Source organism: Lithobates pipiens, unplaced genomic scaffold, assembly GCF_037356315.1.
Source record: "Lithobates pipiens isolate NorthernLeopardFrog02 unplaced genomic scaffold, aLitPip1_a1.2 Scaffold_19, whole genome shotgun sequence".
In the NCBI taxonomy this organism is placed as follows: Eukaryota; Metazoa; Chordata; class Amphibia; order Anura; family Ranidae; genus Lithobates; species Lithobates pipiens.
The window spans coordinates 62793908-62855850 of record NW_027507764.1 but is presented as its reverse complement, the minus strand read 5'-3'; the positions used below and the strand labels follow the sequence as shown (position 1 = coordinate 62855850).

At 43.9% G+C, this 61943-nt stretch overlaps 1 protein-coding gene across 1 annotated transcript; it reads left to right on the top strand.

Moving 5' to 3' along the window:
- The first annotated feature begins 12155 nt into the window (after window positions 1-12155).
- Window positions 12156-49986, top strand: LOC143996015 (protein lifeguard 1-like). The gene is made up of 10 exons (XM_077490805.1): window positions 12156-12297; window positions 17384-17701; window positions 31903-31981; window positions 34480-34533; window positions 39224-39314; window positions 42396-42433; window positions 44188-44275; window positions 46938-47027; window positions 48685-48732; window positions 49145-49986. Exons 2-10 carry the CDS (start codon window positions 17392-17394, stop codon window positions 49292-49294), a joined length of 948 nt encoding a protein of 315 aa, XP_077346931.1. The 5' UTR covers window positions 12156-12297; window positions 17384-17391; the 3' UTR covers window positions 49295-49986.
- The last annotated feature ends 11957 nt before the right edge of the window (window positions 49987-61943 follow it).

Sequence of the window (61943 nt, the reverse complement as noted above, 5' to 3'; positions counted from 1 at the left end):
TCCCCTTATGAGAGTCATCACCCCCCCCCCCCCCGCATCTGTGGGCCCTTGCTAAAAAATGAGGGGGTGATGTTTAGGACAGGTAACCCTCTCCACTTGATTGAGAGCTGAATGGCTAAATAATGTGTGATGCTTTGGGAAGCCCCTCCTTACTTACACTATTGGCAGCCCACCGGACAGGTAAGAAGTGTCAGAATAACAAAAAAAATTCGGGGGCGTGGCCTGACCTCGGCTGAAGATGGCAAATTAGCTCTATTGCTCCCGCCGAAGAGGGAAGAAAGAACCCACAAACAGAGGCATAATCCTCCTATAACGTCCCCACAACATGGGTACCTCGTCCCGCAACTCGTCCACCTCCAGATCGAGATCGCCGAGAGATGAAGCGAGCAGGATATCACAGAATATCCCGGAGATGTTCCGCACGCAGCAAGGCAATATGGCGGCTTCACGAGGTCAGTCACAGAGAACCAGCTCTATCTCAGACCCTTCTCCACAACGCCCGCCGTCTGATGGCATAGCACTCTCCCCTCATCTGCCACCTAGCATACATGATCTCCGTTCCGTAGCTGCGGACATAAAGGAAACTCACAGCAGCCTTAACAACTGCCATCTCGGACCTACAGATAGATCTACAAGCCATCGTGGGAAGGGTTCAAGACGTGGAGAAAACTACCGCCACTCACTCGGCCATTTTACGAAAATCTTGTCAAATAATTGACACCCATACACTGCAACTGCGAGATCTAAACCGTCACCTGGAAGACCTCGACAACAGGGGGAGAAGGCACAACCTTCGCCTCCGAGGTCTTCCAGAATCCATTGAGGCTGAGCAACTCCCCGCAGAAGTAGCAGGCCTGTTTAACGCCATCTTGGAACAACCGCCAGAATCCCCTATCGGGATAGAGCGAATTCATCGGGCCCTGCGCCCCAGACACAGAGACTCTGATCCACCCCGAGAAGTGATCTGTTGCCTGATTGATTACAGACAGAAAGAAGACATCCTTCGTAGGGCTAGATCATCTTCTAACCCAGTGACGTACAAAGGTGCAGAGATCAATATTTTCCAAGATCTATCGACCTTCACTCTCCAAAGGAGGAGGGAGCTCCGCCCCATCTTGGAAGTCTTGCGAGCGAAGGGGATTCCGTACCGCTGGAAGTTCCCCTTCGCTCTCTCAGCTACTTCAGGAGGAAGAACAGCAATCCTACGGGTGCCAGAGGATATCAGATTCTTCTGTGAAACACTTGACATCCCCCTCACTGCAGCTCCAGACTGGTACGCGGAATTCCGCCCTCCCGCAACCAAAGTCCACTATGCACCTACCGATCCGATGGATTTCCAGGAACAGCGCTCCAGAAGACGACGCTCGCCATCGGATCCCAGGAACACCACCATGAGAAACGACGTGTCTCAAGGTCATAGCCCGTCGAAAGCCCCGCACTCAAGAAGAGCCCGAAGAGACCGCTGATCTGAACTCACTCTATTTCCTGCCCCTCGTTGTCTTTGAACATCCCAGTTTCTGCTCCTCACCGCAACTCCACATCATTACAGGTATTCCTGACTTTTATCCTCCGGGGGGTATACGCTCCCACACTACAAAATATTTTTCAACATGGCTTATTTTTGGAGCATTTGACCCCCTGTAACTTTTACTGTTTTGTCTCATCCTAAACTGGCCAGAACAATCTAAGCGAGACATCTCACTACCGGGCTGCCCCCCCCCCCTTTTTTTCTGGGGGTTTTTTCCACTTATTTTTTTTTTTTTTTGAGTGTATACTTTTGTTTTGCTGTCTCTCATACTCAGGTCCATCATGATTTTAAGACAGATGGTCATATGCAAACCCTTTTTTTATTCAGGACGCAGCGGAGAACGGGAGGTATTAGATATATTTCAAACATCCCAAACGAATTGGTATTGATAGAACATATTTTGCTGAGTATCAAATGCTTGTTTCACTCCACCCTCTAACAATGATATCTATTCCCTCACCTTTATCAATCCCTAATCCTCCCGTCTCTCCTAAACGTTTTTTTTTTGTGTTATGCATAGTACACTAAATATGCTCCCTAGCTGGCCAGTTCTCCTATATGCATTGATCATTTGAAAACAGACTATGACTAGCCTCCACCTTATAGAATTCTTGGACATATTAGTCCCTGTGAGAAATGTATATCCACCCACAACGTAACTGCTCGGATAACCTCCAATGTTAGTAGTTTTCTTTGGCTAGCGGTACTATACACATGTGGCTGATAACTAACAACTGATTAATATCTAACAGCCTTAGACTTGTTATACGGTTATATTGTCTTTGTTATGGTTCAATGGTAAACTTACACACAGTCAAAACCAGTCTCCTTTCCTGTATCTATCATTTCATGCCATACATGGCTATCTATTACATGGCGTTAATCAAGAATGTAAGCCAAAATAACATTTCGGATGCCTTATCCCTAAGTTGTTCTGCTCGCCTCCTTGATTTTTTCCATATAATGTCGCAAAGAGTAAACTTACTTACATCTTGCATCTCATACAATATTTCACAATCCCATGGGACCCTCGCACGATAAACGACAAGCCTCACATCAACTATCCAGAACGATAATGCTCGTTCTTCCCTCGAACGGTGGGCAGAATCGTGATCACTACCACCCCCTCTCCAGCCGACTTGAGCTAGTTCCCCACGCACAGTGGATAACATAAACACACACAACGGCACAACACTATACCTACGCTCCACTGCTTTATCCGGATACAAGTGATACAATACATTTATCACTGGTAGCTAGGATTAGCAAGCCGGTTCTTGCTTTTCTCCGGAATTGGTCTTGTGTACGATAAATACACAATACACCGATTAGGTTGTCCATCCGACTACTCTCTTTTCGCCTATTTCAGTAAACATCTAGTTTTAAGAGACAGACTCTATACGGTCAGTTCTGAGCGTATCCTATACACACCCCTTAGCTGATACCTCCATTTGCATATTTTTCATCCTACACCGAAAGTTCATATCTACATAAGGATTGTAACACTCCATTAAACTCATGATGCCTCGGACCCACAAGACCCGCACACAAGACTTAATTAAAATTATTTCTCTGAATACTCACGGGTTGAACATACCTGAAAAAAGATCCCAGTTGATCTTCTCCCTCCAACAGAGTAGGGCCAAAATAGTCTTCCTACAAGAAACCCACTTTAAGTCCAACTCTACCCCAAAAATAACAAATCACAATTTTCCCACTGCGATGGGAAATTTCTTCTTGTAGCTCTTTTGCTAGCGGAGGAGTCCGGCTTTCTTCCTCGCCGCCGGCCTCTTCTCCCGACTTCGGGGGTCTTGTCCCCCTCTTCGGTTCTTCTGCCGGGTCACCGCGCCTTCTTATAGCTCTTTTACAGGCGGTGGCCCGGTCTTCTGTCGCCGCCGCCTTCCGTTCTTCTTCTTCTTCTTCTTCTTCTCCAGGAGATGTTGCCTCGACGATCTCTCCGGCCGGAATGCCAGGGACGCACTGCGCGGCCACTTATATAGGGACAATGGGGCGGTGTCACATGGCTTTATGTCACATGGGTTGGTCACATGGGTTGATGTCACATGGGGACTATGACATCGTAAGGGGGCGGGGTCACCATGTGACACCAACCCATGTGACATAAAGCCATGTGACACCGCCCCATTGTCCCTATATAAGTGGCCGCGCAGTGCGTCCCTGGCATTCCGGCCGGAGAGATCGTCGAGGCAACATCTCCTGGAGAAGAAGAAGAAGAACGGAAGGCGGCGGCGACGGCGACGGCGGCGACAGAAGACCGGGCCACCGCCTGTAAAAGAGCTATAAGAAGGCGCGGTGGCCCGGCAGAAGAACCGAAGAGGGGGACAAGACCCCCGAAGTCGGGAGAAGAGGCCGGCGGCGAGGAAGAAAGCCGGACTCCTCCGCTAGCAAAAGAGCTACAAGAAGATAGCGGAGGAGTCCGGCGAGAAGACCCCCGAAGACGGAAGACCCCCGGAGCTGTGCAATAAAGTATTTTATCTCGTGTGTTGTGTTTTTTTTGGTACTTTTATTTTACAGGTGAATGGGTAGGGGTACATTGTACCCCATACTCATTCACATAGGGTGGGGGGCCGGTATCCGGGGGCCCCCTTATTAAAGGGGGCTCCCGGATTCCGATAAGCCCCCCGCCCGCAGACCCCGACAACCAACGCCCAGGGTTGTCGGGAAGAGGCCCTTGTCCTCATCAACATGGGGACAAGGTGCTTTGGGGTGGCTGGGCCACGCGGCCCCCCCTTCCCCAAGGCACCCCCCCATGTTGAGGGCACGCGGACTGGTACGGCTCAGGGGGGGGGGGGCGCTCGCTCGCCCCCCTTTCCTGGCCGGCCAGGTAGCGTGCTCGGACAAGGGTCTGTTGTGGACTTGGGGGGGACCCCCACGCCGATTTTTTTCGCCGTTGGGGTTCCCCTTTAAGTCCATACCAGGCGGCGGGGCCAGCGACGTCTCCTTCGCGGGCCCCGCCTACCTGGATACCCGCTCGAAATGAGCGGACTTTTCTCCGGGCGGGAAAAGTCCGCTCATTTCAAAAGTACGGCGGACTGGCACACACACGGGCGGATTGTCCGCCGAAATGCGAGTCCGACGGACAGTATTACAGAAATTCCGAAATACTTAGTCCGCCAGACTGCACGCTGAAAAAGTCCGCTGAAGCCCACACACGAGCGGACTGTCCGCTGAAATGTGTTTCGGCGGACTAAGTAGGCCAGACAGTCCGCCCGTGTGTACGCGGCTTAAGGTTAATCTAAATTGATCCAATTTCATTTTAAATATCTTTAAAAGTTTAATAAAACTGAAATTAAATAAGATTTATGTCCTTTTTTTTTCTTTTTTTTTTTTTTTTTTATGCTTTTCAAGTATACCTTCCTGTTGTAGTATGCAGGAATATGATTCTCCTCAATGGATTGCATTCAGGACACCCCTAGATTATTATTATTTTTTTTTTTTATGGAAACAGTATTCCTTGATGGCAATGGCCTCTTTCAGCAGGATAATGTGCTCTGCTACACTACAAAAATGGTTCAAGAATAGTTTAAGGCAGGGATATGCAATTAGTGGACCTCCAGCTGTTGGAGAACTACAACTCCCATGAGGCATAGCAAGACTCCGACAACCACAAGCATGACACCCAGAGGCATGATGGGACTTGTAGTTTTGCAAGAGCTGGAGGTCTGCTAATTGCATATCTCTGGTTTAAGGGAAGACAATGAGTTTGAAGTGTTGACTTGGCCTCAAGTCCCTAGACCTCAATCCAATCAAGCATCTGTGGGATGTGCTGGAGAAAAAAAGTCTGATTTATGGAGTTCACAACTTACAGGACGTAAAGAATCTGCTACCCGATGGCTTGGAACCAGATACCCCAGCATACCTTCAGAGGTCTTGTGGAGTCCATGCCTCGAAGGGTCATGGCTAGTTTTTGGCAGCAAAAGGGGGACGTACTTAATATTGGGTGGGTGGTCATAAAGATGTGGCTGATTGCTGTATGTGTAAGCCACACTGCCCTTACTGTGATCCCTAAGCTATCTGTGTTTCCCAATTGTAAGAAAATATTTATCAACATAAGTAGTGTGGAATTAAAAAAAGACCCCAATATGCATATTTTTTTTTGAAAATATGCTGCCCACAAACATGTTTTGTAAAAAAAAACAAAAAAACGAATTTACAAATTGCCACGATTCCAAAATGTAACTGGTGTGGATTGGCAGGCTGGTGGCAGAGCGTAGTTTGGCCATCACTGGTGGTCAGCATTGGTCAGGTAAAGTTTATTTTCATTAGAAATTGGGTAATACGGTCTTAGTCAGAACATACCGTATATACTCGAGTATAAGCCGAGATTTTCAGCCTCTTTTTTGAGGCTGAAAGTGCCCCCCTCGGCTTATACTCGAGTCATCGCTGTCTGCCCGCTCGATCAGCGTGTCGAGCAGACAGACAGCGGCCATTCTATTCAAAAGCCGCGCCTCCGGCTCCGCCTTCGCCTGTGATAGGCGGAACACTGAATTTCCCAGCAGCCTGTGTTCCGCCTATCACGGACATCGTATCATCCTCGTACTACGGACGAGGATGATACGACGTCTGTGATAGGCGGAACACAGGCTGCTGGGAAATTCAGTGTTCCGCCTGTCACAGGCGAAGGCGGCGGCGCAGCTTTTGAATTTTACAATGGCCGCCGACGAAGAGGGCACGGGACGGAGGCAAGGCAAGGCACGGCACGGCACGGGACGGGACGGGACGGGGGCAAGGCAAGGCACGACACGGGACGGATGCAAGGCAAGGCACGGCACGGGACGGAGGCAAGGAGGCAAGGCACGGGACGGAGGCTCGGGACAAAGGTAGGCTGGACACACACACACACACACACACACACACACACACACACACACACACACACACACACACACACACACACACACACATGGATGGAGACACACACAGGGATGGATGGATGGAGACACACACACACAGGGATGGATGGATGGATGGATGGAGACACACACACACAGGGATGGATGGATGGATGGATGGACACACACACACACAGGGATGGATGGATGGATGGACACACACACACACAGGGATGGATGGACGGACACACAGGGATGGACGGACACACAGGGATGGACGGACACACAGGGATGGACGGACACACAGGGATGGACGGACACACACACAGGGATGGACAGGCATGTCTCACCCTCGGCTTATACACGAGTCAATAAGTTTGCCAGTTTTTTTGGGGGTAAATTGGGGGCCTCGGCTTATATTCGGGTCGGCCTATACTCGAGTATATACGGTACACACTTTCAGGTTATGCAAGGAAGCTCTGCTCATAGTTTATCATAGAAGGAAAATGTGACGCGGAGCCTGCTTGCTCTGTTACACAATGAGGAGTGGTGTGGTGCTGATTAGAGATGTTGAGAAATACACCAAGCGGAACAATACTTCAGATAATAAAAGTGCTCTCATTTTGATGAAAATTAGATTTAAAGTGTATGTCCGGCCAAGACATTCATGGGTTCTTACTGCTGTCTGGGTCTTCATTTTGAGATTTTTGCCCCCTTGCTTGGTGACAATGGGGTCTTGCTTTATGGTGTTTTTTTTAAGGCTTGCCTGCCTCCCTAACATTCCTGTTGGTTAGTGAAGAAAACTATCCAATTGATAGGCCAACCAGAAAGTGTTGGAGCTTTAAAGTGGATTTAAACCCTCACATTTACCCAGTGAAGTGAACAGCCTCAGATAATACACAGAGATGAAACAAATATTCCTACATACATTTTACATGTATATCTGCTGTCTTCAGCTTGCTATATTCTTTAGAAAGTGTACATGGTGTTAGAGATTTTTTCTTCCTGTTCAGCACTGGAAGTGTATTTTTGGCAAGACAGTTGTTTGGAGGAAAGCAAAACACACCCCACTCCACATAAGCAAAGGAAAGCATGTGCAGGGCTGTGCTGTGACAAGACAAGCTCTCTGCTAATCTATTTATAGAAGCCCCCCACAACACGAATTTCAGACTCATTTTATCTGGGTTGACAGAACTTGTTAAAAGTTATCACGCTGATAATAGAGGAAAGGAGCAGCAGAAACACCCAGGACTTAGGGCTTTGGGGAGATAAGAAAACACTAGAAATACATGTGCCCAGGTCAAATTTAATGAATCAGGTTTACATTCACTTTAAGACTACCAGCTCTCCACTGGGCAGGTATAATGGTGGCGCTTGGAGGATACTGCAGGTTTGTTACTAGCTGGCTGAGTTGCTTTAGGGCTCATTCAGTGTCAACACATGTCCAAGCAGTGGTGCTACTTATTGTTAATGGTAAGACCAGGTTCACATGTGCAACCGCGGTCTCCCGCCTGGGGTCCGGTGCATTTCTGTTCATCCGTTCAGGTGCAATTTAGATCCAAGTGTTTGCCTGAATTTGCACCTGAACCGGATCCAAAAAAATGCACAGGACCCTTTTGGAATCTGCACTGCACCCGCCTTAGACATGTGTGAACCGGCTCCAGTGAAAGCCAGTAACGCTTGCATGTCATGCGAATTGGATGTGGTGAAAACCAGTTTGCACATATGTGAACCTGGCCCAACACACTGTTGTGATGTGGATGCATTGGCTACTTCTCAAGCCACACATTGAGGTGCGCTGTTTGTACAAAAAGGGTCATGTGCGTTTTTTGGTGCTTTGGCACCTTATTCAAAATAGTGGGACCCTAGCCAGAGTACAGTCTTAAAGAGGAAGTAAACCCTGATGAGTTTACTTCCTCTTTGATTCCCTGCAAAGTAAAGCATAATGGACTACTATGCATCGCATAGTAGTCCATTGTGTGTCACTTACCTGACACAGGAGCCAGCGATGTCACCGCTGTCCCCTGTAGGCTGGAGCATCCATCTTCTCGGTGGGTCTCGCTGCTCCGTCGCTGTCATTCAACGAAGCCGCGATGTCACTCCCGCGCATGCGCATGGGAGCCGCCACTCGCGGCATATCGCCGTTGACAGCGGCATGCTCAGTGCGCCTGCGCGCCACTGTCTACAGCGCATGCGTCATAGACAGCAGTGCCTGTCATTCGGCAAATATCTCCTAAACCATGTAGGTTTAGGAGATATTTCTTGGACCTACAGGTAAGCCTTAATCTAGGCTTACCTGTAGGTCAAAGTGGTTTGTAAGGGTTTACCACCACTTTAAAGTATAACTCAAGGCAAAACTTTAATAAATGCCTTGCCATCAGGGACCATAATAAATGTTCTGGTATCAGTGGTCATGTAGTAAATACTTTGGCATCAGTGGGTGTTTTAAATGCCTTGGCGTCGGTGGAAGTAACAAATATAAATGCCCTTGCCTCACTGTCTGGGAGTAATACATTTTTCTGCATCAGTGGTCAGCATAAATAATAAATGACCTGGTATCAGTGGTAATAATAAATGCCTCAGCATAAGTGATTAGTGGTTGTAAAAAAAAAATACCCCGACTTCACTGAAAGTAATACATGGCTTGGTCAATGAGAATGATAAAACCGTGATGTTTGCGTTGGTATCACTAATAACCTGTTTGTTTCTTTTTAGTGGCTGCCAGGGCGATAATTCTGAGATGCTGGAAATCCCATCACATTTCTTCAATAACGGAATGGATAACCAAATTAAGCTTATGAGGATGAAAAGACTATTGGCGCAACTACACAACTGATATTCTCATTTCCAGGACATACAGTATGGCTTCCCTGCATATCCTTTATGAAAAAAAACTGATTTTGCAATCTATCAATCCTAGAATTCCTCCACCTGACCACAAAATCATTATTCGATTATACAGTATCAGACATCTCGTCGACAGGCCCATGTCATTTTTTTCAACACTTTTCTTGTTCTTTCAATTATTATGTATTTATTTTTTTCTCTTATTTTTCTCAACATTAGCCATGATTTTAAAATCTTAGTTTCTTAAAGTAGATTTGTAATTCTATTTCAATATTAATTATGGCAATTTATGTTAAGATCTATAGGTATATCATTAAATATACTTAAAGCTTTTATGAACCCTACTGTATATCTTTATGTTGTGAATTGTATTATTTTTTTTTTGGTTTTGTTTTTCCTTCCATTTTCTTTTTCTTTTTAAAATTACATTTTTTTCCTCTTTTCTATGATGAAAATTTAATCAAAGATATATTATAAAAAAAATAAAAATTCTGTGTTTTTTTGTCCATGCAGGACAAAGCAAAATGGCTTACACAGGGCTCTCCCCATGTAACAGCAGTACGCTATGAGAAGTTGTAGCTTACCTAGCTTGATAATTGGCTCAGTACTGTTTCATAGAATGAGTCGCATGCTCCTCCATACCTGGAAGTACCGGGTGTTTCTTTTGCTTCCAATCCCCAAGAAATGTTCTAATTTTTTTTAGGAAGCTTACCGTATATACTCGAGTATAGGTCGACTCGAATATAAGCCGAGGCCCCTAATTTACCACAAAAAAACTGGGAAAACGTATTGACTCGTGTATAAGCCGAAGATGAGACATGCAGCAGCTACTGTAAGTGGAAAAGAGGGTCAACAATGCCCATCTGCAGCTGCATACCTCCCTGTGTACCTCCCTGTGTCCATTGCAGCCCACCTGTGTCCTGTGCATGCCTCCGTGTGCCAATCTGCAGCCTCTGTGTCCTTCTGCAGCTCTGTGCCCATCTGCAGCTCCGTGTGCCATTTTGCACCGATCAGCATGTCATAAAAACATACGGCGGCCATTCCAGGATTCAAAAGCCGCTCCTCTCCTCCTCGTCTGTGATAGGCGGAACACTCAATTTCCCAGCAGTCAGTGTTCCGCCTATCACGGACATCCTCTCATCCTCATACTACGGACGAGGATGACAGGATGTCCGTGATAGGCGGAACACTGACTGCTGGGAAATTGAGTGTTCTGACTCGAGTATAAGCCGAGGGGGGCACTTTCAGCCTAAAAAAAGGGGCTGAAAATCTCGGCTTATACTCGAGTATATACGGTATGCTGCGTACCCACGATGGGAATTTTGGCCCACAAAAAAACAATGAGGGTTTTTTGTCGGAAAATGCGACTGTGTGTATGCTCCTTCGTCTTTTGCTGGTGGAATTCCAGCCAGCGAAAGACTGAGAGCATGCTCCCAATTTTCCAGTCGGGAAAAGTTCCTATCCGAAAATGCGATAGTGGCAATTCCAACGTTCAAAATTCCTATGCATGCTCTGAAACAATTCAACGAATGCTCAGAAGCATTGAACTTAATTTCCTCGGCTTGTCCTAGTGTTGTACCTCACCGTGTTTTTGACGGTCGTAATTTCAGCAAAATTTTGTGTGACCGTGTGTATGCAAGGCAAACTTCATATCTTTTTCCGACGAGAAATCCGATCATGTGTACGTGGCATAAGACTATTCTCCTCCCTCCCAGGATTCCATCTTCTGGATGATGGCTGTCCCCTAACAATGGAAAAGACAAAGTTTATATTGAGATAGACTCCCTGTGCTCTGCAGTTTTTTACTTACAGTATATTACCAAAAGTATTGGGTCACCTGCTTTACACACACAAACTTTAATGGTATCCCAGTCTTAGTCCACATGGTTCAGTATTGAGTTGGCCCACCCTTTGCAGCTATAACAGCTTCAGCTCTTCTGGGAAGGCTGTCCACAAGGTTTAGGAGTGTATCTTTGGAATTTTTTTGACCTGGCTAGCAGTCTGTGCACTAATTAATCCCAAAGGTGTTCTCTGGGGTTGAGGTCAGGACTCTGTAGAGGTCAGTCAAGTTCCTCCACCTCAAACTCTCTCATTCCTGTCTTTATGGACCTTGCTTTGTGCACTGGCCAAATCATTTGGTGGATGGGGATTGCTTTTCAGGAGTTGGGCTTGGCCCCTTAGTTCCAGTAAAGGGAAATCTTAAGGCGTCGGCATACCAAGACATTTTGGACAATTTTATGCTCCCAACTTTGTGGGAACTGTTTGAGGATGGTCGCTTCCTGTTCGAACATGACTGCGCACCAGGTCCATAAAGACATGGATGAGCAAGTTTGGGGTAGAGCAAATTGACTGGCCTGCACCTCAACCCAATAGAACACCTTTGGGATGAATTAAAGTAGAGCCTGCGAGCCAGGCCTTCTCCTCCAACATCAGTGCCTGACCTCACAAATGCGCTTCTGGAAGAATGGTCAAAAAATTTCCATAGACACACTCCTAAACCTTGTGGAGAGCCTTTCCAGAAGAGTTGACGCTGTTATAGTGGCAAAGGGGGGGCCAACTTAATCTTGAACCCTACGGACTAAGACTAAGATGCCATTAAAGTTTATGTGCGTGTAAAGACAGGCGTCCCAATATGTTTGGTAATAGTGTACTGCTCCCCTGTGTGTAATTCTGTGAGTGCGTTTTGCTCCATTTTTAATTAATAAACTGGTATATGAATTACTGCACTATAGAGAATCTGTGCTGCTTTCTCTTCTGAGTTCAGTTTTAACTAAACATCCAGATTCTGCAGTTTTAAACTAAATCTATATATTAGAACAATAGACAATTGACACAATGCATGGTTACAGTATATTTGCATTTTACAATTCCCAAACTAGGAAGGAAAATTGTTATCTATGCTTGAATTGTGTAAACACCTCTCTCCACCAATCAGGTCTGTGCTGCCCAGCAGACGGTGATGAACTTTGACATGAAATAAAACTGTGTTTGGTTATTGGGTTCAGTGCGAACGATGCCTGTTACTGGCTGTCACTGATTATCTGGAACGACAAAGCTAAAGCTGCACCGGTGGGTAATAACTTTGTATAAGATTTTTTTAAATATTATTCAGAAATATTACAATAATGTTACTCATGCCTACTACTTTTATGTACCAATTTGGATTGTGAAATTACTGTAATGTTCTGAATTTTATGAAATGTTATTTTATCTTGCGCTCACAATTTTGTCAATTTCAAATTTGTTTAAAATGTTTTTTTTAACAATCTTTATTTATAGAAGACAGGGTATTACATCTCAATGTGTTTTTTTTTATTATTATTTAATTTCAATGATTTTCTAGAGCAATAATGAATGACAAATGTATGATAAGGCACATTTTACAGAGTATTCTGTGAGATTTAATTTTCCAGTTTCATATAAATGATTTGCACATTTTATGTAGACGTGATATTCACAATTTCATTTTTTCTTTTTATTTATTTTAAATTCAGTTTAAATTCAGTCATACCATTATGCACTGAAGTTCTGTACTCAATACTGTACTTTTAATACACATCTCTTCCTATTTTGATTTCAAATCATATTTTCTTGTTTGTATTTTTGAAAATATTGATTCAATCCCATGTGTATTTTTTTTTAATATTTCCGAATTTTTAATTAGAGCTGAACTCCAGGCAAATATAATAAACACTAGTGAATGCAGTTATTAAATAGTGGGCTATTTAATTAATGTTTTTATATTTTACTGACTTTATTCGCCTCGTTTACGACCAGATAATAGTTTTATTCAGTTTTTTCTTTTTGTTTAGTATATCATTTGTTAACCTTTTGCAAGCTTTATTTAGTTGTTTTTGACATATTTTATTGAAATACACATCTAGTAGGAGGTCACATACTCTTTGAAAAAAAAAAAAAAAAGTTTACATGTTGATATCAATGGCTAATATATGTAAAACTCCTAAGTAGGCCAGATGTGTTCCCTAAAATTGCGGCACATTTATGTGAAAATTTTCAGTTCCCTTTTTTCCTTGGTTAGCTCTTTCGATTTTTTATAAATGTGACCAAAAATGGCTGGTATGCAGCTTCTTAGAAATGAAGCAGCACAGTGGTGTAGTGGTTAGCACTCTCACCTAGCAGTAAAAAGGGTCGCTGGTTCAAATCCCAACCATGACACTACCTGCCTGGAGTTTGCATGTTCTACCTGTGCATGGGTGGGTACTCCGGTACTCCGGTTTCCCACAATCCAAAGACATGTTGGTAGGTTAATTGGCTTCTGTCCAAAATTGGCCCTAGTATATTAATGTGATTTGGGACCTTGGATTGTTGGCTCCTTGGGTGGGGGGACCAATATGTGTGTGGTGTGCTGCATAAATTGACAGCGGTATATGGGTACCTTAAATTATATATAATGGAGGAGCATCTTGATGAGACGCAATGTGCAGGGATAGGGACAATTGTGGACACTCAGGTTGGACTGGTGTCTTTATTCAACCTTACTAACTATGTAAGCAAAGGCATACACATTTAAATCTGCCATTTATTAGAAATGTTATTGATTTATGCGACTAGTGTATTTACATGAATTGGTAATATCAAATGATAATCTCCTGCAGAGCATCACTCACACTGTCATGCGCATGTGCTGACAAGAGGATAACTCCTGCAGTGCTGCTACTTCTTCACTGTCCAATCAGTAGGCTGGTGATGTTTTGACCAGCGCCCTTGACCAAGTTATGCTGTTGCTAAAAGGGAGGTCCAAGGCATAATTATCCTGTTTGGCATGTCTAGTTCACACCGCTGTCTGCAAAGGCAACCAAATCCACACAGGATGCCGACTCACTTTGGCTAAAACTTAGCCAGGCAATGTAAGATGGCTTCAGCTTTGTTCTCCACCCACAGGAAAGGTCCTTCAGATGCGTTTCATCCCCTAGTAAGTTTAACCGTCAATGATGGAACCCACTAGGGGTCTAGATGTGTCTGAGGGACCTCTATTGTGGGTGGAGCGCAGAGCTGAAGCCACCTTACTTTACCTGGTTTAGTTTTGGTTACAGTAAGTCGGCGTCCTATGTGTGTACGATCGGTTGCCATTTTTCTGTAGCATATTGTAGCCTGATGAGCTGTTTTATACGATCTGCACCAGTTCATTACATGTCCCATTGGCTGATATCATTCATAAGAGCATGAAAGTGGTATTTTTTTGTTTGTCTACAGCAGGGGTCTCCATACTTTCTAAACAAAATTGACTGTCCTTTAGACTTTAGGGGCACCAGACTGTGGCCATTGGAAGTAGAAATTGTCCCGACATCAGTGGGTGTAAACTGTGCATTTTTGGCATTAAGGGGAAGAATAGTGCCCCATCGTTGGTATCAGTGGGAAGGATAGTGCCCTATCATTGGTGTCAGTGGGAGGAAGTATGTTGTCTTGGCATCAGTGGAGGTAAACAGTGCATCTTTAGCATTAGGTGGAGGAATAGTGGCCCATCATTGGTGTCAGTGGGGGGAATAGTGCCCCATCATTGGTGTCAATGGAAGGAATAGTTCCCCATCATTTGAAATTGTCCTGGAATAAGTGGGAATAAAAAGTGCATCTTTGGTATTAGAGGGAGGCATAGTGCCCCGTCATTGGTGTCAGTGGGAGAAATGGTGCCACATCACTGGTGTCAGTGGGGGGAATAATGCCTCATCATTGGTGTTAGTGAGAGGAATAATGCCCCAACGTTGGCATCAGTGGGGATAATAGTGTCCCATCATAAGTGTCAAATGGAGGAATAGTGCCCCATCATTTCAAACAGTCCTGGCATCAGTGGAAGTAAATTGTGCATCTTTGGCATTAGAGGGAGGAATAGTGCCCCATCGTTGAGGTCAGTGAAAGGAATAGTGTAGGAATTAGGAATAGGAATTATGCCCCATTGTTGGCGTCAATTTATGCCCCATTGTCGCAATGTGAACAGGGCACGTGGAAGGCAAAAGACCTTTTTGTTAAGTATTGGTTCGAGTACAGTGGGATTAGAAAGCCTGTCAGTTTTTTTATTGCAGTTTGTACCTCCATTACGAAAGGATTCCCCCTTCAATTTTTGTCTGTGCCTTCAGTAAGGAACATTGTCCAATTTACCATTATCATTGAAAGTAAAAGTAAAAGAAAATCCCAAATTTTGGGTTGTCCCCAGAAAAGTAATAGAGGGGAAATCTACAAATGGGGAAACTAGTTCTTGTGACCTGGGGGTCCCCAAAGAATACCCTTAATTTGCAGGGATTTCCTCTCACTACCTGTTTGACAATGGGACAGGAAGTGAAGGGGAATCTCCCCAATTGTACACAGATGGCGAAAATAAAAATCTGACAGGGATTATAACCGCCCTTTTGCTCTGAAAAAAAAATGGAAAATTGTTTCATACTTACCGTAATTTTCCTTTACTGGTGCATATCCTGGACAGCATACTAGTGATGGGCTCTGACCTCGGGACAGTGAATATCCTAAAAGAAAAGGTTAGTGACTCCCCCATCATTCTCCATAATATAGAATACCCAGGGAGGGTGTGTATGCTGCCATGAATATGCACCAGGAAAGGAAAATTAGGGTAAGTATGAAACAATTTTCAGTTTTCCTGGTGCATGCTAGTGATACACAACTATCTGAGATGGGTGGGTAATGCTTAGAAAAAGATTTATTTGGACAAAACAAAAGCAGATTCAATTGTCCTCTTGCCAAAATCTAGAGAAGCTAGAGCTCCTGGGTCTATCCTATAGTGCCTCATGAACGTGTGCTGCAAAGACCACGTCACTGTTTTGCACCTTGTATCCAGCGAGACATGCTTTCTAGCGGCCCAAGATGAGACCGCCCTGATTGAGTAGTCCTGTATGCATTTGGATTAACGTCACTATCCACAATGCAATCGTCCTGGCTGAGGCTTCCTTGCCCTTGTTCTTGCCCCCTGGGAGTACAAACAGGTTTGGAGATCTTCTAAAGGAGCCAATCAGAGTCAGTCCATGGCCCTTGAAGGAAGCAGGGGTTAAGATGGACACGGCCACCAGTGGGGACCTCAGGGACATCCCTGGCTTCGTTTACAGGTAAGTGCAACATAATGGGCTAGTGTGCGATGCATACTAGCCCGTTATGCTTTTACTTTGTAGGGGAATAAAGAGGAAGTAAAACCCATCAGGGTTTACCTCCTCTTTTAGGCAAATGTTCTGTTCACTTTGCAAGGGAAATTGCACTTTGCAAGTGAATTTCCCCAAAAGCTTAGTGAATGTGTGAAAATATCAGTTTGCAAAGAATACCCAATCATGTATAGGGGGAAAAAGGCAGCATCCTTGCTTGCACGTCATTTGATGATAGAAGTCATCAAAGCTTCACTTCATTTACTAAGAGATGGAGAAAATTCCTTTGCAAGGCGCAACTTCCCTTGCAAAGTGAATAAACTATTTGCATTTAGACCCCTTTCACACTAGGGCGCTTTGCAGGCGCTACAGCACTAAAAATAGCACCTGCAAAGCGCCCTGAAACAGCCGCTCCTGTCTCTCCAATGTGAAAGCCCGAGGGCTTTCACACTGGAGTGGTGTGCTGGCCGGACACTAAAACAAGTCCTGCTAGTAGCATCTTTGAAGCAGTGAAGGAGCGGTGTAATCAATGGGGCAGCGTGGCTATACCGCTGGCATAGCGCTGTTGTAGCAGTGCTTTGCGGTGGTTTTAACCCTTTTGCAGCTGTTTTTTAACCTTAAACTTTCTCGGCTGCTAGCAGGTGTTAAAACTGCTAGCAACCAAATATCGCCGATAGAAATAGCGGCGCTTTGCCCCCGATGCCCAGGTGCCAGCAGTGTGAAAGGGGCCTTAGTAAATCAACCCCAATTGTTACTAAACCACAGCAGAATAAAATCAGGTTTCTTGCTTTACCAAACAGGGCCGTGCTTTGTGGCAGGGGTGTTCAAATCTCACAAGCAGAAAGACAGAAATATATATCGCCTGGCCGATAAAACAGTGCAATTTAAATGTGTATTAAGCTGTTTGCCTGGAGTTTAGTTTCAAATCTTTATTATTCTTTATAGCAACAAAAGATGGTACATTATAGGACATCACAGCTTTTGTCCAAGAAAATTTGCATATTGGATTTTTTCATAGAAATAATGTAATCTGTTTTATTTTCATTTTTTGGCAGAAATAAAAATGCAAAAAAATCAGCAGGATAATGTCACCAATCCGGAGATGACCTATGTTTACTCTGTGCAAAACCCTGCCTACCCCCCAGCACCCTACAACCAGAATCCTCCTGGCTATATGCCAAACCCACCACCATACAGTGAACAGAATCCACCACTGATGGGTGGGCCAGCATACAACGTCTACCCTCCTCCTAATCCTGCTGACCAACCTCACCAGGCCTTCCTCGGGAACAAGCCCGATGTAGAAGTACCCCCTGAGTACACTATTGGTCTCCAGGATAGCAGCCCATTCTCTGAGCGTGCCATCAGAAGAGGTAAGCTGGTGCTCAATTTAGCCACATTGTGTACATGGTGGAACTGTTTTTTAGGGTTTACTGTATTTAAAATGTCCTCCAGACTTAAAGAATAAGTTCCCCTTTCATAAAATGTTACACCCTTATTCAGGGTGTAACATGCATCATGGCATGAATGCACCATCCCCCACGCCCCTGCCCGACCCCTGTTATGACAGCAGACCGGGGATCTTCTCCCTGTGTCTGCTGCCACAATTCAAAAAGACGCAGCCATGCTGGGCTCCGCCCACCCAGGCCACATCCCTCATTGACAGTCCTCTGTGAATAGAAAACTACAAGGTCCGCCTTTGCGGCTGTCGGCTTGTAGTTTTCAATGAACTACCATGGCGCTGTGAGCACTGTGGTAATTGTTTGCGTCTTCCTGCCATGCGAAGTACAAGCAAGCCAATACACTGACAGGTCTGCGGGAGACCTGCATGGCATCTGTGATCTGCTGATTGTTGGTGCAATGCTTTACAGGCTCCAAAAACAAAAAATAATAAATGCAATTTTTTTACCTACAAAAAAATTTGCATTTATTATTATTCTTTTGTCAAAAGGTGAACTTATCCTTTCACTACTTGCCAACCAGCTGCCGTCGTTATAAAGCAGCCGGTTGGCTCCCCTGCGAGAATCACCATAGCTGTACGGTGGCCCTTTAAGGGGTATAGAAGGTGGCATGCACGCGCGCCCGACGTGTGACGCCGGAGCCGATGTGCATAGCCGGCAGGCCACGATGTCCACCTGTGATTTCTCCTAAGAGAGACAGAATGGGGATCTGTCAAATGTAAACAGACAGATCCTAAACTCTTAGAGCCCTCTGGTGCACTGACGGTTGGGCCGTTCTCCGCTGATCCCTCCCCTTCCCGCCCCCTCCCTTTCCCCTCCCCTCCCTCTCACTATTTGCCACCCCATCTGTTCCTACCGAATTAGCTTTGTTTAAGGGTGTGTGAAGCGACATAGTGGTATTGGATAAGAATGCTTACTAAAGATAGGAGATGGTTTGACACATCCGGGTTAGATGATGCAAGATGGAAGGGAATACTCCCTTCAGGAAATTGACTTATTGTTGCCTTTGACCTCTATGCTGCTGTACTCCTAAAGTTGATTGTTTTGTAATGCTGAAGTGTCTAAATAAACTTTTCTGTTAAAATAAACAAAAACAGACAAATCCTTGTTCTGTCAGGGAAGTAGAGAGAGATCTGTTGTTCCTAGTAATCAGGAACAGCGATCTCTCGCTATTCCCTGTCACTACACTTCCCCCACAGTTCCCTAGGGAACACTTAACCTCTTGATGGCCCCTTAGTGTAAACCCCTTCCCTGACCGTGACAGTAATCCGTGGCTATTTTTAGCTCTGATTGCTGTATAAATGTCAATGGTCCCACAAAAAATGTCAAGTGTCCGATCTGTCCGCCGCAATGTTGCAGCCCCACTAAAAATCGCTGATCACTGCCATTACTAGCAAAAAAAAAATGGCATAAATCTGTTCCCTATTTCGTAGACGCTATAACTTTTGCGTAAACCAATCAATCTAAGCTTATTCCGATTTTTTTTTTATTTATTTTTTTACCAAAAATATTTAGAAGAATGCATATTGGCCTAAATTGATGAAGAAATGTGTGTTTTTTTTTATATTTATTATAGCAAAAAGTTTATAAATTATTATTTTTTTATCAAAATTGTCAGTATTTTTTTGTTTATAGCGCAAAAAATAAAAACCACATAAAATGCCACCAAAACAAAGTGGTAAATATGGACGTCAATTTTCTTTGGGTATAGTGTCGCACGACCGCACAATTGTCAGTTAAATTGACGCAGTGCCATATTGCAAAAAATGGCCTGGTCATTAACCACTTTAACCACTATCCTGCAGGATAACAGCCGCCACACGCCCGTGGGGGAGCGCATTGCGGCGATTGGTGGTGTGGTGTGTCAGTCTGACACACTGCTACACTAATCTTGATAAAGAGCCTCCGGTGGAGGCTTTTTACCACGTCATCAGCTGTGTCCAATCACAGCTGATCATGATGTAAACAGGAAGAAACGGTGACTAGCACCTCTGTGGCACAATAAAAAACAGTGATGCCCAGCAATGCCACCCATCAGTGATCATCCGTGCCACCAATCAGTGCTACCCATAAGTACTCATCAGTGCCGCCTACAAGTGCCACCCATCAGTGCCCATCAGTGCCACCTCATCGGGGCCCGTCAGTGCAGCCATATCAGTGCCTGTCACTGAAGACGAAAACTTACTTATTTACAAAAAATTTTAACAGAAACAAAGAAACTTTTTTTTATTTTTTATTTTTTTTAATTTTCGTTTTTTTTTTATTTGTTTGCGCAAAAAATAAAAATCACAGAGGTGATCAAATACCACCAAAAGAAAGCTCTATTTATGGGAACAAAATGATAAAAAATTTGTTTGGGTACAGTGTAGCATGACCGCGCAATTATCATTCAAATTGCAACAGCGCTGAAATCTGAAAATTGGCTTGGGTAGGAAGATGTATAATTGCCTGGTATTGAAGTGGTTAAGGCGGCAAATCTTCAGGTCCTTAAGTGGCTAAGCTGCCAATTTACACTTCTTTTGAACTATAAAAGCTAAACCTTAAATTTTGATTAATTTTGAAAAATTACCCCAGATTCAATTCCTGAATATTAAAAGTACAGACGCAGTACCTTTCTGCTGGGATCATTGGAATCACAGATGGCCAAGGCATTGATCTCTGCTGAAGGAGGGTGGAGTTCAAGCCAACCAAAGACAATGACTAGCTTTTCCTATATGTTAATCCTCAAGGCCCTTCAGCAGATATCTTTGACCTATGGCAAATAAATGTGAAAGGTATACTTAAATATTGTCTAATATTTACCTTACGTAAATGACCTCAAATATATCTTCATCATGGTATTTATATTAGGGTTTTGTTAGCTGCCATTTTTAGGCTTCCTTTGATGCTCTGTATACAGGTTGCAGCTTGCAGGGCATCACAGATTGTTTGGTCCAAACCATTATTGTTACCTGCACAGGTTTCAGTACAAGATCTCTTCTCCCCATACAACTGGCCAACACATCTACCCCTTTCTCACAAGGAGTATTCACACACATGTGCCAAATAGAAGCCCCAGGCCTTTTTTTACAAAATTACACCTGGCACTGCATCGAGTAGGGAACTCTGCCTACATAGTAAAGCAGGTGGAGTTGGCAGAGATGGGTCTCACTCAGGGGCGGACTGACAACTCATGGGGCCCCCGGTCAATAGACACATACATGTATACACAGACATGTTTCTATTGGCTGAGAAGGTACTGGAGAAGTGGGGCAGCTATAATCTTAGGATTTTTAGACCAAAAGGATGTTGGTAAGGGATATTTCAGAGACAGATGTAAAAAAAAATGATTTTTACATACTGTACCTGGTTTTACTGAGGCTGACAACCCTGATAGGGCCCTCTAGTGGCCCGGGGCCCTCTGCAGTGCCCGAGTGGCCAAATGGTCAGTCCGCCCCTGGTCTCACTGCATCAATCCCAGCAACATTCAGTGGGACACAGCTGCAGTGGCTGAGGTCTGTCTGTTGTGTAGGATGCTGATATGATGCAGTACTGTAATGCTCGCCATGTAGGTGGGGCTGGCCCTGCTAACTTGGCCCCTATCGGCCGCAGGCCTCATGGGAACCACAGTGGCTGGTTTGATGGTATTTTAAAATGTATTAGTGAGTATTAATTACAAAACCTGAAATATCAGTGAGCATTATGGCCCTCCCTTAATGTAATGTGTTTGATTATGATGAAGGGCTAAAGGTCTGCCTTGGAAAATACTAATGGCTAATGATTAACCACTCTGTGTGTGTAGTTCCATACAATATAACTGGTGAAAATATACACTTCTAATCTGCAGTATGGTAGTACTTGTTACATCACAGATGCCTTTCCAGTGATTTAACAAGGACACTTCAATGTATTGATTATGGCGTACAATGAGATACAGGTACTTCATTGTTATAAAAGTTCTCTGATATTTACCTGCAGAAGTACCATTATCCTTTCTTAAAGCGGAGGTCCACCCTAAAGTGGACCTTCCGCTCATTGGAAGCCTCCCCCCTCCGGCACCACAATTGGCACCTTTCAGGGGGGAGGGGGGTGCAGGTACCTGTACAGTACAGGTATCTGCACCCACTTCCGGCATAGCTATCTGCGGAAAGGGGCGTAGATTCTGCAAAATCTACGCCCCTTTCCGAAAGTCCCCCGCTGCCTGCTGGGAAACACACAGATCCCAGAGGCAGCGGGTCCATCCTTATTGCACAGCGCTACTCGTGCATGCGCAGTAGGGAACTGGGAAATAAAGCCAAAAGGCTCCACTTCCTGATTCCCATACCCAAGATGGCGGCGGCAGCACCCGAGAGACGATCGAGAGATCGGCTTTGGGTGCCGACATCGCGGGCGCGCTGGGCGGGTAAGTGTCCTTATTTTAAAAGTCAGCAGCTGCAGTATTTGTAGCTGCTGGCTTTTAAAAAAAAACAAAACGGCGGAACTCCCGGCGGACTCCCGCTTTAAAGAGGAACTCAACCCTACCTATCAAAACTGAAACTGAAATCTCTAACACTTATTATTATTATTATTATTATTATTATTATTATTATACAGGATTTATATAGCGGCAACAGTTTGTGTAGCACTTTTCAATATAAAGTGAGATGGCCCAGTTACAATATATAGTAGGATTAGGAGGGCCCTGTTCATGTGAGCTTACAATCTAATATGGTGGGGCAAGTGGTACAAATGGTAATAACTGTGAGGGATGAACTGATAGAATAATTAAAACGTTTAGTTATTTGGGTGGAGGCAGGATAGGCTTCCCTCAAGAGATGAGTTTTCAGGGATCTCTCAAAGGTGGACAGAGTAGGAAACAGCCGGACAGATTGAGGTAGAGAGTTCTAGAGGATGGAATAGGTTTTAGAGAAGTCCTGGAGATGAGCATGGGAGGAGGAGACCAGATTGTTTGCTATGGGAAAGGACACATGTTGAGAGACTTTTTTTTTACCGATACCAGTGAAGGACAGTAGGAAACGAATGATAAAATGATTATCTTTTTACAAAAGGTTAAAAAATGCATAGCACACTTAATAAAACGAAAAACATTGATTGGCTCCATATAAAAATATCATGTCAATAGGTTACTATAGTATATTATTATTTATTATTATTATTATACAGGATTTATAAAGCGCTGACAGTTTACGCTGCAACATTAGGGCAGAGATTACAATTCAATACAATTCAAGACAGGGGGAATCAGAGGGCCCTGCTCATTAGAGTTTACAATCTAGGATGGAGGGTCAAGTTATACAAAAGGGTAATAGCTGTGGGTAATGAGATTGCTATTACTGCTGTGTGGAGGTCAACACGTTTTGCATCAGTGCTTCTTCAGGACCTCAGTTTCTTGACCACAGAAGGAACTTAACTGTTAATTACATTTCATCAAGCATGGGCGCAACATATATACATCTCTCTCAGCCTGCATCCTTTGCCCCCATATAGATAGATATATGCGCAGAAAACCACTTACATGTACGTGAATGAGCCTTTTAAAAAATGGTGTGCCAAGTGTCATCAGGAAGCAACTTGGTATATGATGCCGTGGAATAAAAAAATAGAAGAGTAGCTTGATAATCCTATTAAAAAGGAAAGTGAGCAGAACATTGGTTGGCTATATTCAGGGGCTAAGTAAGTATTCAAACAACGCTCCAACCAAAAGGATGTAACACTTACTCAGAATATGATCCCAGAAAATGAAGCCAATGGCTCAAAAAAGAAGGATGATAGTCAATTCCAATCATATGGCATAACATACAGTGTCCAAAAAAGGCCAGCAGTCAGCACCATATATGATGCATCTTTTCTAATAAAGTCCACAGAAACAAATATATACCTAAATGATGTTCAATATAGCAGTCAGTGGTTGGATCAGAAGCTGGAATCATCCATATAGCCACGTTAAAGAGAAAAGACACCTAAGAATAATAGTAACATAATTGAAACCAATATCAGAGTATCTCCAATACTATATCACACATTACTATAGAAAAGCCCATTAGCAAAAGAGCAGACCACATAGAACACTTACCAGCTAACTTATATCATAATTTGTGCATCAAATTATTATTTTTTTTACCAAACAAACCTCTCCTTCTGGTCATGCTCTCCCTTTATCAGCCAGATATCTATAAATAATATACCAGACAAACTGTCATGTAATCACAAGGGACGATATCCAGTTAGTTCCCTATCATAACCGCATGTCAGTAAGACTTATGCCACGTACACACGAGTGGACTGCTGTATGGCATACTTAGTTCGTCATACAATCCGACGGACAGTCCGTCGTACTTTCCACTGAACGGACTTGACCACACACGGATGCACAAACAGTCCGTCGAAAGCTTGCGCGATGACGTGTACAGCACGTACGACGGGACTAGAAATAGGAAGTCCAAGACACAGCAAAGCACCCTTCCGCCGGGTAAATCCTTTCTGGGCATGCGCCATTCTTAGTCCGTCGAACTAGCACACTGACGACCGTACTGTCCGCTGAAACCAAAGTACGACGGACAGAATTTAGAAAAAAACGAAATACTTAGTACGCCAGACTGCACGCTGAAAAAGTCAGCTGAAGCCCACACACGAGCGGATTGTCCGCTGAAATGTGTTTCGACTGACTAAGTACGCCATACAGTCCGCTCGTGTGTACGCGGCATTACCTACACAAGCTTCAACCAATCTGTAACACCATCCACCATTGCTCATGTCTTAGATCTGAATCCATTTAAACTTCATTTTTATTGCCAAATCTGCATCCTAATTGCAATTGGTATCATGTGTGCCATATAATTCCTTATCCTTCTTTCAATCAGAATGCTTATGGTCATTTTGGGAGGGGGCATGAGCCTCCCCCATGTGGGAGGACATACTCCAGCTCCTGAGTAGCTTATGAGAGGCCACTTGGTTACAGCCTATTGCCACAGCTGGTCCCGCGCATGTGCAGATCGTTACTTTCGGTTCAGCTCTGAACCGAAAGTATGCCCATGCACAATAGGATGATGGCACACCATTATGGCATATAATATATATATATATGAACAGTCCAGGGTGGGGAGCTTGATAGTCCCCAAGAACACCAATGCCCAATAATTTATCTGGAGCCAGTGTATTCAATCATGAGCCAGAAAATGATGTCACAGATAATGCATTGAAATAACTTATAATGTAGTAAAATGGATATTGGGTATTGGTGCAATGCACTGTGCTGCTATTGTGCTCTTGGGGACTATCAAGCTCTCCACCCTGGACTGTTATATATGCCATAATGGTGTGCCATTGTGTCCTTAGATGTGATTTTGAATGATGCCTATATTTTCATGTCAATGGGATCCCATATATGGCAAAGATCTGGGTGCAGGATAGCTAATGATTAGCCCCCCTGCTCGACCAAGGTGGTGGTATAGAGGTGGTAGGAAATATGGGGATTCCCATTTAATCATGTGTATATATTTATATAATTTTTTTTTGCTTGATGGTTTCTTTTTCTGTTTGTAAAGAATGCTGCCGATCCCTATTACATACCTACATCTATGTTTGGTGTGGTGACACATGTGGGGGCTGTGTGACTGGGCAATATGTTCCCGCCCAGATTTGGGGACTGTGCCCCGCTACTTTTGAGGGATTGAGGGATCCGCAATGCTGAACCAGGAAGGTTGTCCTATTGTGCATGCGCATACTCTCGTTCAGTGTTGCACCGAAAGTAACGATCTGCTCATGCTCCTGAATAGCTGCGGCGATAGGCTATATGGGAGCTGGAGTATGTACTCCCACATGGGGGAGGCCCCTGCCCCCTCCCCACATGACCATAAGCATTCTGATTCAAATAAGGATAAGGATCTACAGTTGTGCTCATGAGTTTACATACCCTGGCAGAATTTATGATTTCTTGGCCATTTTTCAGAGAATATGAATGATAACACAAAAACGTTTCTTTCACTCATGGTTAGTGTTTGGCTGAAACCATTTATTATCAATCAACTGTGTTTACTCTTTTTATATCATAATCACAACAGAAACTACACAAATGACCCTGATCAAAAATGTACATACCCTGGTGATTTTGGCCTGATAACATGCACACAAGTTGACACAAAGGGGTTTGAATGGCTATTAAAAGTAACCATCCTCACCTGTGATCTGCTTGTAATGTGTGTGTGTGTATAAAAGGTCAGTGAGTTTCTGGACTCCTGACAGACCCTTGCATCTTTCATCCAGTGCTGCACTGACGTTTCTGGATTCTGAGTCATGGGGAAAGCAAAAGAAATGTCAAAGGATCTGCGGGAAAAGGTAGTTGAACTGTATAAAACAGGAAAGGAATATAAAAATATATCAAAGGAATTGAGAATGCCAATCAGCAGTGTTCAAACTTTAATCAAGATGTGGAACATGAGGGCTTCCATTGAAACCAAACCACGGTCAGGTAGACCATAGTCAAGTTGCCAAAAGAAAGCCATTACTATGCAAATCCCACAAAGTATCCCACTTACAATACGCCAAACAGCACAGAGACAAGCCTCAAACCTCAGTCATTTGGAGTGAAGAGACCAAATTTGAGCTTTTTGGCCACAACCATACAGTAAACGCTTCATTTGGAGAGGAGTCAACAAAGCCTATGATGAAAGGTACACCATTACTGATGTTTTGGGGATGTGTGAGCTACAAAGGCACAGGAAATTTGGTTAAAATTTATGGAAAGATGAATGCAGTATGTTATCAAAAAATACTGGAGGAACATTTGCATTCATCAGTCAGTCACTTGGACATTGCAACATGACAATGATCCAAAGCACGATCCCAAGTTGATCTGTCATTGGCTACAGCAGAATAAAGTGAAGGTTCTGGAGTGGCCATCCCAGTCTCCTGACCTCAATATCATTGAGCAACTCTGGTGAGATCTCAAACATGCAGTTCATGCAAGACAGCCCAAGAATTTACAAGAACTGGAGACTTTTTGCCAAGAGGAATGGGCAGCTTTACCATCTGAGAAGATAAAGGGCCTCATCCACAAATGCCACAAAAGACTTCAAGCTGTCATTGATGTTAAAGGGGCAATACACGGTATTAAGAACTGGGGTATGTAAACTTTTGATCAGGGTAATTTGGATGTTTTCTTTTGTGATTATGATTTAAAAAGAGTAAACACAGTTGATTGATAATAAATGGCTTCAGCCAAACACTAACCATGACTGAAAGAAAAGTTTTTGTGTTATCATTCATATTCTCTGAAAAATGGCCAAGAAATCATAAATTCTGCCAGGGTATGTAAAGTTATGAGCACAACTGTATAAGGCACACAGGATGCCAATTCCAACTAGAACTAAGACGCCGATTTGGCACCAAAAGTAGTTTAAATTTATTCAGATCCAAGACATGAGCAATGGTGGATGGTGTTACATATTGGCTGAAGCTTGTGTAGGTAAGTCTTACTGACATGCGGTTATGATGACGAACGAGCTGGATATTGTCCCTTGTTATTACATGACAGTTTGTCTAGGTATATTGCTTATAGATATCCAGCTGATAAAGGGAGAGCATGACCAGAAAGTTTGGCAATAAAACGAATTTGATGCACAAATTCTCATACAAGTTAGCTGGTAAGTGTTCTATGTGTCTTTTGCTAATGGGTTTTTTATAGTAATGTTTGATAGTGTTGCAGATACTCTGATATTGATGCAGGCTGAGAGAGATGTATATGTTGCGCCCATGCTTGATGAAATGTAATTAACAGTTATAGTATGTTCTTGAATAGGACATCTCTGTCTGAGGTCAAGAAACTCTTGAAGAAGCACTGATGCGAAACACGTCAACCTCTTGACACAGCAGAAACAGAGATATACTATAGTAACCTATTGACCTGATATTTTGATATTGAGCCAATGCTTCTTGATTTTATTAAGTGTGTTAAGCATTTTTTAACCTTTTGTAATAAATAGAATTGTTTTCTAATTAGTTTTCTACTGTCCTTTACTGGTATCGGTAAAGTCAGTTCAACCTGTCCTTTATATAAATTCTCGAGTAACAAAAGGAATGAGGTATCCATATAGCCCATCAAATTCTATATACAGTGCCTTGAGAAAGTATTCGGCCCCCTTGAACTTTTCAACCTTTTGCCACATTTCAGGCTTCAAACATAAAGATATAAAAAAAATTTTTTTGTGAAGAATCACCAACAAGTGGGACACAATTGTGAAGTGGAACGAAATCTATTGGATTTTTGAAACTTTTTAAACTAATAAAAAAAATGAAAAGTGGGGTGTGCAAAATTATTCAGCCCCCTTGCGTTAATACTTTGTAGAGCCACCTTTTGCTGCGATTACAGCTGCAAGTCGCTTGGGGTATGTCTCTATCAGTTTTGCACATCGAGAGAATGAAATTCTTGCCCATTCTTCCTTGCAAAACAGCTCGAGCTCAGTGAGGTTGGATGGAGAGCGTTTGTGAACAGCAGTTTTCAGCTCTTTCCACAGATTCTCGATCAGATTCAGGTCTGCACTTTGACTTGGCTATTCTAACACCTGGACATGTTTATTTGTGAACCATTCCTTTGTAGATTTTGCTGTATGTTTGGGATCATTGTCTTGTTGGAAGATAAATCTCCGTCCCAGTTTCAGGTCTTTTGCAGACTCCAACAGGTTTTCATCCAGAATGGTCCTGTATTTGGCTGCATCCATCTTCCCCTCAATTTTAACCATCTTCCCTGTCCCTGTTGAAGAAAGGCAGGCCCAAACCATGATGCTGCCACCACCATATTTGACAGTGGGGATGGTGTGTTGAGGGTGATGAGCTTTGTTGCTTTTACGCCAAACATATCGTTTTACATTGTGGGCAAAAAGTTTGATTTTGGTTTCATCTGACCAGAGCACCTTCTTCCACATGTTTGGTGTGTCTCCCAGGTGGCTTGTGGCAAACTTTAGACGAGAATTTTTATGGATATCTTTGAGAAATGGCTTTCTTCTTGCCACTCTTCCATAAAGGCCAGATTTGTGCAGTGTACGACTGATTGTTGTCCTATGGACAGACTCTCCCACCTCAGCTGTAGTTCTCTGCAGTTCATCCAGAGTGATCATGGGCCTCTTGGCTGCATCTCTGATCAGTCTTCTCCTTGTCTGAGCTGAAAGTTTAAAAGGGACGGCCAGGTCTTGGTAGATTTGCAATGGTCTGATACTCCTTCCATTTCAAAATGATCGCTTGCACAGTGCTCCTTGGGATGTTTAAAGCTTGGGAAATCTTTTTGTATCCAAATCCGCCTTTAAACTTCTCCACAACAGTATTACGGACCTGCCTGATGTGTTCCTTGGTCTTCATGATGCTCTCTGCGCTTTCAACAGAACCCTGAGACTATCACAGAGCAGGTGCATTTATACAGAGACTTGATTACACACAGGTGGATTCTATTTATCACCATCAGTCATTTAGGACAACACTGGATCATTCAGAGATCCTCGTTGAACTTCTGGAGTGAGTTTGCTGCACTGAAAGTAAAGGGGCCAAATAATTTTGCACGCACCACTTTTCAGTTTTTTATTTGCTAAAAAAGTTTAAAATATCCAATAGATTTCGTTCCACTTCAAAATTGTGTCCCACTTGTTGGTGATTCTTCACAAAAAATTAAAATGTTATATCTTTATGTTTGAAGCCTGAAATGTGGCAAAAGGTTGAAAAGTTCAAGGGGGCCGAATACTTTCGCAAGGCACTGTAATTGTGTACAGAGCCAATTCGAGCAGCTCTGTATCATGTGATTGGTATGATGACCAGGGATCATAAATGTAAAGTGTAGTGTTTACATTGGTAAGACTGCCCCCTTCCTTTTACAACAGAGGAAAGGGAAGAAGGATCTACACCCACTCCCTTCCTTTTGCAAAAGAGGAAAGGTGGGATCAAAAATCATTCATATATTAGTTCCACATCAGTGGCAGCAGTCATGGGAACATTTTAACCCTTTGCACCCCATCTTCTGTATACCCCAGCCCTATCCTGTTAACCATTATACCCTCCCTTGTCCTGCACATTTGTACATTAAAACCTTTATCTACGTTTTCCCACTGTATGTGACTGGCACATTAACCCCCTTACCTTCTCCTCCCTCTGTGTATGACCTGTACATTTAATGTATCTAGTGCACCATTACAAAGCTCCAATGTTTTAACCCCCCCCCCCAATACCAGTATGTCTCATAATTTTCACCTTGGGGTGTCCATGTTCTACAAAGTGGTAATATTTGGGATATTAGACACTGTTATGGTATTTTTATTTGATACGTTTTATAACAAAAAGTACGAGAAAAATGTTTTCTTCAAAAATGTGTGTTTGTCTTTTATATAACAAAACAAAAAAAAGGAAAGTTCTATCTGTCTAAAACAATCATATAAAGATCTCATTCACATCTTATGGCGCAGCCCCAAATTGTACCATACTGGGCCGAAGTGGTGACTGCGTATTTAAAATTACCTCTGGACCCGAGAGCTTGCCTGTTGGGTGTATTGGAAGAATATGAATGGGAGGTACACTCTAGAGCAGGGGCGGCCCCTGCATTGTGGGTGCAGGGACGCTGCCCCCAAATCCCTGCCGCCGCCCCCCATTCCCTGCCGCCACCTCCCTATCCATGCGCCCAGCCCCTTTCAGGACACCGGACTCATGGATTCCTATGGCAGCATGGGAGGGGGTGTTTTTTTTAATTCTTTTAAAAAAAAATTTAGTACCTGATTAGAGCCTGGGGCTCTAATAGGCTAAATAAAGGGTGAGCTTGGGGCGCAGAGAGTGTGTCCTGATCCCACCCTGTTGTGTGACCATAGCAAATAAATTTTCACTATATTTACACCACAGTGCCTCCCCGCCAATTGGGAGGCAGGTCAGTGAGACCTGTTTCCTGATTGGCCAAAATGCCGGCCATCCAATTGGATGCTCGGCACTTTGACAGAAGAGACACACAGGGGAGCAAGCTGGAGGATCAGCTGCCCACACTGAGACACAGGAGGAGAGGACCCAACAGCCCGGTACATGTTGGACCTCCTCCCGTGAGGGGGATAGTACTGCCAGTGTGCGTGCCTCGCTGGATGAGGAGACACACAGGAACCATGGAGGTCGCCTGCCCATCCCACAGTTCGCTGCCGTCATTCGGATGGGGAAAGTGCTGGTCTGATGGCTGACAAGCCGGGGGGGGCACAGTGGCTGGGCACAGTTGCTGCATTTTATGGGCATAGTGGCTGCAATTGATGGTACAGTGAGGCTACAATTGATGTGTTTTTTTTTTCAGTGTTTTTCAGAATTTTTCAGTTTGTTTGCGCCCCACCCCCCCCCCCCCCCAAAAAAAAAGTTTGATCACCAGCCACCACTGCACTAGAGAGGCCATACATAGAGTTCTATTCCGGGCCTGAAAACTGATTATGATTCATTGGAAATCGGAGGATCCCCCAACAATATGGGAATGGATTAACAATATTGGAGAGGTGTTAAGAATAGAGAAGCTTATCTACCAACATAGGGGAAGTACACTTAAATATGAGAGATTATGGGTGCCGTGGTTGGATGTCCCGGGGCTAGCCCCGGTGGATCTAATCACGGATAGACTACTCAGGTTTAATGCTGGTTGAAGGCTACTCTGAAGAGGTTATTGTAATTTCTTGGTTGTGGTATCTTGCTTTTATTTTTGTTGTATGGTTGCAATGCACTGTATTGTAAAGCTAACAACTTTTGCATTCCAAATCTTCAATAAAAATATTTTTGCTGGATAAAAAAAAAAAAAAATTCAGTACATGTCAGTCAAACTATCACAGCACTGAAAACTGAAAATGGCCTCGTAATGAAGCGTTATATACAAGTTGGTACTCAGGTAGTTAAAACGAAGCAAAGTTCCTTTGTCCTTTTTTGCCCCCTTGCATATTTAGTTTGATCCAGCAGCTGTAGAATACTGTGCTAAATTCCATCCTGACCCGAATCTTCTGAGAGCTGGCTCTGATCAGTAGCTTCAACCCCTTCTATGCTTGTCTATAGTGATCTACCGCATTGGTGTGCCCACAGATTTATTTTGTAACCTTAACTACATTAGGAATTTTAAATATGGATTGTGTAACCATTGCTATTTTATGTTTCAGCTTTTATCCGGAAAGTCTACCTCACGTTGACCATACAGTTAGTTCTCACATTTGGAATCGTGTTTATGTTCACATTCTGGTAAGTGTATGTCAGGGCAAATAAAAAAACAAAACAGTACACCTCTGCAATACATGCACATTTCACCATGTTTTATCCAATTAACAATTTGCCATCTGGGCCAATTATGACACTTCACTCCTACATGTAAAAATCTACTTTTTTGTGTTAGAAAATTATTTAGAACCCCCAAACGTTATATATATATATTTTTTTTAGCAGAGGCCCAATAGAATAAAATGGTGGGTGTTGCAATTTTTTTCACACGAAATTTGCGCAGCAGTTTTTCAAATGCAATTTTTTTGGGGAAAAAACGCTTTCATGAATAAAAACAAAACAAAAAACACTAAAGTTAGCCCAATTTTTTGTATAATGTGACAGATAATGTTACGCCATCGCCCCTTAGGGCACCGCAATTGAGCTTGGGCGAGGTGGCTCAAGGGGGGTGGGACCCCCTTCCTTCAACCGCAGAAGTGATCGAGTGGCTAATTAAGTCACTTTTGCCTAAAAGAGAATCTCCGGCTGAAAACATAGAGGCATCATTCTGTTATGTACATGCAGGCATCTTTCCGGTATAACCACTGAAACCGGAGGACATCCATGGACGTCCTTCCTGACGGTAAGTGGTTAAAGACCTTACAAGCACAGCAAATACCTCTTTATCTGCCAGAGGTGCACTCAGTTTCAAAGTCCTATTGTGGGCCGACAACACAGAATTTTTCGCTGACTGAGTGGTGTCAGCCATGCCCAACTCTCATTTGCTAAATTACTCCAACAGTTGCTGGACTCTGCAGAGTCCAGAAGGTCCAGTATCGGAGCACCAGAAGTTTAGCGAAAGCTGCACTCCCAGCACTCAGTGAAAATGTAAATTGTAAATTAAAGAGAGAAGTCCCATGAGCCCCAGACTTAACCCCTAGTAATCCAAAACATTTTACAAAGTGTCTGAATTCCTAGAGTTCATTTTAAATGGCCCATTCACACGCATTTTTACGCTCCCATGTTAACATTTTTAAAACATGTGCAGAGATTTGCCATTGTTTCTAATAGGGCTAGTACACATCTGTGATCAGCATTGACCTTGGTCAAAAAAGTTCATGTCCATTTATTTGATCTGCTGACAGTCTTTAAAGGGGCTTTTGATGGAAATTGCAGTGCACATTAACACATGACAATGCAAGTGCCCAAAAGCAAAAAAAAAATAAAAACCTACAAGGAAACACAAACCCATGTATGTGAATCTAGCCATAAGTATGTAGCAAAGTCTTTTACCTCTTTTGGTCTGATGAGAACCTCCAAGGCCAAAGATAGCTGACATCCTTCAATATGTGGTGGGTTGTGAGGCATAGTGGGTGCAAAGATCATGAAAGTCATTGGGCGACACTTCTTGGATGTAAAAGAGGTTTTATTTCTTTTGACAGACATTTTTATATATTTTGGGGGAAAGAGGGTTAGAGCCAGGACGCCCTTAGTTGCAAACTCAATTGGCAGACTCCAAGACTTCAATAGGAGGACAGCCGTACAGCGAAAGGCCCCAGCCAGGTTCCATTTCTGCACATGCTTGATTGCTGTCTCCTATGGTAACAGTTCTTTAACAGCTCCTAACTGAAATGTAACAGCTTCTAAAAGGAATCTTGTCACAAATCCGCCCCTGGGATCACTTTGATCAGAAATGTAAAGAAAAATACCAGGGTTATGGCATCTAGCTGCAGCCATAACTTCGTTATTTAATGTGAAAATGATAACGTATATTCACAGTTAGTTGGTTAAGTGGTTAATATGCTCTGCATGAATCGATTTGTTTTAGTAAACTCCAGGCACAAAAACTTTAATCAAGTATACACCTTAATAAATTTGTGTGTACCAAATGCCTTTCCAAGTCCAGACATTACCTTGTACAAATAGTGATGACTTCATCACTGCGCTGTACATAGCCTGTGAAAAGAGCAGAGCTGTGGGAGGGACCCAGCAGACCCCACCCACTACAGGCTGCCTGCAGAAATCTACAGGAGGGGGCGGAGACCAGACCAGTCACCCTGCACAAGGAGAGAGGGCAGCAGTGAGCGGTCTTTATTACAGGAAGCACCCTACACAGAGATAAAGTCTCACACTGGATTACTGCACAGATCTTGAAGAAATACACGAAGCACAACGAGATTGAAGGAATAATACACATGACTTTGGTATCCTGGAGTTTAGCTTTAAAATCATCATTTGGAAAAAGTAAGGTTCAGCAACTCATTGGATCTACAGATCCTGTTCCTAAACTCGTGTACCATTTCTCAGCAGGCTTTCACCTCCACTTCTCCATAAACACAAAAACATCAAACCGAATCTGTAAATGGCAAATTCTGTAGTGTTTATTTCAGAAAATTGGTACAAAGGAAAGTACACATTTGCCAGGAGATGCTCTTTAAATAATATCTGGTTATGAGAACTTGTGTTTACTATACTGTATATATTGTATGTAACGTGTCATTTAGAAAAATGGTTTTACTTTTTTGCCTTTTGCTGTCTTGTAGGAAAAAACTCAGAAATTGGGTGAACGAATATCCATATATATTGTATGCCCTCATGTAAGTTATCTTATAAGCAATTTTTACAGTGCTAAGTCAAACAGCTAATGCTGACGGCAGCTATAAAGCTATAATGGGTTTGGGTCAGTTTTTTATTTTATGTTTTTTATTTATGTAGCACCCCTCTAGGTAGGTGGTAGGAGGGGGTATCGTTTTTGGGTCTTTCTACTTACCAGGAAGGCTGTCAGGTACATTTTGATGCTCTCTGCCTACCAGGGAGCATGGATCCATTGATAGTCTGCTCATGGTGCTCAGGTACGGCTCATGTTGTCTAAATGTTTCACACTGATCCAATAGGATGGACATATTGGACAGTGGGAGGAATCCTGACAAATGAGAGCACAGGCATAGTTACAGCCCTGGCCATTGGCATATGAAAGTGACTCAGTGCATGCTGAGTGACTGTATATATGCCAAGGGTACACGTATTCGGGGTCTTCGGATGGACAGCGGCATCCCGGAGGGAGGGGGCAGCTGCCTCTCCGCTGTAGAAGCTGCCATGTGGCCTCAGGTGGTTGACCTGAGGGCCTGAATGCATGTAAAGCTGCAACCCAGATGTTCTGCAGAGCTGACTGGAAGGGAAACAGCAGGGAGGGTCTCTTTCAGCCTATAGTAAATACAGATCTGTGTCATGGGGCCTGTCCTGTGAGGGCCATCCCTTCAGCTAGTAAAGTCAGAGGAAGGGTGTCATTAAAAGGGAATGTTAGTGCGTGTCCTGAAGATAAATAGTTTCACCAAGTCTGCTGCCAGAACAAGCAAAGGACTTATTCTTCCCATACAAGTGCTGTATGGCATAACATAGTTACATAGTTACATAGTTACATAGTAGGTGAGGTTGAAAAAGTCCATCAAGTCCAACCTATGTGTGTGATGTCACGCACATAGGTCAGTATTACATTGTATATCCCTGTATGTTGCGGTCGTTCAGGAGCTTAGCTAATAGTTTCTTGAAACTATCGATGCCCCCCGCTGAGACCACCGCCTGTGGAAGGGAACGCTTCATTCTTGCCACTCTTAAGCCGCGTACACACGTGGCGGACTGTCTGGCCAACTTAGTCCGTCAGACAATCCGACGAACAGTCCGTCATACTTTCGAATGAACGGACTTGCCCACACACGGCACTTTTTGAGCGGACTAATACGGCGGACTAAGTCCGCCATACTATCCGCCCTACTTTTGAAATGAACGGACTCGCCCACACACGCGGAGGAAAGTCCGCTAATTTCGAGCGCGTCTCCAGGTAGGCGGGGCCCGCGAAGGAGACGTCGCTGACCCCGCCGCCTGGTATGGACTTAAAGGGGAACCCCAACGCCGAAAAAAATCAGCGTGGGGTCCCCCCCAAGTCCACAACAGACCCTTGTCCGAGCACGCTACCCGGCCGGCCAGGAAAGGGGGGTGAGCGAGCGCCCCCCCTCCTGAGCCGTACCAGGCCGCGTGCCCTCAACATGGGGGGGTGCCTTTTGGGAAGGGGGGGGCCACGCGGCCCCCCCACCCCAAAGCACCTTGTCCCCATGTTGATGAGGACAAGGGCCTCTTCCCGACAACCCTGGCCGTTGGTTGTCGGGGTCTGCGGGCGGGGGGCTTATCGGAATCCGGGAGCCCCCTTTAATAAGGGGGTCCCCGGATACCGGCCCCCCACCCTATGTGAATGAGTATGGGGTACAATGTACCCCTACCCATTCACCTGTAAAATCAAAGTACCAAAAAAAACACAACACGGGGTTAAAATATTTTATTGCACAGCTCCGGGGGTCTTCCGTCTTCGGGGGTCTTCTCGCCGGACTCCTCCGCTATCTTCTTGTAGCTCTTTTGCTAGCGGAGGAGTCCGGCTTTCTTCCTCGCCGCCGGCCTCTTCTCCCGACTTCGGGGGATCTTGTTCCCCTCTTCGGTTCTTCTGCCGGGCCACCGCGCCTTCTTATAGCTCTTTTACAGGCGGTGGCCCGGTCTTCTGTCGTCGCTGCCGCCTTCCGTTCTTCTTCTTCTTCTTCTTCTTCTTCTTCTTCTCCAGGAGATGTTGCCTCGACGCTCTCTCCGGCCGGAATGCCAGGGACGCGCTCCGCTGCCACTTCGATAGGGACAATGGGGCGGTGTCACATGGCTTTATGTCACATGGGTTGGTCACATGGTGACCCCGCCCCCTTACGATGTCATAGTCCCCATGTGACATCAACCCATGTGACCAACCCATGTGACATTAAGCCATGTGACACCGCCCCATTGTCCCTATATAAGTGGCAGCGGAGTGCGTCCCTGGCATTCCGGCCGGAGAGAGCGTCGAGGCAACATCTCCTGGAGAAGAAGAAGAAGAAGAAAAAGAAGAAGAAGAAGAAGAAGAACGGAAGGCGGCGGCGGCGGCGGCGGCGGCGGCGGCGACGACGGCGGCGGCGACAGAAGACCAGGCCACCGCCTGTAAAAGAGCTATAAGAAGGCGCGGTGGCCCGGCAGAAGAACCGAAGAGGGGGACAAGACCCCCGAAGTCGGGAGAAGAGGCCGGCGGCGAGGAAGAAAGCCGGACTCCTCCGCTAGCAAAAGAGCTACAAGAAGATAGCGGAGGAGTCCGGCGAGAAGACCCCCGAAGACGGAAGACCCCCGGAGCTGTGCAATAAAATATTTTAACCCTGTGTTGTGTTTTTTCTGGTACTTTTATTTTACAGGTGAATGGGTAGGGGTACATTGTACCCCATACTCATTCACATAGCGTGGGGGGCCGGTATCCGGGGGCCCCCTTATTATTATTCCGATAAGCCCCCCGCCCGCAGACCCCGACAACCAACGGCCAGGGTTGTCGGGAAGAGGCCCTTGTCCTCATCAACATGGGGACAAGGTGCTTTGGGGTGGGGGGGCCAAGCGGCCCCCCCTTCCCCAAGGCACCCCCCATGTTGAGGGCACGCGGCCTGGTACGGCTCAGTAGGGGGGGGGGGGCGCTCGCTCGCCCCCCTTTCCTGGCCGGCCGGGTAGCGTGCTCGGACAAGGGTCTGTTGTGGACTTGGGGGGACCCCCACGCCAATTTTTTTTTCGGCGTTGGGGTTCCCCTTTAAGTCCATACCAGGCGGCGGGGCCAGCGACGTCTCCGTCGTGGGCCCCGCCTACCTGGATACCCGCTCGAAATGAGCGGACTTTTCTCCGGGCGGGAAAAGTCCGCTCATTTCAAAAGTACGGCGGACTGGCACACACACGGGCGGATTGACCGCCGAAATGTGAGTCCAGCGGACAGTATTTCCAACATTCCGAAATACTGTGTACACGGCTTTACAGTAAAGAACCCTCTACATAGTTTAAGGTTAAACCTCTTTTCTTCTAATTTTAATGAGTAGCCACGAGGCTTGTTATACTCCCTTCTGCGAAAAAGTTTCATCCCTATTGTGGGGTCACCAGTACGGTATTTGTGTATTGAAATCATATCCCCTCTCAAGCGTCTCTTCTCCAGAGAGAATAAGTTCAGTGCTCGCAACCTTTCCTCACAGCTTCTGGGAAGTGCACACGCTCACTTCCTTTTCCTGACTCAGTGGACAACTCTTTGGAGAAGGCGATGCGGGACCGACCCAGACTGGCAGGAAGGGTGGCCAATCACCTTCCTCGGCCAGGAAATAAACAGCTAATTGACTGACATGGGAGGAGAAGTGGGTGTTTGTTTCCCTGGGGGGGTTGCCCTTGTGCAGTCGCTTCATTCTATTGGTGAAAAATGCCAGAGATTAAGCCAGAGCGGCCGCACCACGTGACCATGTTCTGTGCTATAGTGATAGCAGGAGAGGTGTGCCTGGGCAGAGGGAGCAAGACAGGCTACATGAGTGTCACTGCACCACTGCTGTACTACAGGCAGAGGGGGAAGTAGATGTGTGATAGTTACATAGTTAGTAAGGTTGAATAAAGATACCAGTCCATCCTGAGTGAATGTCTACATTTGTCCCTATCCCTGTACATTGTACATCACACACTCTTATCGGTCCCTACCCTCAAGGAGCCCACAATCCAAATTCCCCATTCATATACTAGGGCAAATTTTGGACAGAAGCCAATCAACCTACCTGCATGTCTTTGGAGTGTGGGAGGAAACCAGAGTACCCGGAGGAAAACCATGAAGGCACAGGGAGAACATGCAAACTCCAGACAGGTAGTGTTGTGGTTGGAATTTGAACCAGTGACCCTTTTTACTGCTTGGCGAGAGTGCTACCCACTACACCACTGTGCCACCTGCAGCATAGGTGATGGAGAGGAAAGTGCACCATGAGCTGCATGGAGGGGTGTGATACATGGTGAGGAGGTATGCTATGAGTTACATGGCGATGTACAATGTGCTGTAGTTCACTAATGTGATGTGGCCTGGACAGAGAGGTGTGAGCTGAAGGCCAATATATAATATGTGCTAGAAGTTTACAGTGTGATTGCGATGTGCTGCATGGCGATGGATTTTGGCACCTTGAAATAAATAAGTTTGGTTTTATGTTGCAGTTTGGGCACTCGGGCCAAAGACTGCCCTAGACTGTCTATTGAGCCAAAGGAGTGTCTGTGCCTGGCGGCAGGTGCAACCACGGGAAAAGACCCTATGGACCTTAAACTGCAGGCTCCTGAAGGAGCAAGCGCTGCACAAAGATAGGCTTATTTATCAAGACTGAAGTGTCATTTAAACCAAAGAGAACCTGTGTCCTAAAGATGATTCTACAGATAATCAACCCATGCTTTGTTTTGCAGACCCTGCACCTTTATCTTGGTTATGGTCCTGGCCTGCTGTAACCAAGCCCGTCGCAAAGTCCCGCTAAACTACATTCTCCTTGGACTGTTTGTAAGTTGAATGTCAGGAGCCGTTTAGTATCGCCTTCAAAAATGTTTTTATGTTTTTTATTTCAGTTGCTGTATTGTGTTAATAGAAAAGAATGAAGCCTGTCTTGCAAGGCAGTCAGATGGATAGATAAATGGACAGTAGCTATAAGTATTGTGCTAGTGTTGGATAAACAAACACTCGTATGATGGGTATGTTACATTTTCAAATTTCAAAAAATAAAAAATTCCAAACACATCTTGAAAGGACTAAGGCCGCGTACACACGGACGGATTGTATGGCCTACTTAGTCCGCCGAAACACATTTCAGCGGACAGTCCGCTCGTGTGTGGGCTTCAGCGGACTTTTTCAGCGTGCAGTCTGGCGTACTAAGTATTTCAGAATTTCCGTAAAACTGTCCGTCATACTTTGGTTTCAGCGGACAATCCGCTCGTGAGTAGGCTAGTTCGACGGACTAAGAATGGCGCATGCTCAGAAAGGATTTACACGGCGGAAGGTTGCATTGCTGTGTATTGGACTTCCTATTTCTAGTCTCGTCGTACGTTCCGTACACGTCATCGCGTAAGCTTTCGACGGACTGTTTGTGCATCCGTGTGTGGTCAAGTCCGTTCATTCGAAAGTAGGACGGACTGTCCGTCGGATTGTATGACGGACTAAGTAGGCCAGACAGTCCGCCCGTGTGTACGCGGCTTAAGAATTAAAGGATAACTATGGTTTTAAAAGGATTAATTAGCATGGTTAGAGTGTCCTATATCCTAGGAAATGTGACTGCGTACCTTGTTTGTGCAGAAATATTGGTTTGCCAGTGCTGTGTTTACAAGCTTCCTTTTACAAAGAGGACTTCTTTTAGTCTAATGATTGGGAGGTTTTGGAAAACGTATTCATTGCAGGCCATCCTGTTTAATTCAAGTGGGGTTTGTTCTTTTGTTCACTTCAAGAGGGTATTACAGTCCTTTACAGACCTACAGAAATGAAGGTTAAATGCACCTGTCAATGAATTCGTAAAGACCTCACAAGCATCTCAAATAGATGTTAAAACTTATACCAAAAAACACAGGAGCTTATACATATCCTGACTGCTTTTTTTCAGGGTAGGCGCCTACCTCTTGCTAGAGGTTTTGGAAGCAAAAGATACACATTTACCTACAATACTGCAAATCTTAATTCCAGATACAATCTTTATTATATGCTTACATTGGTCCAGCTTGGACCAATGCAAGTGTGCATATCTCATACCTAAGGGTCTGCTGGGGAAGCTGACAATCACTGTGGTAGTTCTGATCCTGGGCCAACAGATTCCCCTCTGCACACTAATCCCAGGGGGTTGTTTGCTTGGCCCTGCTGCCTTTCAACTTTTGAGTCAACTTTTGAGGGACCTTGGATACCTAGGATGAAATCAATCACTTGAGTAGTGGATATGCAGTGATGAATGGATCTCTTCCATTGTCCAATGTTCCATTAAAATGAGTGCTGAGACACAAGCAAAATTCAGAGGTCCATGTAACTTGAACATGACTTGAACAAGTAATTCATGGCGGGCAAATACTAAATAAATGAGGACATCTTATTATTCAGGATTTATATAGCGCCAGCAATTTACGCAACGCTTTACAATATAAAAAGAAGACAATACAGTTACAATACAATAAAATACAAGAGGATTAAGGGGGCCCTCCTCAGAAGAACTTACAATCTAATAGACATATACACTATATTACCAAAAGTATTTGGGCGCCTGCCTTTACACGCACGTTAACTGTAATGGCATCCCAGTCTTAGTCTGTAGGGTTCAATATTGAGTTGGCCCACCCTTTGCAGCTATAACAGCTTCAACTCCTCTTGGAAGGCTGTCCACAAGGTTTAGGAGTATCCTCATCCAACATCAGTGCCTGATCTCACAAATGCGCTTCTGGAAGAATGGTCAAACATTCCCATAGACACACTCCTTAACTTTATGGACAGCCTTCCCAGAAGAGTTGAAGCTGTTATAGCTGCAAAGGGTGGGCTAACTCAATATCGAACCCTACAGACTAAGGCTGGAAAGCCATTAAAGTGCATGTGCGTGTAAAGGCAGGCATCCCAATACTTTTGGTAATATAGTGTATGTATAATTGATTTGTGCAGTTTCATAATATTTTTTAAATTTAGAGCAATATAGTAACAGACCCCCAAGACAACACCAGAAAAATTAACCAACGCTTGCCATGTACTACAGGAAAATGGCAGCTGATTGCACTCAGGACGCTGATTTACTGTGACCAAAACGAAACCAGGTAGTATAAAATGGCTTCATCTCTACTCTCCATCTGCAGGAGAGGTCCCTCTGATGTGTTTCCCCCCTAGTGGGCTTAAAAGAGAAGTTGTTTTTTTTTTTTTGGAATCATACTTACCTAGGTCGATGCAAAATCAGTCCGCTGCTGGCTCTAAGGCTGAGAACCAAGTGATCAAACACTGTTGATCACTTGGTTCTCAGTGCTCCCTGAGCAGAGATCTGGTGATTCTCAGTCATCGCTGTCTGCTTTGCCCTGCCACCTGGGCTGTGGAGGGGGCGGGAGCGGCTGGCTCAGTTGAGAGCCTGAACCAGGTGCTGGTCCAAGCTCTTGGGCGGAACCTGACCATATGGTCACAATTTTTTCCCAGCCAGGATCGGCTCTGTGAAGTCAGCCAACAGCGGGCTTTAGCCCGCTGCCAGCTGAATACGGTTCACAGGAGTGCAGAACGAACTGCACGCCTGTGATCCACAGGAGAAGTAAACCCAAACAAGGTTTAGCTGTACATCTCTAATTGTTGAAGTATTAAAATTACTAAGGGGCAAAGTGCATCAGTGGGGAAATCTCCTGCAGGTGGAGAGCAGAGCTGTAGCCATCTTATATTACCTGGTTTAGTTTTGGTCACAGTGAATCGGCATCCTGTGTGCGATCAGTTGCCATTTTTCTGTAGTACATTGTAGGCTGACAAGCTGTTTTATATGATCTGCACCAGCTCATTACATGTCATGTTAGCTTATATCAGTGATAGGTGCATTAGAACAGTACTTCTTTAGTTTGTCTTCATGTGAACGCTTGCTATGTCTTTTGGTTTCAGACAATATTTGAAGGATGTCTCCTGGGAACTTTTGCAGCGTAAGTCTTTCACATCTTTCTTTCAGTTGTGATGGCTGAAATGTTATTATCTACTTTTAATCCAGACTGTTATGATTATCCTTTCCTTGTCTACCCCAGGGTTTTTTATAAGCAGCATGGGAACCTCGTCATTTTTAAATATCTCCTGATAATCTCCCAGATGTCACTTACCCACAGTGGGCCTTTTACTTGATGAAACATGTTGTAAGGACTTCACTTACAGGATCATTCATAATCACAATGCATGCATATGTGACTTCAACTTACTACGTCTTCTATCATCTTCTGGGGGAAAATTGCATCTTAAAACCACCTGTACTCCGTACTCCGTAGTTAGCTTGTTTTTGATATTTTATTCTTTCAACAATGAAGTGACTGCATACATATTGTCTCCACTCAAAAAACCACACTCCCTAAACACCCAAAAACGCATTTCACCCCAATGGGCTTTCTCACAAGGATAGAGTAGATACCCACAGGGGCCAGCACTCAGATGCTCTGTGGACAATAATGCCCTGTACACACAATGATTTCCCGACAACTAAACCGTGGATTTTTTTCTGAAGGATGTTGGCTCAAACTTGTCTTGCATACACACGGTCACACAAATGCTGTTGGAAATTCCAAACGTCAAGAATGTGATGACGTACAACACGTTCAATAGCCAGTGCGACTCTTCTGCTTGATTCAGAGCATACGTGGAATTTTGTGTGCTCGGAATTTATGACAACGGATTTTGCTGTTGGAAAATTTGAGAACCAGCTCTCAAATTTTTGTTGTCGGAAATTCCGACAACAAATGTCCGATGGAGCCTACACACGGTCGGAATTTCTGACAACAGGCTCACATCGTACATTTGTTGTCGGAAATTCCAACCGTGTATACGTGGCATAAGAGGTGTTGGTTCGGAATGGTGCCATTGATTTTGATATGTTCCTACTGAACAGCTGTATACACCACAGAAACCCATAGATATTGTCCAGCCAGCAATGAGCTAGTAAATGCATAACCGAACATAAGTGAAAATCCAATCAATCCAATCCAATGATCTTTAGCACATTACCAATGTAAGTAAGTAAGCTCACTTATCTGCCCACCATCCTTCTTGGGTTTACCATACCACTTGATCTGTCTGTCTACAAAGAAAGCTCTCTAATCCCAACTTGACCACTGTGATGTTCACCAGTGGGCAGTTTTGAGGTATCATCATGACTGGTACTCTTGCAACCTTTTTAATGACCAAGGGTCATACAAATGTCCCCAGTGCCTTCAGCACATTCTACTTTCCCTGCTCTGCTTGGCTTGATTATTCTGAGTCTCTAACCTACAACTAGCATTCAGCAAACTATAGAGAACAAACTCAGAATGATTTATCCCTATGCTTGTTCTAGACCAGTCACTAAACTATTAAAGCCATTGGATTAGCCAAACAACTAGCATTAACAGGAGGAGAGTTTAGTAATGGAAACCTTCATATTTCTATTATAAAGGTTAAAGACTAGGCAACCATTGACCTGTCCCAGCCATACCAAAAACCTCTGGGACCAGCTGCGTCTCCCACAGTTACATGGAAACTGAAACCATGTCATCTCATGTTTCCCCATTTTAGGTGTTCACATATTTCAATCACTTCCCAACAGGAAAGTACCCCTTACTTGGCTTTTAGCCTTAAGTAAGATCCTTCATCCATATTCTGCTTCCAATATGAAGTATTTGTTATTTTTTTTTCATCATTTGTGCTCTTTTGTTTCCAGGTTTTTTGACGCTGATGCTGTGATGTGGGCTACAGGAGCCACCATAGTTGTCTCATTGGGTCTCACCCTGTTTGCACTACAGACAAAGGTAAAAAAAAAACAAAAAAAACATAATATATGTTGAAAAATACTGTAATTTTTTTTTTTTTTTTTATCCTCTGTCCCTCTACTATCTATCTTCAAGGGAGAAACAAATGGATAAAATCCATGCCTTTAGATAATAAATCCAGGCAATCTTCAGGTTTTTTTTCAATTTTGAATTGAGAGGGCAGGACTTTCTTCTTGTTTTGGTGCTACCTGTACAAGAAATGGGGCATGTGGTTGTCCTGGGACGGGAAGGCATGGACATCTATGAAAGCATTGCCAGGAGTTCCATACCTTCCTCACTCTACTAGAAATGTGTTTTTATTTTTTTCATTTTTATTTTTTCATAATTTGTCTGCCCCCTGTCCCAATAGGGACATAAGACAGATAGAACCCTTCCCTGTTCTATGAAAAAATAAACAGTTTTGTCTAGAGCTGCCAAAACTGTTTTTGCTTGTTTTTGTTTTTTTCACACATGTTAAAATGGCACATTTTAGGACTGCAGAACAGTTAAAAACCCGTAAAACATTATATATTTTCTTAAAGCAGAGACCCTGAAGAATAAAATGACAGGAGTTATAATTTTGCAACAATATTAGCACAAATGTTTATCATACTTTCAGTAAACAATAGACAAACGTTAATTTTAGTGTATAAAACAAAATATATCACCCAATTCTTTGGGTAAAATATATAATAGATGAAGTTGTGTTGAGTAAATAGATGGAAAACATGTCAAGCCTTAAAACTTGCGTCTGTGAAATGGCGACAAACTTCTCTACCCAAAATTTTCTATTGATGCTGCATTAAGTCTTTACAGGCCATCAGTTTAGAGATGCCAATTAATGGTGGCCCTTAAATTATTGCCATTACTGTGGAAATACTTAACGTGCAGCGCAATTGTTTTTGTACGTAGGAGCACACGGCATGCGAATGTTCATACATACGTATATACATTCATACAGTATTTATGTACTTTAAAGTTTTTTTTATTGTTATTTAACTTCAGTTATTTAAACTTTTTTTTTAAACTTTATTGCTATCACATAGGTGGCTGACAAGCCTGCTATGTGTTAGCAAAATGGAAGTGACAGGTTCTCTTCTCCACTGACACGCACCATGGATGTCCCAGGTGCCCAGGAGGGACATTGTACCTCAGGATACATGGTGGTTCAAGCTGAGGGAGCGGCAGGCTACCACACCTGTGTCTCTAAAGCTGCCAAAATCACTTCTACAAGACCTACGACAGTCAGCTCCTGAAATGCCGTTGCTGTTGCCAATGCAAGCCTTACGCGGCTGCAGCAAAAAGGTTAAAAAAGTACATACACCACCAGGATGAGCAGTGTACTTATTTCGTTTCCAATCAGTTTTATTGAAAAAAGTTTTAGGCAAACAACGAGGTACAAAATAGTACAAGTACATATTAAACCACGGTGTTACAGTAAAATTTATCAACATTAACACATTCTTGTTGCTATAAAACTATACACTATATAGCTACCATTTATAGCCATCTGTGCCCACGGGGCCTAGGTAAAAACATATAAATGCACCGAGTGCAACTGTCAAGATGATCTGTACAGTATAGGCATAAAATGTTAAGTATCAACATATATGGCAATTTAGAAACAATATTCAATATATAACAATATCTAGTGCCTGTATCAGTCTGATAAACACCACATTTTCAAACATGGGCCAGAATAAAAGCAACCTTAAACTCCTTCCTTAGACATGCAAAAAAAAAAAAAAAAAGAGCAGGTCAAAATGTAACTCATGGTAGAAATTTAATGGAAGAGAAGGATGAAAAAGAGGAAAATAAATATTTACCACCGATCCCCACGCTTCAGAACACCCCCCCCCCCCCATGGCCCTATGGGGACTGAAGGTATCTGATCCAGGGGTTCTAGACCTTTTCAAAGCGATGTTGTTGGTCACAAACAATACTAGCTAATTTCTCATTGATCATGATCCAGGAGATTTTGTTTTTCACTATTGCTAGATTTATTACAGGAGTTTTCCATGGTAATCTTAGTCCAGAAAGATAAAGAAGGTGGGAGTCCTGAGATTGTTGGGTATCCCACTTGATAGGTCAGAAAATAGTGCCATCTTAACATTTTTAGGAATATTAAATTCGGTCACTGAATATACCAGGTTGAATATTCTTGTCCAGTACAGTTTTACTTTTGGACATGTCCACCAAATTTGGAGCAAGTTTCCTTCCTGACCACAGCACCTGAAACAGAGAGGGGATGCATCCAGGTACATTTTTGCCAACCTTGTGACAATACCTTATAATTAGCCTCCACCAGGAAAGTATTTAAAATTCCCGTGTGCACTATAGTCGACCGGAACCAGACATACTCATCTATAGTCTCCCCCAGATCTGACTCCCAAGCTAGTTGGTAAGAGAGTTTAGAATCTGATCTGAAACAGTACATTTATTTCAGTAGCAATATGAGTAGTTGCAGTTAGATGGTTGTGCATTTTTTCAGCTGTCCATTTTTGGTTACATTATTTGTTAAGGTTTACTGGTCCTTTCAATTAATTCAGTCACGTTTGCTATAGAATCCATTCATTTATTCACTAATTTTTTGCATGTAGTTCAATGATGTTGTATGTGTTAACTGTATAGTAAGAGCTAATGTCATACTCTTTCCCTTTAGTGGGATTTTACTATCCTGTCTGGAGGTCTGATGGTTGCTATGTTGGTATTATTGTCTTTTGGGATACTGGCTGCCATCTTCAGATCATATGTAAGTAATCTCACAAATCCATGCTCATTTTACGCCTCAGACCATTCTTGAGACTATAAATAAAAAAATATCAAATGGTTATTTTCTTACAGCATTAAAGCAGACCTCTTGTGACAACTCAATCATTTGTTACTTTACTAAATGCTATCCAGTTTATGTGAATACTGTATGAAGGTGTTAAAATGCTTACAAGGCACAAGTCTCTTCCTAAGAAACTTGGGATTGACTCTTAGGCTCAAATGGGCAATCAGTGGCTCTCTCTGATCAGTGTTCCTCCCCATTCAGCAGAAGCAACATGACCATATATTGCAAGTCACAATTTGGTATCTAGAGCAGTGGTCCAGGGCACCAAAACATTTAGGTGGTCCCCAGGGGCCCTGTCACAAATCAACATTGTGACGGATGTATACCACCCAATGTTGTTTCCAGTGTTGTTCTCAATTCACGCTCAAAGTCAATACTGTCATCGTGCATTGATACCCGATGCCTGTAGTTTTGGCTCTTGTGAACTCAGAGGGAGGCACTAGGAGTAGTGCAGAGAGTGGGATGTGAAAAAGGGAGGTACTTCCAATGGCAGTGCTGATCACAGACTGTGGGAATGAGCACGGAGCTCAAGCACATAGCTGGAAAAAGGGGGAGAGATCCAATGATGACTTTGTGTAAGGCAGCAGTGTGACGAAGAGTGTGGGGGGAGTAGAGGGGCGAAGAGTGCCATAGCATTGTTTATATACGGCAAGCAAAATTCATGTCAGTGGTCCGCGGGATTCAAAATTGTGAGTTTAGTGGTCCACGAGGTCCAAAAGGTTGGCAACCACTGATCTGGAGTAACCTGCATTTTTTTTTTTTACATTTAAATGCATATATTCATGGACCTAAAAATTTACTTCACAGTAGGGTGGGTTTATTTACTGAAAAATAAGCCAGATTGGCGGCTGTATTGCCAAGCAAAGCAAGTAAGGTGGATCCCCAACTTAATGTAGTTTAATCAATTTGCATGTCATGGTACTAGTATATTGATTTATAGAAACTTAGTGCTGCACTACTAATACACCAGAAGGAGGAAAACAATCCTCAGTGTGAGCACCACTAAAACGTCACCAGAAAACAGAAGGCTCAAATTTGCTTACCAGGTGAATAGGACTCTGAAAGTTTGAAGAGTCATATAACGCTTTAGAATTGCATGCAGGTCCACATTCCTGGCCTCCAAGTGTCTTCCTCTGCAAAGGTGTTTCTCCTTCAGGGGGATATCATCACAGGTCTTGCCTACTGGTCAAGGATCCACGTGTGCAGGTAAGTACCAATAAAGAGAAGATCACAAGCTCCAGATAGTAGGAAAACTGATTACCTTTTATTAAAATCACCTAAATTGCACAAGTAAAACAAAATGAAAAGCGCTGTATACCAATTCCCAATCTTGTAAAACACTTTGCACTTACGGTTCCCTTCCGGTAAAGCATGATGCCGTCACAACAGGTTCTGCTCTACTTGTTTCAACACAAATGACATCTTCTGGGGCATGGCCAAAAATATTATATATAGTTTGCAGTGAAGAAGATCTCATAGTGGCATATAATAATAATGTTCCCACAAGTGTGGTCACTGGTTATGTATATTTATGTGTTCATCTTAATCCCGGCCTTTGTTTTCCATCTTCTAGTGGCTGAGCATTGTCTATGCATGCATTGGGACGTTTGTATTTGGGATGGTAAGTAATATTTTTCTTAACTGGAGCTTATCCATCAAATGAATACAGAGAAAATTGGGTTATAAAGGTTGCACAAGAGGCATTGGTGGATTTTTAGAGCAATTGGTAAAAGTGCTAATTTTCTGACCAGGGATGACAGGGGGATAGCATTAGAATAGATTTGGGTAAACCAGGTCAAATAGAAATGGTGGATCTAGCCAGCAGCAACACGGAGAGCAAACTAAAACAAAAAAGTTTAGGTTTTAAATAAAAATTAAGATCAAAAGCTGTCTGTGACATATGCAAACTTTTATGGTTCAAAAGATTTATTTTACCCCAAAAGATCCTTGTATTAACTCTAGTTGTATAAAATCCACTAAACTAATCTTCACACTTTCATATAGTAACAACATGCTTTTTTGTTTCTTTTCAGTACCTGGTTTTTGATACTCAACTGATTCTTGGAGGGAAACATCGTTACACAGTGAGCCCAGAGGATTACATCTTTGCCACCCTCAACATTTATGTGGACATTATAAACCTCTTCATGCTGCTTCTGACAATTTTTGGCTTATGTCGTTAAGAGATTTTCGACAGGGCTGCTATAAGCCAGAAAATATCTGGACAAGGCAATAGAAGGACTATTGGTGGAGCCCATTACTGTACCTTAAACAATGGCATTAAACTTATCACAGCAACTATTTTCTACATGCAGTAGTGGTGAAAATATGCCCCAGGCACCTTTTTATCACTATTGTTATTTTTTCAGATTCTTAAAAATAACCTGTTGTTAGGCTAAATAGTTATGTGACTAGCTTTAGATGGAATTTTCCATCTTCTGACTTTTAAGCTGCATTCTAGTTCTTTGGAACTGACCTCAGTGTAATTCTGAACAGATGCTTCATTATCTCAAAACATAGAGTTGGAGTTTTATGGGAGCTTTCATCGAAGGCTAATCATACACAGGCATATAGCTAGGTGACAGATTCCTTTTAAATTATTTATTTTTTTATAGTAAGATTTTACCTGAATTTATCGTAATATGTTTTGAAAATAACTGTACTAACAAACATGAAATAATAAAATTATTTTCCACCTCGCAGTGTGGAGGGATGTTTACTCTCTTAGTGCATATTGAAATGTTATTCTTGTCCATCCATCCTGTACTACTGTACAAAGCCTGACCTCTGTATATTTACTACTGTGAAATGTTTTTTTTTTCTGTGAAAGTCTGATTAAAAAAATAAAAAATAAAATCGTATCTATACAATATCATTCCATATCTTTTTATCATGGATTATGTGAATGAACCTTTATGCAAATGATTTAGTTTAAAAGTGAACTTGTGGCTGTGGAAATTAAAGATTTTATTCATAACAAGATGCAAATTAGCCATCCAAATAATGGGCTGCACACCAAAGATTCAACTGCGGCCAGGGTTATTCCAAAGACTGCACACTGCAGTGGCCTGTTTTTTTGTGGAACAAGAGTGGACTTCAGAGCCTTGGCACTGGGCTGATTGCAGGGAATCAATGGGGATAGCAGTAAAAGGTTGGATTCAGCCAACAAGAAGTAAAGTAGCTTTAAAACAAGCCATACCTGTCCTCTGTAGCGGACAACGCTAAGCTGCACTGCCTTGCAACTAGTAACAGTGTTGTCAACCGGTCATTTACACTACTTTAATTGCCTTTCAGGTCTGTACAGGGCCAGATTAACATAGGGCTATTGGAGCTGCAGCTCCAGGCACCTTCCTTCCTTAAGATAGGCCCAGCCCAGTGGTAAGAGTGAGTCACTAATGCTGCCCAGCCTTGCTCTGTGTACAGTGTAGATAGGATTGATATGTAAATTGTGGATGGCAATAATATGTAAATTGCAGATGGCTTTAATATGCTAATTGTTAGAGCATTCATAGGTATGTCAAACTCCTTGAGCCCTGGTCCACCATCACCTTTGTTGAATGCTGCCGTCATTGGGGATGTACAACAAGCCCTGCCTGCCATGGAGACTTCCATCGGCCTGTTCTGCAAATGTGGGCAGATGGATGGGGCAGGGGGTGTCCAGAGGTAAACAGAGAAGGGATTACAGTTTGGAGGGCAAACATGCCCAAAGAGGGGGTGTGCAGGGGGTTGGTGTGCAAAGATGTGCAGAACTATGTGGGGCAGAGATGAGGGAGTTTGGGGTGCAGAGGTTTACAGGGTGATTTAAAATGCACAGGTGTACTGAGAGGAGGTGGATAAAGATGCAGAGATTAGCAGAGAGGCAGGGAAGGGTCTGTCATAGTAAATACCCCTGTTACATGGTTAATAAGTGTAAGGCTCAATTCACATTATGCAGATGTGGCAGAGCACACATGCTCCCATGCATTGCGTGTAGTGCAGCCCCTCCCGCTCTTACAGCAATGCGACTCCACCCATAGTTTGCCATGGCATGCTATCCTGGTGCTCCACATTACTACCCTACTATGGCTACCCAAAGCTCTCTCTCATGCCCCAAACTCCCTCTCTCTCTCACCACCCTTTCTCTCTCACCCTTCCTCATTCTCTCACCCCTTTTTCTCTAACCCCCCTCTATTTAATTTATTTGTTGAAATATTTTATTTGTTTTTAACCAAATTGTTTGCATTTCATTTTTTTTATTTCAATAAAAAGGCCCACAAAAATCCTAATCACTAGGCCCATGATGCTCTTAATCTGGCCCTGGGTCTTTAAGATCCTACAAGCCAAGTGAAGGAGCTTGCATGGCCGGCTGACAACTCCGCTGCTAATTGTGAGGCTTATGTTGGGTACACACAGGCCAAAAATCAGCTGGTCAAGCAGGAACAGGTCGGCATTAGTTCAGTGTGTATATCTGTCTGTCCGACAGAAGCCAATCTAACAATAGGCTTTTGTCAAACTTTTTTTATGATAATTTTGCACATAATTTTCCCATCTCAATAGTTCAGCAGGCCCACTGACTGAACATTGCTTTAGGGCAGTTCACTATGTCCGTATAATCAGAGATAAAAGATGGCACCTGAAATCACCTGAAATCATTCCGATAAACTGAAGGAGATGGAACACAAGGGTGGATGGCATTACCAAAACCTACCTGGGGGGGGCAAGCCAGATCTCCAAATTATAGCAGGCGGAGCTCACCATTGGGCCCATCAGATTCCACCTATAACGAAAATCTCACCTATGCCTATAATCCAGTGAACCAGGGGTCAGCATTGTGACACAGTACGGGTCAGGAGATGGGGCTGAATTTTCTTTTCTTATGGTAAACTCCCCGGTGAGACAGCTTGTGCCAAAACATTAGTCAAGATTTACACAGACCGGGATTATGCAATGGAGCTCTGATGACTGTGTATCATGGGCAGATAATGCCCTACTGCTGACGCTGTGTTTCGGTATGAGGAGCCAAGGTGTGGTGCTGATTAGGGATGTGGCAAAAACAGTAAAAGATCACATTCTGTTAGAGAGAAACTGTAAATCAACAAGTGTAGATTAGATAAAGAAATGTGAAATAACCTGCATGCAATCATTTATGGGCAAGGGTAATCAAAATAACTTGAGTCCCCACAAAGCAGAATACCTGTGTGAGAAGACTGTGGCGGAAGCCATTCCTTCAAGTATGTGTGAACCCAATAATTAAAATCTCATTAAATTTAAATTTAAAATCTTCACTAATTTAAATGAGCAGCTTTTTTTATATATATCTGGTGATTCTACCATGACGGTCCAGTTCAGCACATATTACAGGCATCTCTCACTGTTACGATCAGGACACCTGCCCTAAGATATCCCATACAGCCATCACGGGAATGCTTGTATTAAAAAAGTGTCTGCAAAGAGTTTGCAGGAGATCAGTAACAATGAGATATACGAGTAATGCAAAAACAGATGCTGGTTGTTTAAAGAGGAAGTAAACCTCTTAAAAAAAAAAAAAAAAAAAAAAACACCCTGTAGGACAAAAGCATAATGAGCTAGTATGCATAGCATACTAGCTCATTATGAATTACTTACCTGAGATCGAAGCCCCCGAAGTGACCCTCGTTCACCTCCTCCGTCGCTGACATGTTGACTCTGCGTGTCTTCTGGGTATCGCTGCTCTGGCACTGTGACTGGCCGGAGCAGCGATGACGTCACTCCTACGCATGTGCGCTAGTGCCGCCACTAACGGCATGATCGCCGCTAGAAACGGCACACGGTGCACCTGAGCCCGATGTCTACGGCGCATGCCCCGTAGACATCGGTGCTTCTATTTCTGCAAATCTCTCCTAAACCTTTTTAGGTTTGGGAGATATTTCTTGCACCTAGAGGTAAGCCTTAATCTAGGCTTACCTGTAGGTTAAAGTGGTTGTAATCGTTTACAACCACTTTAACCACTTGCTTACAGGGCACTTAAACACCTTCCTGCCCAGACCAATTTTCAGCTTTCGGTGCTCTCACAATTTGAATGACAATTACTCAGTCATGCAACACTGTACCCAAATGAATTTTTTGTCCTTTTTTTCCCACAAATAGAGCTTTCTTTTGGTGGTATTTGATCACCTCTGGGGTTTTTATTTTTTGCGCTATAAATGAAAAAAGACCGAAAATTTTGAAAAAAAACGCATATTTCTTTGTTTCTGTGACAGAATTATGCAAATTATTAATTTTTCTTCATAAATTTTGGTCACAATTTATACTGCTACATGTCTTTGGTAAAAATAACCCAAATTAGTGGATATTATTTGGTCTTTGTGAAAGTTAGAGAGTCTACAAGCTGTGGTGCGAATCGCACAAAATTGATCACATCTACGGTGGCCTATCTCACTTCTTGTGACCCGAACAAGCCAGGAAAGTACAAATACCCCCCAAATGACCCCTTTTTGGAAAGTAGACATTCCAAGGTATTTAGTAAGAGGCATAGTGAGCTTTTTGATGTTGTCATTTTTTTCCCACAATTCTTTGCAAAATTAAGATTTTTCATTTTTTTTTTTTTTTCTCCACAAAATTGTCATTGTAATAGGTTATTTCTCTCACGTGGCATGTGTATACCACAAATGACACCCCCCAAAAAATTCTGCTACTCCTCCTGAGTATTACAATACCACATGTGTGGGACTTTCACAGCCTGGCCACATAGAGAGGCCCAACATGCAGGTAGCGCCATCATGTGTTCTAGGAACATAAATTACACATCTAACTTGTTGACTATTTATTACACTTTTGAAGCACCAGGACAATGACACGTGACACTGATGACAGATGGCACTGATACGTGGCAATGATGACAGGTGGCACTGATGACAGATGGCACTAATATGTGGCACTGATGACAGATGGCACTAATATGTGGCACTGATGACGCGTGGCACTTATATGTGGCACTGATGACACGTGGCACTAATACGTGGCACTGATGACACGTGGCACTGAAACGTGGCACCGATGACAGATGGCACTAATACGTGGCACTAATATGTGCCACCGATGACAGATGGCACTAATACATGGCACCGATGACGCGTGACACTGATGACAGATGGCACTGATAAGTGGCATTGATGACACGTGACACTGACAACAGATGGCACGTGACACTGACAGGTGGCACTGATGACAAATGGCACTGATACGTGGCACTGATGACAGATGGCACTATGTGGCACTGACGGCAGGTGGCACTGACGGCAGGTGGCACTGGGGGCAGGTGGCACTGGGGGCAGGTGGCACTGACGGCAGGTGGCACTGGGGTGGATGGCACTGGGGGCAGGTAGCACTGGGGTGGATGGCACTGGGGGCAGGTAGCACTGGGGTGGATGGCACTAGGGGCAGGTAGCACTGGGGTGGATGGCACTAGGGGCAGGTAGCACTGGGGTGGATGGCACTGGGGGCAGGTAGCACTGGGGTGGATGGCACTGGGGGCAGGTAGCACTGGGGTGGATGGCACTGGGGCAGATGGCACTGCTGGGGGCGGATGGCACTGCTGGGGGCGGATGGCACTGCTGGGGGCGGATGGCACTTTTTATTTCATTTTTTTAATTTATTTTTTTTCCAAAATCAGAACGGCTGCCGCTGCAGCCGTTCATCTCTCCCCTCTCGCACTGTCTGTGCGAGGAAGGAGAGCGGCGCTGCGAGATGATCTCATATGTTTACATATGAGATCATCTCCCATTGGACACGCCGATCACGCTGTAAACGGCCGCTGTGATTGGCCGTTTACAGCGATCTGTGTTTGCCTGTCCCCGGGGGACACGGCGAACACAGAACTTCCGCGATGCGCGCCCGCGGCGGCGCGCATTGCGGAAGTAAACATCAGGCCGTCCAGGGACGACCGCCCGGACGAACGCGCCTGCTCTACGGCCGTCATTCGGCTATAGGGCGGGCGCGAGGAGGTTAACTACTTCAATACAGGGCATTTTCACCCCCTTCCTGCCCAGGCCAATTGCGTCATACAACACTGTACCCAAATAAAATTTTCATCATTCTTTTGGTGGTATTTGATCATTTGATCACCTCTGTTTTTTATTTATTGTGCTATAAACAAAGGAAGAGTGACAAGTTTGAAAAAAACACAATATTTTTTACTGTTTGCTATAATAAATATCCCAATTAAAAAAAAAATGTCTTCCTCAGTTTAGGCTGATATGTATTTTTCTACATATATTTGGTAAAAAAAAATCTCAAGCCTATATTGATTGGTTTGCGCAAAAGTTATAGCGTCTACAAAATAGGGGATATATTTATGGCATTTTTATAATAAATATTTTTTTTTTTTTTTACTAGTAATGGTGGGCGATCTGCAATTTTTATCGTGACTGTGACATTGCGGCGGACATATCGAACACTTTTGACACTATTTTGGGACCATTCACATTTATACAGCGACCAGTGCTATAAAAATGCACTGATTACTGTATAAATGTCACTGGCAGGCAAGGAGTTAACATTAGGGGGCGATCAAGGGGTTAAATGTGTTACCTAGGGAGTGATTCTAACTGTAGGGGGAGGGGAGGGGAGGAGACCGATCGGTGTTCCTCTGTCCTGGGAACACACCATCGCTCTTCTCTCCCCTCACAGGACATGGATCTGTGTGTTTACACACACAGATCCATGTCCCTGCTCTGTTACTGGCAATCGTGGGTGATTTCTCCTGTGGACATCGTTTGACTATGGGCGAGGAAGGAAGTGGTTAAAATAAGCCAATTGGAACTGGGTTTTGGTAAGCTAAATGTCATTCAGTTGCTGTTTACATCTACATTAACTACTTGCCAACCAGCCCGTGCAGTTTTACTGCGGCAGAATGGCACGGCTGGGTGAAACAACATTATATGTCACGTTGCTTCGCTCTGTGGCCACTAGGGGCGCGCATGTGCCCCTGGAGCCGATGCGAGTGCCCGATGGGTGTGATCACTGCCGGGCACCCACGATTGCTCGTGACACAGCGAGAACCGGGATCTGTGTGTGTAAACACACAGATTCCAGTTCTCTGAGGGGAGAAGAGACTGATCGTGTGTTCATACAAAGTATGAACAGCGATCTGTCATCTCCCCTAGACAGTCCCATCCCCCTTCAGTTAGAACACAGAAAGGGAACACAGTTAACCCCTTGATCGTCCCCTAGTGTTGACCTCTTCCCTGCCAGTGACATTTTTTTACAGTAATCAGTGCATTTTTATAGCACTGATCATTGTATTAATGCCAATGGTCCCAAAAGTGTCCGATATAATGTCACAGTCCCAATAAAAATCACAGATCGCCGCCATTACTAGTAAAAAATATAATAATAATAAAAATGCTATAAATTTATCCCCTATTTTGTAGACATTATAATTTTTGCGCAAACCAATCAATATATGCTTATTGTGATTTTTATTAACAAAAATATGTAGAAGAATACATATCGGCCTAAACTTTTTAAAAGAAAAAAAAAATGGGGATATTTATTACAGCAAAAAGTACAAAATATTGTGTATTTTTCAAAATTGACGTTTTTTTTTGTTTATAGCGCAAAAAATAAATGCAGAGATGATCAAATACCACCAAAATAAATCTCTATTTGTGAGAAAAAAAGGACGTCAATTTTGTTTGGTTGCAGCACCGCACGACCGTGCAATTGTCAGTGCGGCGCTGCAAAGCACTGCAGTGCCAAATTGCAAAAAATGGCCTGGTAATTCAGTAGCCAAATCTTCTGGGGCTGAAGCGGTTAAAGCGTAACTAAACCCTCTTTTTCTTTTCAGCCAATGAAGCTACCATCTTGGCCTCTGATCTGCAACAGCCAAGATGCTGCACATGTGATCTGTTATGACTCCAGCCTTTGGATGGTTACTTCTCTTACTCCGTGGTGGGGAGTGGGGGGAATGGGATGAGTGGCAGTGCTGCTGGCGGGTAGTTGGGATAGGTGGCAGTGCTGGGGAGAGTTCTGATCAGCCTTAGGTGCTCTTGATCAAGGTCATCTACTGATCTGAGAACTGTAGTGGGGACGTTTAATGGCAACTATAATCACAGGCAGGGTTACTCACCGTGTCTCCGACTTTGTGATGTCTCGTAGCAGTGACACCAATGCCGAAATCAGGAGACGGGGTCTCCTCCAGCACCGAAATCAGGAGATGGGGTCTCCTCCACCGTTGAAATCAGGAGATGAGGTCTCCTCCAGCCCCTCCCACTTCCCATTCCTCACCAGTCAGCTGACCTCTAGTCTCTGCCCCCCCCCCCCAGCCATGCCGTGAACTGAATGGGTGGCTGTGAAGAGGCTGAGTGGGTGGCCGCGGGCTCTAGGGATAGCCCAGCTGGGCAGCCGCAAAAAGACTGGGAGAGCGGTGTGGGCTTCAGGAACAGCCCAGGATTCGGTGACCCCTGGCAAATCATCATTCGACCCCCAGGTTGAGAACCACTAATTTACAAAAATGCGAGGGGTGTACTCACTTTTGTGAGATACTGTATATACTCTGTGTGTGTGTATGTGTGTATATATATATATATATATATATATATATATATATATATATACCATAGTTTGTGGCCTAAATGAAATTTATGAAGAAAGATTATTTATTTGAAAAATTTAATAACAAACACAAACAAAAACACTGAACTGAACTGAAACGTGTGAAAAAGGAGAAACAACAAGTCAAAAGTGAAGGTAGAGTAGTGAAAATTGGTGAAATTTAAAAACAAGGAAATGGTAAGGTGATGAAACGAAAAAAAAAAAAAACCTTACCGTTTCCTTGTTTTAAAATTTCACAAATTTTCACTAGTTTTTTCACAAGTGCAAACTTTTCTCTCCTTCCCATGAGTCTCACTTATGCGGTTTCCACAATTATATCCATTCACTTCACTTGTCTTACCCCGATAAGCCGACAGTATACAAAATTTTTTCGATTTTATTTTATTTTATTTCATTTTATTTACCTAGACCCCAATCATCACACTATATAGCTTCCCCGAGTTCCCGCAAGGGACTATTTATGAGGTGGTAGCACTATGAGCTTGACGCCTGCTGGAGCATGGGGTAATCTGTGTCGCTCTTTCCCCGTCTTTATCTTTTTAAAAGATTTTCTCAATTATGATGCTGTATGGTAAAATTCTATTATTCTTTCCATTTTTCGATCACCTTATTGTTTTTTTGATCTAATCACAGATAACCTCCCGATGAAGCGGTAAAAGTCTGCGAAACTAGTCGAGGAAACTGATATCTGTGATCAACAGTTTTATTGTGACTACTCACTGATGATATACATGTGTATTGCGCTTCTGTTTTTAATATGTAAATGATGATTTGTTTTCTGGCATCAATAAAATCATCTGTATTTTTTATAATCATAACTGTTACATTATTCATTGTATTGTTTTCATTGTACCGTAATAGTCCAAACTGCCTCCATTTTCTGGTAACCTGGTTGGGGATCAGGCTACCAATCTTTACACTATACCCCAATATTAGGGATGAGCCGAACACCCCCCGGTTCGGTTCGCACCAGAACTTTCGAACGGACCCCGCGTTCGTAACGAACGTTAGAACCCCATTGAAGTCTATGGGACTCGAACGTTCGAAATGGAAAGTGCTAATTTTAACGGCTGATATGCAAGATAGTGTCCTAAAAAGGGTTTGGGGACCTGACTCCTGCCTCAGGGGACATGGGTCAATGCAATAAAAAGTTTTAAAAGCGGCCGTTTTGGCGGGAACACTGATTTTAATGACGATTAAAGTGAAAAAAAAAAAATGAAATATTCCTTTAAATATGGTGCCTGGGGGGTGTCTGTAGTATGCCTGTGAAGTGCCACGTGTTTCCCGTGTTTAGAACAGTCCCTGCACAAAATGACATTAAACGGAAATAACACCATTTAAAACTGCTTGCGGTTTTAATGTTATATCTGGTTCCTGCAATATGGTTGAAAATCATTCAGAAAAATGGCATGGGTAGCCCTCCCTGCCCATTACCAGCCTATTTGGGTCTTGTACGCATATTAAGGGGAACCCCGTACCCATATTAAAAAAAGGAAATGTGTGTGGCCCCCAGGCCCTATATACTCAGAACAGCAGTATACAGGTGGTGCAAACAAGACAGGGACTGTGTAGGTTTGTTGTGTTAAGTTGAATCTGTTTGTAATTTTCAACTGGTACATTTTTAAAGTATAGCTCCAGTCAAAAAAACTATTTTTAAGCTTTTTGGAAAACATAGGGAAGGGTTATCACCCCTGTATAATTTGTTTTGTCGTCCATCTTTTTTCATCTCACTTGCTGTTGTCTCCTTCCGTTTGCAAGTAGAAGATGTTTGTAAATTGGATGTTTGAAAGTAGGGGCCTGCCCTATATGCTCTGCAGAAATGGCGGAACAAGGTGTTGGTTTTGCCACAACATTGTAAGCCCTCAAAGTGACTCTTGGTGGGCGCTGGAGCGCCCTGCTGTGAACGATTATATCAAGAATTGTAATTACATGCCATTGTTGAACAGTGGTAGAAAAATTGACCTTTGGTGGTTGTGGTGCTGGTGCCACAACACTATAAGTCCTCACCGTTACTCTGGGTGGGCACAGGAAGGGGCCCTCCTGTGAAATATTATATCAAGAATTGTAATTACATGTCCCTGTTAAACAGGGGCAGAAAAATTGGGCCTTAGGCACTGGTGCCATCACACTGCAACCTCTGCCATATACTCTAGTTTTATTGCAGGAATTAGCCCTGCTGCAAAGCATTGCATCAAAAATTGTACTTAAACGCCCCTGTTAAACAGGGGCAGAAAAATTGGGCCTTAGGCACTGGTGCCATCACACTGCAACCTCTGCCATATACTGTAGTTTTATTGCAGGAATTAGCCCTGCTGCAAAGCATTGCATCAAAAATTGTACTTAAATGCCCCTGTTAAACAGGGGCAGAAAAATTGGGCCTTAGGCACTGGTGCCATCACACTGCAACCTCTGCCATATACTGTAGTTTTATTGCAGGAATTAGCCCTGCTGCAAAGCATTGCATCAAAAATTGTACTTAAACGCCCCTGTTAAACAGGGGCAGAAAAATTGGGCTGCTGGCATCACCCAGAACCAAAAATGTTCTTCCAACATATCAGCGGAGGAGGAAGAGGATAGACAATCAACATAACAGGACAGTCACTCAGCATCAGCATAGGCAGTCTTGAAGGGATGTGGTATTTCAAAAAAAATTATTCGGTTACATCAGCTTCAGGTGCTTGGTAGCTGTGGGTGATCCAAGACTGATTCATCTTGATGAAGGTCAGTCGATCAACTGATTCGGTGGACAGGCGCACCCTGTGATCGGTAACGAAGCCACCAGCAGCACTGAAGGTGCGTTCCGAAAGAACGCTGGATGCAGGACAGGCCAGTAGCTCAATTGCATACTGTGCAAGCTCTGGCCAGTGATCCATCCTCAAGAACCAGTAAGCCAGAGGATTTTCAGTGGGAAAGGTGTCCAAGTCTGACCTTGCCCCTAGGTATTCCTGCACCATGTAAATTAGACGCTGGCGATGGGTGCTGGAACCAATCATACCTTGGGGCTGCGGACTAAAAAATTGTCTGAAAGCATCAGTCAGACGGCCACCTTCTCCACCGCTCTTTCTGACTGATGCCTCAGCAATACGTTGTCCAGGACCAGGAGTTTGTGACCTCCCAGTCTCTGGGAACGCGTTGCACAGAGCTTTCTGCAAGGCCTCCCGGAGATGTCTCATCCTCTGCTCCCTCTGCGATGGCAAGATAAGGTCGGCAACCTTACCCTTGTACCGTGGATCAAGGAGAGTGGCCAGCCAGTAATGGTCCCTCTCCTTGATCCGAAGAATACGAGGATCCTTCCGCAGGCTTTGCAGGATCAGGGAGGCCATGCAGCGTAGGTTAGCTGAGGCATTCGGTCCGGAGTCCTCTGGGTCACTAAGGACAACATGATCCGCAGCTACCTCCTCCCAGCCACGTACAAGTCCACGTGTTTCTTGGGACTGTAAATCATCCCTATAAGACTGCTGCTGCTGATGCTGAGTGCCAGCCTCCACCTCCATGCTGACACAATCATCCTCCTCCTCCTCTTCCTCCTCCTCACCCTCTTCCTGTGTGATGGGTGGCACAGCAGGAACACTGTCTGGATAAAGGGGGCCTTGAGAGGCAAGGAAGTCCTCCTCTTCCTGCCTCTGTTCTGCCTCAAGTGCCCTGTCCATTATTCCACGCAGCGTATGCTCCAAGAGGTGGACAAGAGGTACAGTGTCACTGATGCATGCACTGTCACTGCTCACCATCCTTGTGGCCTCCTCAAACGGTGACAGGACAGTGCATGCATCCCTGATCATGCCCCACTGGCGTGGTGAGAAAAAACCAAGCTCCCCTGACCCTGTCCTGGTGCCGTAGTCGCACAGGTACTCATTGCTGGCCCTCTGCTGCGTGTGCAGCCGCTGCAGCATGGCCAATGTTGAGTTCCATCTGGTGGGCATGTCACATATAAGGCGGTTCTTGGGCAGGTTCAACTCCTTTTGGAGCTCAGCCAGCCGAGCACAGGCATTAAATGATCGGCGGAAATGCACACAGACTCTCCTGGCCTGTTTCAGGACATCCTGTAAGCCGGGGTACCTGCCCAAGAACCGCTGCACCACCAGGTTAAGGACGTGAGCTACACAGGGCACATGGGTCAGTTGTCCCTGTCGGAGGGCGGAGAGGAGGTTGGTGCCATTGTCGCAAACCACCATTCCTGGCTTAAGCTGGCGTGGCGTCAACCACCTCTCGGCCTGCCCCTGCAGAGCTGACAAAACATCCGCCCCAGTGTGGCTCCTGTCC

What these genes read in the sequence shown, in the direction of transcription:
- LOC143996015 (XM_077490805.1), top strand. Translation starts at nt 17,392, where the DNA reads ATGCAAAAAAATCAGCAGGATAATGTCACCAATCCGGAGATGACCTAT. An exon ending in TGAGCGTGCCATCAGAAGAG is followed by an intron (nt 17,702 to 31,902) that starts GTAAGCTGGTGC and finishes TTTATGTTTCAG; the next exon opens with CTTTTATCCGGAAAGTCTAC. An exon ending in CTGCCATCTTCAGATCATAT is followed by an intron (nt 47,028 to 48,684) that starts GTAAGTAATCTC and finishes TCCATCTTCTAG; the next exon opens with TGGCTGAGCATTGTCTATGC.